This window comes from Pinus tabuliformis, chromosome J, assembly GCF_031772625.1.
Source record: "Pinus tabuliformis cultivar Carrire ecotype Pingquan chromosome J, CPIR1, whole genome shotgun sequence".
Lineage (NCBI taxonomy): Eukaryota > Viridiplantae > Streptophyta > Pinopsida > Pinales > Pinaceae > Pinus > Pinus tabuliformis.
Genome location: NC_142295.1, coordinates 1250562724 through 1250634812, shown reverse-complemented (window position 1 = coordinate 1250634812; position 72089 = coordinate 1250562724).

Genomic DNA, 72089 nt, shown 5'->3' with positions numbered 1-72089 from the left:
ATATGGATGGGCATCGGACCAGTCACATTCCTCCGCGGAAACCTACTCTATACCCAGAGTTTTCCTGTCGAAGCAGACCAGGGTGCATGCCCCCTGGGTTTCAGTCCTGACCCCCGAATTACTTGCGTTCTTCAGGTGGACGGACTGGAGATTGATGAGACATTCCTTGCATAAAAAGACCATTTAGGGATGGCATTTGACTATTAGCTATGTGTGAGCCGGGGAACGAAAGCTGGTCTATGAGCTGGACCACTCGGCCTTCATGCAGAAAACACATTACTCGAAAGAATGAGGAGACAATGGCTCCCATGATATAAATATAGTCGTGCCCAAGGATCAGATTATAATCTAAAGGTCCTTGGACTACCATTACGTTCATATAAATGGTTTTCCTTCTCAAAGTTATAGGCAAACTTGAAAGGATCCCTAACAGTCGACTGGTTCCTTTATCAAAGCCTGTCAGATTCCGCATATTAGGCAGAAGCGATGGCGAACCAAGCGATTTCCAAGAATTTGAGGAAAGGATACTCACAGAAGCCCCCTCATCTATGATGGTACTGACCATGACCATTTTATAGGTTTGAACAATGATTCAGAATGGTACACTAGCCGGTAAACAGGGTCTGCCTAGTAGATTCCAATCGAAGGAAACGACTAGGTTGCTCAGAGGTGGGACCGAATAAACGGTCGGGTATGACTCTGACGAACTTCCTTCCTGCGGTAAAGGAATGGGTAGATTTCCCCCATGTTCATTGGAGTCTGTGTTTACGAAAAGAATTTGAACGGTGTCGTTCTCATTCTCTTCGGTGATTGTATCATCTGAAGATGGACCTTCTGAAGACAAGACTGGGTCGACTGCCACCTCAACCTTTTGACTTTCATCTGGTATGGATTCAGTGGGTTTATCTTCAATGATAGATGCTTCGACCGACCACAAAGTTGTGTCGATCAGATTTTCAACTAGCGATGGACTCGACAAGAGTTTCTTGTATCCAGGAGGAAGCCGCAGCAGTGAAGCAGGACGGTTATCCAAGACTCTTTTAGCTTCGTCCAGGAAGGGACAATGGTGGACGGCATGATTTCCTTCGCAAAGTTTGCAACGAAATTTACATCTTCCTTTCTGTCCAGAGACTTCGTTTTCACTATTTGATGGTGTGCTTTCAACATGATCATCAGAGGTTGATGACACCAGATTGTGCGAACGAGGAGACCAGTCCCTTAAGATCCGGGGGATACAAGGAAAATGTTGATGATAGTGGTCCCCTTTGCAAATGAAACATGGAGATTTAGGTATGGATGGTGCCGTGTGTGGATTTTCGCTAGATGATGCATGGTTACCCCTTTTTTCCTTTGGCTCCTTCTTCTTCTTTTCCTTCTTCTCCTTCTTAGTTACTTGATTTTTTTCTTTACCAGCTTCATCAAGCAAAGAGGAAGGAGGAGAGGGAGAAACGGACGAAGTAGAAGGTTGAGGGGTAACTCTAGTATCGTCTAGTTGCTGACTTGATTGTTCAGGAATCACGGTATTCTGAACGACAGAGGTCGAGAAGAGCCGTATTGGCAAGCCAATCGTCAATCCTGGAAGTGATAATGTGGCCATATGAAGTGCACCAACATCTCTCCAAGAGGAGAAAGGACCAGGATTTCCTCCAAGGGGAAATCCTTTGTTGGTGGACTCCATTTTCTCAACCTAAGACCAACGAGGGAACAATGACGTTATTCCGATTAAAATAAATTTTAGACGCTTTGACAAAACTTATTTTTTCAATTTTTAAGAGTCGAGAAAAAACAAAAGATGACTCTAGTCGCCTTCGATTTTTAATGAGCCTGAAGTGACAAGTGCTCAGATGGACCTTTTCCTTTAAGGAGTCTGAAAAGGAGCGAAAGAGACTACTCTAGAAATCTAGACAAAGGGATTACCAAACCAATTGCAATACTGCAGAATACTTTTTACGGTATGGCAGTCAATCTTCCCGAATGCTGTGTTCAGTGCATTGCGATCGGTAGGGTGGCAGACACGACTTCCTATGGATAAAGGATATAACCTATTGTGGTCTCCCAATATATACTCGACGATACGTGGGAGCACAAGTCCGTACAGGCACTTGTCATCTCAAAGAGGAGGAATCGCCCAACCAACAATGAAAGCGATAGTTACCAGGGTTTATGACGCCGGAATACGTCTCTAGCCTAGACTTCTAAATGTTGTGCGTTAGGTTCCAAAGCGTTTTTATGTTCATTGAATTTATTTTATAGTTGATCTTTCTTAAGAAGTTTTCCTTTCAGGTTCACCGCGTGATGTAGATATACAATTCCTACAATGCAATCTAAGATGATAAACAATCGTTTAATCTTCTTTTTGCAATGAAAACCCTAGCTACTAAAGAAAGAGAGATGATATTCTTTCAACATAGAGCAGAGAGCACACACTAGATGCACTGTCCTAAATCAAACCAACAAGCAGTCTAAATGCAAATGCACATGCATGTATTTGTTTTCCGCTTTCTTAATGTGTGAATGACATAAAGAATGCTGAGTACAAATCTGAATTATCTTTTCAAAGCGACAGTACTAACAAATTTCTCTTCAAAAACGAAAGGAAGATAATGACGACACTTTGCGACTTTGAATTGAAAACTACTTTCGACACTTGAAAAACTACTAATTCAAATCAAATACAAGAGTAATTATATAGACGACCATCAAGAATGAAAGGATTCTTTTCTTTGACTGAAAACAACACTTGCGACACTTCCAAATCAAAAGATGACAGTTTGATTATGCTACTTTTTGTAAAAGAGAACTGTAAATGGTGCATAATACATAAAAACATTCACAATTCTTTGTACTATGGAGGTGGAATCATGCAAAGGAAGGGAGTTTCCACAGTGGTATACTGATCACAGACAACAAAACTCCTGAATAAAGCTGAAGAGAGTGAACAAAGAAACCAAAATCTGGAAGCAAAAGAGGTCTTATCTGATCAGCGCACCTGCAACACAGGGAAAGTGCGATGCAGTGCACCTACTGCACACGGGAGGTGCGATGCATCCAGATTCCCAAGAGGAGAAAGTGCGATGGTCCACGGATGAGACTTCAACTTGGTTCTTGGTCACAGTTCGCAACTTAGTTCAGGGATTTAGGCCAAGCTAATGATAGTTAGTAAATAGAAATCACAGGGGTTGATCTAATGAGGTTACTAGAGCCACCACCAGGGCAATTAGGATGTTTTCAAATCGATTGTTCAGTTTATAAAAAAAACCCAGAGGTAGACTGAAGCATCATTGATCTACTTTGCACTTTCATAGCAAATTCAGCTCGAAGGCTAGTTGGCTTGACTTCAGGCTCCGTCTGTAAGTTTATAAAACAAACAAATATAGACAAGCAAACAATCTATTCGCTCCCCAGTGGAGTCGCCATTTTGTTATCGGGAAATCTAGTGTCTATGCAGAGCTGCTAGTCCCACTAAGACGGGTAGCTATCTTAGAAACAAACAGATTAAAGTTACTTTCATTTTCCTTTATGAGAAGTAGATAGGAGAGGATCAAAGAATACCAACCTCGATCTTTCGCTCGATTCTTTGCTTATTCCTTCTCCTCACCGACAGGTCTTTGCCACTTCTCCCTTGACCACTTTGCTTCAAAGAGTACCTATAAAGTCAAAGCAACATAATACCTTCAAAGTGCAGAGATCTACAATCATAAACAATATAGGACCAGATATATATTTACCACACAAATGCATATCCTATCAGACATACGAGAATGTGGAGGAAAACTTGAATAGCTTTATTGATGTAAAGATTAGAAGAGAGTATTACAACCCATTGATCTGACCCAGCGTCATCCTCCCAACATAAAAGCCAGTCTTCACCTCATGAAATGCTTAGATCACCCAACACTATGATATTCCACCAGGAAACCAACAACACTTCCTTACAAGACACAAAATTCCAGCCTCTAGATATCTGGGATGAGGGATCCATATATAGATGATTGCAGGGAGGTGAGTCAGCTTCTGGGATTTTGATTAGTGTCTTTTCTCTAATAGTTCTTGATTCCACTTGGAGATTGATGATCTCTTACTCATCCCTGGGCGAATTCAGAGAGGCAAGTGTCACAGGAGAAGTTTCTGGAAGTTTCCATGATCATCCACCTCGCAAACTGTCTCTGCCATTTGTCCATTCTCACCCATCGCACCCTACAGAAGGGCTTTCCAGTATGCATCGCACCTTTTACACTGGGTAGGTGAGATGCATCACACCTTTAGCACTGAGCAACCTGTATCGTCCAGTTTTAACCAGTTCTGAGCAGTTTTCTATGGAGAACTTCTGGGAGATGATGTAATCAATTGACCTTGTTCCTTTAGGGCATGGAACAACACTTTTAGGGACTCAGAAGCCTTTGTTTTATGGACATATATGATTGGGGATGCAGTGCCAAAAAATGTCTATAACAGTGCTCCAAGAAATCTCTAAGTGTCCAAGATTGAGAGACAGAGAGAGAATAATGAGAGATCTCCAAAACTGAGCAAAATCTTACACACGAATCCTTAAAAGCCTTTTTATAAATGAGGCCTCTATTTTCTTCAATTTCCAATATTTTCCTTCAATTTCCTCCTCACATGCAACCTGTGACCTTTCACCTTCCTTTTCTCCTATTTTCCATTATTTTCATAAATAAAAGTGCCAAAATTTTATTGTGCCTTTCCAAAGCCTTTTCCATTGCCTTTTCCAATTTCCTTTAGCCATAATAACCAAAATGAACACCCACTGGGATGTCTTGCCCACCATTCAGCTTGGAATACGTGTCCCATCAATCGTGGTCATATATATTTTGACATGAATTTTTAACCAGGGATGTTACAGAACCTTCCCCCTTGGGGGAACACCATCCTCGGTGTTTAATGACACCTATAACCGACAAGACTGCTGAAAACAAAACATATTGCCCATGGAGCTTTATAACCCAGCTCATTGTAGTATTTACAATGACCACTACTGAAACATGAAAAACATAACGTTTATTAGAGCTTTATAACACAACTCATTATGGTATTTACAAGAACAACCACATGTTCTCAACCAACAAATAACCATACTGTCTATGGAGCTTTATAAATCTATCTCGATACAATATTTACAATAATATACACATATGCACATTTTCTCAACCAGCAAATAAAAGGATACGATGCTCGTATCAATCAATAAGGGAATCCAAAGGCTCACACCCCCACCCTCAAAAGTAGTACCATGATTCACCTCCTTCCCAGGAAGTCCAGTATCCACTCATTTTCAAATTTGCATCCAATATCCAACGCTATGATCCTGCGCCACTTGTCCTCTACTCCTCCTTCCAACCAAGCTCACTCAATCAAGGAATCAAGGATAGGTACCAGAGGGTCTATAGCCATCAGTCAAGCAAACAGACTAGGGTGGTTATTCAGTAGAACAACCTGCCTTATGATCCAGTCACACCTGCCTTCCTCATAATCAGTACTTCAGTCCTTCTTAGCACACCAGCTTTCTTAGCCACCCATCGAACCTTCTTACCTGCCTTCATATTGGTGATTGATCCGGGTTCCTGCTGCCCGATCTCTATCCACCTGTTTACCGGACCTTTACTTACTGCTTTAACCACCCTTGTTAATGCATGGAGTGCTACCTGCCCTAACCACTTGCTTCAGCCAGGAATCTTAGTTAGTTAGTGGTACCGCTATTGAGCTTTCGGGGGACGAGCTTACAGATACAATTGATTGATTTAGACAGCCAGCATTGCTAGGATATGCTTGAATAACGTTAGTGCCTTTACTTTGAGATTTACCCACCTAGAGATAGATAGAGACTTGCCTGCCTTACTTAGACGACTTACAGCAAGCATTTGAGAAGATGGATGGAAGGGCTTCACATAGAGCAGAGAGAGCTGGACTTCAACATAGAGCATTGGTCACGGGCTTCAAATACAGCATTCACAGGCAGGCTTCAATAAATAACACTTGCTTTAAGATTCTTAGTGGTAGCAGTATCAGCACTAGTACTCTCTTACTCAGCCTACCTTTACTTACGTGCATGCTATCCACCTATTTTGGTTACCAGACTTTACTTAACGCTTCATCCTACTTAGTTTATGGATGGAGGGAGTACTGCTTGCCCTTACCAACCAATTGATTAAGCCAGGTAGGGCTTAAGGCTGGGGGGCTGGGTGAAGGCTTATCTTGCTGGCTTCTGGCTGGGCTCTGGCTTCATCTAAGGTAAGGTTGTGTCATGCCGTCTTTGCCCCATACAACTTGAGCTATTCCCCTTCATCTTAGCCCATAAAACTTGAGTACCCTGAAACTACTTGCTTGACCTATGACCTTTGAATGCATGTTCCAACCCTTCAACTACCTCTCCCCCTTGTCGAGAGTTCGACAGGCTCACCCCCACCCAATAACGTGGAGGTTTGATGCTTTGGCCCTTGCCCGATGCGGACAAGCGACTACGTTGATGGCGGCCCCCTTGTCGAGAGTTCGATTCCTCACCCATATGAATTGGTGAGTCCCTACCGGGCCTCTCCTACTGTCGAGAGTTCGGCTGGCTCACCCTCACCCTTTTTTTTCATTAATGAAATTGCTCCCTTTGAGGGGACAAGAATGAAATGGATTTTCTCTTCAATGAAATAGGCTCTTTCAATTTGTTTATCTATGAGAACCCGGATGCCCTTTAGCCACTAGTTAATGCTTTTAGTCGATGCACTCGAGGTGTTGATGCAGTTGATCCCGCTACTCGATCCCGCTACCCAATGCACTCGACCCAGGATTCTTTGCCTGTCGATCATAGTCGATAGCTAGTGGTAATTGACAGCCTATTGATAGCTGATCCTTTGAAGCCGGTAATGACTGGGCTGGGATTTCTTTTCTCGCTTGATAAGACGTGTTAATAGAGTGGGGTTACGCCCAGCTAGTGGGTGGGGCAAGGAGAATATGTCCTGTTTACAACGATATGCATTTTATAGATGTGATGATGGGCGGCACTTATTTCACTTTGACTTACTTTTTTCTCATCTCCGATGGCGGCCCCCTTGTCGAGAGTTCGCTTGCTCACCCCCACCCAATAACGCGGAGGTTTGAAATATTGAGCAACGAATGAATGCATAATGACATATATAATGATATATATCTATTTGTATACGATATTCGATCGATAGAGCGTGAATGCATATATTATATATGTAATTACGCTTTCTCGAATCCAATCACCGTACTTCTCTGAATGAGAAGTCAAACTTCCCTAACCTCCACCAAGGTAAAATGGCCAATCTCGTAGGATGCGTAAGCAGGCTCGACTGTTAAGGAGAGGACCTTTAGGTACTCGACCATAAGGACCTTTAGGTGCTCGACTGTTAAGGAGAAGGAGAGGAGAGGACCTTTAGGTGCTCGACTGTTAAGGAGAGGGAGAGGAGAGGAGAGGGAGAGGCAGGTTCTTTATATACGTTACACCAGAAATGCCAGTGAGGCTCGACCAAGCTAGATCAATGCTTTTCTTTATATACGTTACACCAGAAATGCCAGTGAGGTTGCGAGCGTAATGACATATATAATGAATGACTGGAATCACTGGTCAAAATGAACCAATTAGTTCGAGATGCCGTATCGATAAGTGAGGCGTAGGGTCGATGGTGTAGGGCGGGTAGAGTTGCAGGGTCGAGGGTAGAGAACATGAGGCCCTATAACCCCTGCAGTGGTATATGAAATTTGTCGAGACTGGTGCCTAGGGTGCTGTTAAGACCCTCGATAAGGTGCATCCTTATCAGTGAAGTGCATCCTTACCAGCGCATCATGGGAGTGGATCCAGTCGGTTCAGAGAAAAGCGCGGGGAATGGATCCAGTCGGTTGTACCTCACCCTATTCGATCGAGAGAGCGTGAATGCATAATGACGCGGCACTTCCCCTATTTTAGTTGGGGCGGAGGTTTTCACATCTTTCTCTACTATTCTTGCCATTTTAGGACCCTTTAGGGGGCTCGACTGATAAGGATGCGTAAGCAGGCTCGACTGTTAAGGAGAGGACCCTTTAGGGGGCTCGACTGTTAAGGAGAGGACCCTTTAGGGGGCTCGACTGTTAAGGAGAGGACCCTTTAGGGGGCTCGACTGTTAAGGACCCTTTAGGGTGCTCGACCATAAGGACCTTTAGGTACTCGACTGTTAAGGACCCTTTAGGGGGCTCGACCATTAGGGAGAGGAGAGGGAGAGGAGAGGAGAGGAGGCGGAGGTTTTGTAATGACATATATAATTCATTCATGCATAAGGATGCGTAAGCAGGCTCGACTGATAAGGAGAGGATCCGTACCGTTCATTGACTAGATGGAAGGAGGCTATCATCCCAGTCCTAATGCAATTGGTTCGATGGCTCTTCCTGAATCTGAACATGAAGCAGAAGAACTACTCGCCATATCTACGTTCAACTAGCGATAGTCAATCATTGTCCGGTCATAGCTTGCTTTGGAAACTAGCTTGGATCCCCCCCGGCTGAATCCGCTGGCTCTAACCCACTATTATCCGCATACACTATTATCCGCATATAAGTATAGTAATGAGGTAAGTATGGAACTTACTTAACGTGTCGCATCTATACGTTTCACTTTGCCATTGGTAAGTAATCTTAATATACAATCTTATGAGACATTCTCACTCCCGGTCCTTGGATAGTCAATCATTGTCAGGTCATAAAAACCATAGGGCATAGGCTATAAGGACTAATGGGGAATAATCCATATCACATAAGCTAGTGTGAGAAAACATATTGAAAATATGAAGAAGGCCTATTTCAACTATGCTATTGGGTGCCTACCTCTCTGCTGCTAGAGTTGAGTCAAGCCCATGCACACTATCTAATTAGTGCAACAACTTGTAGTTCAACCTCCCAAAAGAGAAATATTAGCTTTGGCACTTTCAACTTGCCTTGATCTTGCCTAGGTCCAGTCCGTAAGTTTCATCTCTTGCCGTTCTGATTCTCTCTCTATAACTCCTAAACCCACCAGCCCGACTAACCCAATGGGGGGATTACTTACCCTCCTATAGTAGTGTCCAATGGGGAATCAACACGAAATAATCCAAATATATGATATCGCGCATATATATGTTTACCTTTACCATTGCAAGTGAATTGTAAGTAATCTGCTGAATCTGCAATCTGAAGCCGAGAGGAAGGATAAAAATAAGTTCCCATTGTTGAAAACAACCAGAAGACATTCTTGGTTACATATTAGCATATTGATTTAGCCATGCAGCCGCCATAGGGTCTTCAATCGATACCCGGGAGACCATTATAGTCAATGCCTATGGGAAACTCTAATCCGCTCCAATCCCATATGGGCAAAATCCTGGGGCATCATCATAAGTCTGCCAATAGTAAGTAAGTGCCCAGGAGGTCATAGCTAGCTGGTCATCCAACAATAGTCGCCAGTGTATCAAAACAAGAGATCAACATGGCCTCAGGTTCTTTGGTCGGGGCAGGAACAAAGCAGGAATGAGGTGGTGATCCTACGAGAAAAAGGAGAAAACAGGCCCTCACAACGGCACTACCCATGCATGACCCTTTCACAACAGGAGGTGGTGAATTTCCACAGGTAGTTCTTAGTGCACATGTGGACTACACTACAGCTACTCTCTTTAGCATAGCAGATACAGCGGCTTGCCTACCCTCTTCCAAATAGTCAAAACACCCCCCCCCCATGAGACATAGACAGGAGGTGATATTTTATGGGCCCACCCGAGAATCCCCCGTTACCAGTTGGACGTGATCCGTAGGTAGATCTCCTGTGCCCTAGTGGTTGGGTCATCTATGTGGTACCAGTTATGTGAACAGGATGGAGTTCTACGTGACCACCAGTTCTCGATCCGCCCGCCGTGTTGCCCAGAGAAAGGACGTGTTCGTGCCAAGTTCTACATAACCTATACTACTACGTGCATAAACTATCTATGGTGGGTGCATTTGATTCCATTTGGCAATGCTAATGAGCAAAACAAATATATCCCCGACCTTCCCTTCTCTGCTACAAAGTCCCTCGGGCAATCTGATCACCCCTTCTGTGTAGTCACTCACCTTCCAAGTTCCGTTGGTACCCCCATCTCGAGTAGTCCATCTAATGGAAAGGCTTCCTCGCATCGGAAGATACAAAAACCAAGGCATATCCTTGCCTTAAAACCATCATACCGGTCATAGCATGCTCATGGAAATCAATGGACACTATTGGGTACTAGTTTCCCATAATGGCCCTGCTCCTGAATGCTTTACCAACGTATTGTTGCATGTTCTAATTCCTTTTTCTCATTAGTAGCTCGTCAATAAGGTAGATTTGCAATCCTATTTTCTTCCTGTCACAATAAGTCAAACTAACATCTTTGAGAAAATCATTATGTATAAACATATCACATCAGGTTAGCTCAAAACACAACCATCATAGATAAAAATCATAACTCACATGTAACCATCATAAACTAGAAGCATAGATCACATGTAATCATCATAGACCATAATCATAAATAACATGCATAATTAAACTGAAATAAAATATTGATACTTATCCTTGAGTCTATCCATAGCTTCTACCTTTGTCTTTATTTTGTACGCATACCGAATCAGTTGCCACACCCAAAAAACACCCAGTGCTTCCTCCTCAACCATGTGCACATACACATAGTGTGCATCACACACATACAACCGCACACGACATACAACGCCATGCAATACATGCATCTACACCTGACACACAACACATACACCTACATCTAGTGTACAACACAACACAATACATGATGTACACCATCACAGAATACATATACCTACACCTAGTGTACAACACAACACATATATACACCTACACACGATATACAACACAACACATACGTACACCAAAACTCAATGTACAACACAATACATCCATTTATACTCGATGTACAACATCACATAATACATGTAGCTACACTTGGCATACAACACAACACAATAAATTTATACCCTATGTACAACACCACATAATTCATATATGTACACAAAGTACAACATAATAAATACAAATGTCACGATACCATGATTACACAATGCACATACATAGTACTACACGACCGCAACACAACATGTATGACATGCACACAATACCACATGTACACCAGTACCATATGTACACCATGTACACATTACCACTTGTAGAAATCACCACCTACACAATGTGTACACAATGCCACATGTACACCACACCACTTGCACAACATGTACACAAAATCACATGCACGACACGTACACAACACCACATGTACAACATGTACACAATACCACATGCTCACAACACCACTTGTACAATCATGCACACAACACTATATGTACATAGAACCATATGTACAACATGCACACAACACCATATGTACACAACACTGCATATACAACATGTACATAGCACCCTATGTACACAACACTGCATATCCAACATGCACACGACACCATATGCACACAACACTGCATATCAATCATGTGCACAGTACCATATGTACGTAGCACCACATATCCAACTTGTACATAGCACCATATATACCCAACATTGCATATGAAACATTCACACAACACTATATGTACCACCTTGTACATAATCATTGTATAAACAACATGTACACACACTATATATACACAACAACGTTTGTGCTTAACATCACATATACAACATGTACAACATATACAACATATTCACAACAATAGTACCACACATATAAAATCACACTGCTTCTACCAAGAAACTTGCTTCCAGTATCTTATATGTGCTTGTCCCAGCATGTCACAGAACACACCGATTTCGTTTCGCTAATGTCTCTCTCATCATTAGCCTACCCATGACATAAACGTAGACATAGTATAATCACATAATATTTGTAGGTTTACCTGCATATGAATTCTAAAACATAGAAAATAAACAATGCAAGAGCATAACATATAAAACACATATACAGAGAGATTTTCCCATTGGATCCCAAAACTGGGACTACCAGCTTGATTTTTCATTATGTTCCTTTCAATGTTACAATACATATTTATACATGCTGAAGCATCCAATACCGTGGACCGCAAACCATCGCGTCCAAAACCATGGACTGAAAACCATCGCGTCCAAAACCACGGACGAAAAACCATCGGTAGGTTCGCCCAACCTAATATAGGGTCCAAAAAAAATTCCCGGGGCACTTCCTTGGACTCTGCAGAGGGGGGCTACTCGCCCCCCTCAAACCCCCCACTGCGCAATGGACGCAACGAAGGGGGGGCTCCCCCCTCCTCCCTGTTCACTACATAGGTTAGTCGTGGAAAGAATATAACACAACCCAACATTCTCCCACTTGTTGTTTTGTTTCCACAAGGGGCCACAAGAGAGCTTAGTCATTTTTCTAGCCCTGAAACGCCCATTGTTTCTCTACACCAGGAGAACTTCTCAGTGCTCATAAATTTTGTCAATGCATCTGCAGTATTCTTCAAAGTGTCCACCTTTACCAGCAACACCTTTTTGTCTTCTATCATATCCCTCACAAAGTGATACTGAACATCAATGTGCTTTGTCTTTAAATGATGAGCAGGGTGAGCATGGTTCTTTGCCAAGAAAACTGCACTTTGGCTATCACAGTCTATCCTTATAGCTCCCTATACTAACCCAATACTTGAACACAATCTCTACAACCAAACTGCTTCCTTGCTTGCATGAGTGGCTGCCATGTATTCTGCCTCTGTAGTTGATAGTGCCACTACAGATTGTTTCTTACTCATCCAACTGACTGCTCCTCCAAATAGGTTAAACACATACCCACTTGTAGATCTTCTCTGATCCAAATCTTCAGCCCAATCTGCATCAACAAAGCCATGGATATCCAAAACTCTGTCCAATCTTGGTCTTCCTTGGTAGCACAAAACATAATCACTAGTGCCACGCAAATACCTGAAAAACCGCTTCACTGCTATCCAATGCTCCTTCCCTGGTTTGACATAAACCTACTCAATACTCCCACTGCATGTGCAATGTCTAGTCTAGTATAGACCATTGCATACATCAGGCTACCGACTGCACTAGCATATGGAACACAGGACATATCTTCTTCCTCTTCTTGTGTCTTGGGACACTATTCAGCAGATAGCTTTACACCTATAAGAATAGGAACCTTCACCAGTTTACTATCCTACATATTAAACCTCTGCAGTATTGTCTCGACATACTTCCTCTAGTTTAACCAGAGCTTCCTCTTTGCCCGATCTCTTTTAATTTCCATGCCCAAAATATAGTTTGCAGCACCAAGATCTTTCATGTCGAATTTGGAGGACAATTGGGTCTCCAAATCTTGGATAATTTCTTTGTCATTTCCAACCAGCAACATATCATCCACATACAAGACCAGAAAAATAACATGGTCACCAATTAATTTAAAATACACACAGTGATCTGTTTTGCTTCTGGTGAAGCCAAGTCCCCGTATAAATGTATCAAATTTTCGATACCACATCCTTGGTGATTGTTTTAACCCATACAAAGACTTCTTTAACTTGCATACCAGTTCTTTCTTACCTTTCATTGCAAAGCCTTCAGGTTACTTCATGTAGATATTCTCTTCCAAATCCCTGTGAAGAAATGTCGTCTTCACATCCATCTGTTCTACCTCAAAATCAAAAGCAGCAACAACAGATACAAGTAATCTAATAAAATTTACCTTGGCAACAGGAGAAAAAATATCATCAAAATCAATTCTTGGCACCGGGAATAACCTTTTTCTACCAACCGAACTTTGTATTTCTCCACCTTTCCTTCTGCATTTGTCTTCTTCTTGAACACCCATTTACTGCCAATGAGTTTCCTTCTAGCCGGCAACTCCACCAGATCCCAAGCCTCATTTTTGTGCAAAGATGCCATTTCATCAACCATGGCCTCTTTCTAGAGTTTTCCATCCTCTAAATCTACTGCTTCCTTCACAGTTATGGGACCATCATCAGTAATAGATAAAGCAAAATTTGAACAGAAAGTAGATGGACTATACCTTTCTGGCTGCCTTCTTTCTCGAACTGGTCTTCTTACACCTAGAGTTTGTGGCTCTTCATCTTTTGATTCCTCCTCTGTTGTAGAGTCTGATTCTTCCTCCTTTAGCTCAAAATCTATCTTCTCAGGTTCCTTGGGTTGGACTTCATGTTTAATAACATCTTTCACCTCTTTGAACACCACATCTCGGCTGTACACAACCTTCTTTGTTGCTGGGTTCCAAAGCTTATAACCCTTTAAACCATCCTTATACCCAATAAAGATGCACATTTCAGATTTACTATCCAACTTGGTTCATTTCTCCTTTGGAACATGTATATATGCATCACATCCAAATACCCTTAGATGTGAAAGAGAGGGTTTCTTACCAGTCCATATCTCTTGTGGAGTCTTATCCTCCAACGCTGATGAAGGTGATCTGTTGACAAGATAACATGCCATCTCCATTGCCTCTGCCCAGAATTCCTGTCCTAACCCAGCACCACTGAGCATGCTTCTTGCCCTTTCCATAAATGTCTTGTTCATTCTTTCTGCAACTTCATTTGCTGAGGTGTATATGGTGTAGTCTTCTACCGTGTTATACCACACTTCTTACAAAATTCTTCAAATTCCTTACTGTAAAACTCTCCACCGTTATCTGTCCTCAGCACCTTTATCTTCTTCTCTATCTGGTTTTCCACCAAATCCTTAAATTCTTTACACCTGTCAAAGACTTCAGATTTCTTCTTAAGGAAATATATCCATGTATTCCTTGAGAAGTCATCTATAAATGATACATAGTACACAGACTTACCCAGTGATGGAACCTTCACAGGTCCAAACACATCACTGTGCACAAGCTCTAATATCTGTTTCGCCATGTTACCACCAAAGGGGAAACTCACTCGATTCTACTTCCCATATACACAATTTTCACATAAATCAAAATCCAGAGAACTATTACTCATACCTTCTATTGTACCTTTACCATGAAGTATTCGAAGGCCCTTCTCTCCATTATGTCCAAGCCTTTGATGCCACAACATGGTCTTTTCTCCAGAGGCCACTAGATTTTCTGCTCCACTTTCAGGAACCACAGAACTGTTGCACCCATCAACAACAGTGCTACTTTGCAGCTTGTACAGAGTTCCAGTCCAAACTCCCCGCATCAATACTAGTGCTCCTCGAACCATCTTGTAGGTATCCTTCTCAAACACTGTTTTTACACCTGCATCATCCAGCTTGCTTACAAAAATTAGATTTCTGGCCAATGTAAGAATATGTAGAACACCTGGAAGTGTTCTAACCCTTCCACCTTGCAACTTCAACTTTACTTTTCCATGACCAATGATTCTAGCCTTCCTATCATCCCCTAAGAAGACATCACCACCATCGTATTTCTCATACTCGCAGAACCACTCTCTATGGGGAGTGAAGTGAAAGGATGCACCTGAGTCAATCAACCATGCCTCATGATCTACATGTGTACTTGAAGAAGCCAAGTACACATCCCCACCTTCATCTGAGGTGGTTTTCACCTCTGCAGAAGGAGCATCATTATATCCCTTTCCTTTTTTAGGAGCTTTAGATTTACAGTCCCTTTTGTAGTGCCCTTCCTTTCTACATTTCTAGCACACCACCTTTACAGGTTTTCCTGGAGATTTAGATCTCCCTCTAGATTTAGATCTCCCACTCGATGATTTATTTTGTTTCTGTTCTGGGACCGTCCTTGTACAGACAAGGCATCACCATTCTAGCTCTCCATCTTTTTCCGTCTCATCTCCTCCGTCAGCAAGGATGAGACTATTTCATCAAACTTCAAGGTAGTTGCATTGCTACCTATTGCAATAACCAGACTATCCCACGAATCTGGTAGAGAACACAACAAACTAATGCACTTATCTTCATCTGAAATTTTGATATCAACAGACGATAACTGACTTACCACAGTATTAAATGCATTCAGATGCTCTGTCACTGAGTCTCCATCTTTCATCCTTAGGTTATACAACTTTTTTCGCATGAACATTTTATTCACTAAAGACTTAGATTGGTAAAAAGTCCCTAACTTGTCCCACAAAGCCTTCGTCGTAGCTTCCCCTAATACATTTAGCAATACTGAATCTGAGACACACAATCATATTGTGCTCTTTGCCTTTCGATCCAATTTCTTCCATTCTTCATTGGTCAATCCCGTTGGTTTAGTACCCAGACCTACCGCAATCCACTGATCTTTATCCACCAACAGATCCTCCATCTTGAGTTTCCACAACTCAAAGCTCTGACCATTAAATTTCTCGATCTTTATCTTTCCACTGCTTGCCATCTTCTTTTACCACTAGAATCAATCTTGCAGATCTCCCACTGAACAGGGTCTACCACAGGCCCGAGAAAAACCCCTTAGCAACAAAGGCATCCCCTTGAAGCCAAAATAGCTCTGATACCAAATGTAGGTTTTAACCCCGTACAAAAATTACCTGCATATGAATTCTAAAACACAGAAAATAAACAATGTGAAAGCATAACATATAAAACACATATACACAGAGATTTTTCCACTGGATCCCAAAACCGGGACTATCAGCTTGATTTTTCATTATATTCCTTTCAATGTTACAATACATATTTATACATGCCGAAGCATCCAATACCATGGACTGAAAACCATCGGGTCTAAAAACATGGACCGAAAACCATAGGTAGGTCCGCCCAACCTAATATAGGGTCCAAAAAGAATTTTCCCGGGGCGCTGCCCCAGACCCCATAGAGGGGGACTACCCGCCCCCCTCAAATCCCCTATTGTGCAATCGGCGCAACGAAGGGGGGGGCTCTGCCTCCCCCTATAACCCCCCGGTTTACTACGTAGGTTAGTTGTGGAAAGAATATAACACAACCCAACAATATCAATTCATACCCACATGATACTAACCTCAAAGATCTGTCAGGACTAATCTTCCCACTTTATTCCTCGTAACCAAGGACTTCTTCATGCCATTCACCTACGTAAGCAATCATTCCTCCACAAGAATGATCCCTAATGACCTTGTCAGGTAGTGACATAGATACATGGATACATACATACATATACATAAACATTAGCATAGACATTAGCATAAACAATCATGATCATGTCAGACAACGATATGCATACATACACATACATACATATAAACATCAACATAAAATAATAATGATCTAGTCAGTCAATGACATATATACATACATACATGTATATACATATATACATCAACATAATCATGATCACAACGTAATTACTAGGTATCATAAGGTCAAGGTTAAGAGAACTCCCTTTATGTGTGCAACACATGCACAACATCGAGAACAATAGTTCCCAACACATCCAAGGCATATGACACCTCAGATCCATTTACTTCACCTTTCTTGATTAACTTTCCCAGGACTATCTTGTCATCATCCATTTACACCAACGGAACCAACCAATCCAACTAGTTGTCAAACTCTTGCCTTCAACTTCCTTTATACATGCACCGGCCTCATCTAAGTCTTACATTGCCTACTGGATTTCATTCAGCTCTCTCCGAGCTCCACTAAATTTCCTCTTTCCCAACCAATTCCCAAGACTCAAAACTAAAAAGGAAAACACAAGAAACAAACAAGAAGAAAACCATGACCACCAATAACAATACGACACCACAAACAAGGTGGCATGATCATGCACTATACATAACAAAAATGCAAATCAAGCGCAAGAAAATCACAAAAGACCAAAAGAAAAAGACTAAAAAAATACACCATGACTCAATCCCCATGGTTCCCAGTGCTTCCAAATGAAAGCTCAACCTGGTTAATGAATGCATCACATTGCAATGAATGAGAAAAACAAATATATAATTGTCAGTACATAAATAAACATAACAACATACTAGTTACCTTACCTTATCGTGCCAAGCACAGTGCCTTGTAACTGAACACGTCCATGCCATCTCTCAAGGGACTCTAATTTGCTTGACAGGTCTAGCTATAAGTAGACAACAATTGTTATACCTGTCAAATACATGTCCATGAATATCACCTATCCACATAATTTCAGAGAAATTAGGGTTAAGAAGACTTCTTGTATGCAAAACACTCATTCTTTTCAAATTATGACTTCCAACAAAGCCAAAGGAATTCTTGCCAAATTCCTTTATTTTACCTTTTTACTTTGTTGGAATCGAGCCTTACTATATTTTGTCACATCACCCAACTGTTAGTTATATAAATACATCCACTAGTACCTTGTCATGATAATACCACGCATGTTTCCTACAACTCTTCACACATGTCAACCACATGTTCCAAATATCAAGACAATCATATCAATCAATTTCAAATCAACCTTTACTAAGACTAACAATCATGTCATAATCCATAGTCAACTCATAGTCATTAGACATAATGCTACAATTATCACATACTACACTCAAGTACATGTCAACTGTCTCAACACATATGTATTAGTACAATCATCTTAAAACAAGATCATTGGAACACATACTCATATTATGCAATTCATTAAAAATTCAACCAACTTGTAAACATATCATGTTAAATAAATCAACTAGACGACATAATAGACACCAAACATTCAAACACCCAGTAGAAGACTTAATCAAGAATTCAAGCACAAAGTAGACAACATAAGCAAGCTCATACCTTAATGTATCTCAGGGGAGGCTATCTTGTTTGCACAATCAATCTAGATTAGCTTGATATAACTTCACAATGTATCAACTCAAACATAAATAAGGTCATGATATCCATAACAATAACTAGCTAACATGTTTACATCATAAAATCATAAAAAATTATCATTCATACATAATAATAACATATGCACAGTTAGTCTAGATTAGTATGACATAATATCACAACATATTAACTCATACCTGAATGGTCATAACCCTAACCATTTTCATAGACCAATCCAAATTAGTATATAACATCAATATCTTAATGTAATAACCCTAATCATCAAGTCACTAGCATATAACAACAACAAGTTATATACCATGCTCATCAACAACATATAACCTAATCATCAAGCTAACTATCATATAACAACAAGAAGTTAATCAACTACACTAATCAACTAGCATTTATCATACATGTAACCATAATAACAATAAATTACAAAACATGTATATAACCCTAATGCATATAAAAATCCATTAACTAACATACTTGCATGCTAAACATACAATACATGTATGATGATCTGCTCTTACCCCAAAGTCTAATGTCGTAACCTCATTCTGATGATCTGCATATCCTGCTCTATCTCAGCCAACACATTAGCATCATAACATGCCAATAGCATAATGATGACTTAATTGCATAAAATGACTTCACAATGCATATATGACCTACCATACATGCATAACCATAACCATGACAATGCATGCATAACAACATACAGATGGTGACATGCATAACAAATGAATATACAACCATACACTCATGATGAAACATCCCACAACAACACCATCAACCTTCACATGGCGACATCACTACAACCATGATCAACACCATGCAATGCAACAAGCACATGGACTAAAAGCATAAGGAACACATATGCAACCGACATAATGCATGACCAACACACCCAACCCATCCATTCTTAAGGGTGAACCATGCTCTGATACCACTTTATAACACCCTCCTCCCAATTCTACCCAAGTAACCAGCCAACCAGGGTAAACATGTGACGAGAAGTTACTATGATATGATTCAACCTCCTAATTCATGTTAAGGAAGTGGAACTGGCAGAAACACACCATACAGACCTTATACATCAGTAATAAGACCCCTAGGAACCATCCCAACCTTTTTGCTAACCAACCCCTACGTCCTACTGAGTCTTTAAACTATTAAATCTTTGGATTATCCCATGCTATGGGCATGCCAACATCTAGAGAGCTCTGGACGCTCCCACAAGCCTGCATGCTAGTGTCCAGGACTATTTCTAGTAGACCTCTGCCAGAGTCCAGGGAATTTAAGGCAATTTTCAAGCCCAGAATTTAGGCCATTACACAGAACTTGTTGTAACTTGTGGAATCCACTAAACACGTGATGATAAGACTAATAAACCAAAAACTAACTCCAGGAGTAGGCCTAACAATCCCCAACCCAGACTAGCGTTCTATCAAACACGTGGCATCAATGCAATCTATAGGTGTAAACAACAAATTTAAGCATAAAGGTCTCATACTTATTTGAGAATCACTAAGAAGCATTGTTACCTTATATCTTTAGTTGCATTATGATATATTAGGCCATAGATACATTTTTTATTCGTTTAAAAATAGAAACATGAGGAGAGCCATACATCATCACTGTCAGAATACATGCTCATAACCAACAACATAATAATAGAAATACCATGAATACATCAGCCATATAATCCACATATAAACCAGTACATTTACACATAAAATAACCAAGGGAATGAATTTCTCATTAATGAATGTAGAAACCAACTAGGGATGGGACTACCACGTTCCACCCAACCATAAATTGGTTGAGCCAAATATCTCTTCAACTAATCACCCCCATGCCATATTCCAAGCATGAATGTGGGACTCATAACCAACCAAAAAGAACCAAACAAGCATGGATGCTACCAGAGTTCTCCACCTACAGCGTGAGGAGTTTGATTGCCTCCTAGTCTCTCAGGCTTTATCGTATTCCAAAGTCTAATCTAAGGATCACTAGGCCCTACACCGAGACCCACTCTCCAAGATTGATTATGCATCCCATTCTGGGACTACTAGGCCCAACGGAAAGCAATCCATCTCTTGGATTTACCATCTATCCTATCATTCACTGGCAAGGATTCCTAGGTCCACCGAAGCACACAATCCTGGCTTTACCGTAACCCATAGTCTGGCTCAGGGGTTACTATGTTAGTGGCTTTACCATGATCCACAGTCTGGTTCAGGGACTAGTAGGCCATGTGTTTTTCATTTCAGAGATCCACCCCACTCATCTTCGAATCCATCCAACAATCCAGCTCAACCAAAGTATGAGAACCCATCTCATCAAAGCTATCCAAAAATAGCAAAGTTAGGCTAAAAACACTATCACACCTGGAAAAACCCATGTCATGACAGAAAAGAACGATATTCAATACCATGCATGCCAAATCTAGAAAGGAAATCACACATGCAAATAAATACCTACAAAGAATATTGTTGTAGCTTATTGTTCCTACTTTTCCTTGCTTGCTCCTTCTTTCTTCTTGACTTCTTTTGCATTTCTTGCTCCAATACCAAGTGCTCCAAGAAAACTCCAAGAGTGAGAAAGAGAGAGAATACTGAGAGAGATCCAAAACTGAGCAAAAGCTTACACACTGATCCTCAAAAGCCTTTTTATCAATGAGGCCTCTATTTTCTTCAATTTTCATTATTTTCCTTCAATTTCCTCCTCACATGCAACCTGTGACCTTTCACCTTTATTTTTTCCTAATTTCCATTATTTTCATAAATAAATGTGTCAAAAATGTCATTTTGCCTTTCCAAAGCCTTTGCCATTACCTTTTCCAATTTCATTTAACCACAGTAACTGAAATGAACACCCACTAGGATGTTTTTCCCACCATTAAGCTTGGAATACATGTCCTATCAACCATGGTCTTATATATTTTTACATGAGTTTTTAACGAGGGTTGTTACAGATTATCTGATTGCTAGTCATCACCTGCTAAACCTGCTATCATACACAAAGCGTCAGATTCAAAAACATAAGGATCCTCATTTGATGCATCAACTACCACATCTTCATGTTAATCTGAACTAGTCCCATAGTTCACTAGGTTGTTGATAAATCTCTCCTTGACATCTTTAGCTTCCTCTTCATCAAGGAATAATACTTATTCAAGGTTATATATAAAAACACCCAATTCATACTCAGTTTCTTTGAGTTCTTCCGTCAACCTAGCATACATCCTTTGTCTCAATTTCCTTTTCAATTACTTCCATCTCGCCTTCTTCTTCTTCATTTTCCAACCATATCTCTGGTTTTCCTGGATTTCTTATAGCAATTGTTTCACATGATTGAGTTGTGCTCTTAACTCAACCATCTCCTAATTATTCATCACCCATATTCTTTATGCCAGATGCCTTGGCATACTTATTCATATGATTGTGACTTCTCTTTGAACCCTCGACATGACTATTAGTAGTCATTCTTTCCTTATTATGTGGATTCTCCTTTTCCACTTCTAAGCTACAACAAGCCTTCTCAATATTTGTAACAAGTATGCCACTTGTCACCAATACTATTTCGTCCTATTGGTAACCTCTCTTCTTCTAGTTCTCTATCGTAGAACCTTTTCTTGAGCACCTCTACTCATTAAATTCCAAATTTCTTGGATTCTGCATCTTCAACTACTCACCTCTCCCTTTTCTTGAGAACTATGTTACGCTCTCTTCAACAAGGTCATCTTGTTGATGGCTTTCGTCACAATTTGTTCACAATTTTACTTGACTGCCATAGTTGTTACTAATCTTCTGCAACCTACAACATAAATTCTTTATGCCCAGAGTTAGCATAAAACATTTAAATCACTCCTTATAAGATTTGTATCAAGATTTCATCCCCCACTGTGCATATTCCCTTATGAATTAACTTCTTTCCATGAGCACATCTACTTTGTACCTCTCCTAAATAATACTCTCAAAAGCATATTGACTTCTTCAATCTGTCGCAATCAACTTAAATTTACAATTTACAAAAGTTAACCCTTGCTTATAATTTTCACATTAGAGAAATTTTGTGGTCCAAAATGGGCCTAAAAACAAAAATGTACAACCAAAATCAAATTTATAAGAGTCAATAGGATTCAAGATGATGATGTCAACCATGGGGGATGATTCACCATTTTTGGAGTAAAAAAGTAAAATGATTAAAAAATAAAAAACTACTTTTAGAACTAATATTTCTAACTTATCTCCCACTCAAAAATTGAGTAAAAATGTAGGAATATAAGTTGAAATACGAGTTGAAAAAGTAGTTTTTTATTTTTTCAATCTAAAATTTGATGATATAATCTAATTTGATTTTATTATTTCCACTATTATTTTATGATATTCCTTAGGAGGACCATATTAGACCTCAATATTTCTATAATGAAAGAACCTCATTGTTCTTTTTTCTTCTCTTAAAACACAATTCCTATAATATTTAATCAAACTAAAATGAAAAATGTTTACCTTCCATACCTCCCAAACCTGAACTGATGCAACATTATTCAATGGGAAAACTCCCAAACCTGAACTGATGCAACATTATTCAATGGGAAAACTCCCAAACCTGAACTGATGCAACATTATTCGATGAGAAAACTTACTCAACCTTTTCTTCCAAAAGGCTTAACTATGCTTTGTACCTTTAATTGTGGTAGCTCTACCTTCATTGTTGCATTCCTTCCATGTTCTTCGACTTAGAACATTCCTCCTCGTGGATTCATCCTATAATCATCAATCTCCAAACTCAATATGAATTGCAAAATAGAAAGAAATTTTACCTCATTCAAACTCCTCCAAATATGATCTTGTTAGAATGCCTTGGTCCACCATTTCTCTGTCTAAAACAACTCCTTTGTTGATTTTTCCTATGTTGGTTTGCTTCTATTACTGTCACAATCATCAAATTTATTCAATCATTCAAATAAGCAGGTTTTAGCCTGCTCTGGTACCACTTTGATGCAAGGTTTCAAGGCTGACCAACAATCCCCACAATTTCCAAAATGGTTGGTTTAAACTAGGTAGTTAGATTAGTATTTCTCTCTACCCAACTATGGAAAAGAAATCTCCTTTATAATTGAATTTCAATCATGACTATGGAACATGAGTGAATAATTCCTTAACAACAAAGGAGATGGATTTTCATATAATACAAAACCACCAGATTCAAGCCTTTATACATATAGCATGTACGAGCCCCGGACTTGGGAAGAACCACCTTAGCCAAAACTATATATGTGTGTGTGTTTGTATAATCAAATCATAACTATGAAATGGGGAAGGTACTTATATAAGAGTGTGAGGCAGAATCCCTTTATACCTTTCAACTATGTGTAGGCTTAACCTTTATATCATTTTCCTTTCCTTGTCAAAGTGTCCTTTCTCAATGACGCTTGTGACTATGGGCATGACTTTAACCTCAAACCTTGGCGATAATCATTTGTTGCATGACCTTTAGACCCAATGCTCTCAACGGAGGCTCACATGACCATACCCCATGAATTGGGTCTTGGAGTCTTGAATCTCAACGTTTTTCATCTTAGCACAAAATTATGCCTTCGAAATATCTAGGGAGACAAATTTTGGAATGAAGATTCATCTCCATCAATCGTCGCTTCAATTTCCCATCAATTGACAACCCCGATATTTTGTACCCAATCTCCCAATTATATTTCTGGGAAAAATCCGTCGAGATGGGAATAATTCCTGTCAAGTGCCGCTCCTTTGATTTTCTTCAAGTTTTGAATTAAGTCCCAACATTTTGGAAGACGATCCTTCATGCCTCTTTTTAAAACTTCTGGGGCGATTTCCTCCACGACAGGAATATTTTCATCAATTTCAATTATGTACCACTTCCAAAAGTTTGACTTGGCGCTTGACTTTCCTACACAACTTTGACCTCTGGGATGAGAAATTTTTACGTTGTCTAATAGTCTACCTCTTGGCAACTGGTGTCTATATGTTTGTACCAACCTTTTTAAAACAATGCTCCCATTTAAATTCCTAGGAAAGGCCTATCCTGGGACGATAATTCTTTACTGGAACTCAGTTTTGTCAACCCTATCTCTGTCATATGATGAACTCCCATAGGCTCAAATAAACTAGTTCTTCTCTCTTCTCTGTTCTAATTCAAAGGGAAATGGTAACTACTCGCAGGATTTAAACAGATATTTAACAAGAGAGGCTGCTAAGCAGCAAGTCCCTGCCAAAACGCTATGTTCAAAAAAGCCAAAGGTTAATGAAAGTGTTTGACAGACTATGAAAGTGTTTGACAAGCTTTCTGACACATGTAGGCTAGTGCAGGCTTCCCTAGTGCTAATGAGAACACAAATGCAGGTTGCTTCCCTAGTGCTAATGAGAACACAAATGTAGGCTTCTTTGTGCCTGACCTGAGTCTGCCTGCCTTACCCATCTCACCTGCTGAGTATGCCTTACCTAAATTTGCCTTACCGTCCTTCAAATCTTTGAGAAAACATAAGTCCAAGTTTTTTTTTGTTGTGCCTGCTTTCTTAGGTGAAATTACACATACTGCAATTTTAACTCCTTGTTACAGAACTAGAATGAGAAGAAGCCTTAATGGCCTTCCAAACAACACTGAGGATGAAACTCCTTCCTCTGCGGAATCATTTACTGGTTCCCGTTCATCAACGGCTTTTGGAACCGCAGCAGCAGACCCCATTGTTGAAACAGAAGATTCAGTGTCAGTGAATCCAGATCCAGATCCACGTAGAGAGCACAACAAGACTTCGATGAACATCATAGAATATAGGAACAACAATGCACCTAGTAGGAACACTAGCTAATGCCTGAACAACACTTGTAGAAACAAGTAGAGATGCTTATAGCAACATATGCTTATATTAGAACACCACATCTTGGAACACTAGCGGATGCCATAACAGCACAAGTCGGAGCATCATGGAATAATAGAGCACCACAAGTGGGAACACTAGCAAATGTCGGCACAAAGTTTAGGAACAACACTACAAAGCCTTATAAGACTTTGAGAAGTCCGAGAACTAGTACAAATGGCTTCATTGCACCACTTGTAGGAACAAGATAAGAGACCACTATAGTCAAGATCCTAATGTTAGGACTCTTTCTTTGAAGATAAGAAAATCCTGTAACATCATCATTGAGGGGAACAACTAGAAATGTAAGAACATGGAGGGATGCAAGTAAGGATGCTACAACAACTGGCTCGAATGTTGGGATTCCAACTAGCACCACATTCACTTATTTCATTTAGTCAATAAATCGTTCAAGGTCAGCTAGGGGTGGCTAAGTGGAACGTAGCTACAGGCACCGAACTTAATAAAGTAGTGAAGGTAGAAAGATAGAAGAGTCTAAGCTATAAATAATGAGTTTGAACTGGTGCTTTCAACTTGCTTATTATACCTAAAGACACATATTTTGAAGAAATTCAGGAGCAACAATACAGTTACTTCAACGATTATGGAGAGCTCTCTGCCTTGAGCGATATATAAGTCATTGTGGAATGCAACATATAAGTCTTCCCGATATGTTAGTTAGTGGTGGGATATATAGAAAGAAGTGCTACGGAACAACCCACCTCCTTACTACCGAGCCTGCTACTAAGAAGTGCTACTGAACAACCCACCTCCTTACTACCGAACTTGCTACTAAGAAGTGCTACTGAACAACCCACCTCCTTACTACCGAGCCTGCTACTAATTAGTTACCCTTGCAATCAACCCCACTTCTAATAAATAGACTAGAGCTTCGAACCTCGAACTCTACCTCGCTCTCTATTGTCCTTGTTACAGAACTAGAATGAGAAGAAGCCTTAATGGCCTTCCAAACAACTTCAAGATTGGTTTTATCATTCAGATTCTGAAATAGTGTAGGGCACAGGACTCATATATTAGAAACAATATGCAGTGGATAAATTTGGTGGGAAAATAATAAGAAAAAGAAAACAATACCGTAAGCTTGAAAAGCTATTATACAACCTCAGCTGAAGTCTGAAGATGCTTGCCTACGACTGAAACTGAATGAGAAGACAGTGTAAGCTTGAAAATCTATTATACAACCTCATCTGAAGTTTGAAGATGCTTGCCTACAACTGAAATTGAATGAGAAGAGAGCCCATAGACTTGAGTTCCATTTTGGTTCTCAGTAGAATCTTGGCATCATTTTCTGAGAGATATCTTGCTTGAATTTACATTTCTCAGACTTCTTGGATTGATTATGGTAAAAAACAATGAGATTTTTTTCAGCCTTAAATTATCCAGAAGAATTCAACTCTGATAGACAATCATAAGTAACAACTATACAAAAAAGTTTGTAGCAGTTTTTTTAAGTTTTCTTACCTGGTAAGAAACTTTGGGAATATGCCAAACATTATTATACGAATCACAACCATTATTATACTAATTACAACTAGTAGAGTTCTGAGATATGCCACACCTCTTGTGGTTTCTTCTTCCACCTGAAGCGAACATTTCTATATACATTGCAGGATAAGAGGATGGTCCTTCATCAATGCAAATATTAGTTGGATGAACACTTTACAGAAAAGAGACCATAAGCCCAATTTCCGAAAACTTTATGAACAAGGAGAAACCCAATTCCATGATTAACAAAGGAAAAATATAAAATAATAAAAATACGATTAGTAACACACATACAAAACATAGACCATAATGCCATTTCATGAAATCTTTCTTACAAGCGAACATAAAGAAGCTTCACTCCAGATAAATAAATGAAACTAACCTTGGTACCAATGCAAAAGTGAACTTTATTTGCAAAATAAACAACAAAATAAAGACCAAATGAAAGTAGAACAGATAGATTATGTTAGATGAGTCAGCACTTTACAATGAAAAAGATAGATTAGGTTAGATGGGTCAGCACTTTACAACGAAAAATGAAGCTATCAAAATTAAAATACCAACTAAAAATACATATAGAACAACAACGATAAGCCTCCAAACACATTAATTAAGAGAAATGCAACTCCTTGATAAAAATATGAGCATAACATTGGTATCAATGCGAATCCATAATGTATTTTCCGCCTAATCATAAAATATCAGAATGAATTCTACAAGAAAACCAAAAAAAGAAACATGTGTACCAACTTCAGACTCGTGGGTGCTCATGCCTTGATTGCATGCAACCCACGTTGCAAATAAGATTATGAAACTAGCCCATGTTGCAATAAGATTATGAAATGATACATGTACATGTCATTATCCTAGTAAAATAGATGGCCTTGAAAAACTTAAATGGAATCACCCCTCACTTGAGGACCGTCTTACTATTGTAACGCCACCCCAACAACAAATCAGATAGGTTCAAAGCCTGGAACACAAACTATTACCCAGAAAATAAATAGATAAAGATTCACATGCCCACAAAGGAACATGTAAAGGCTTATAAAGGTCGTGTTTCCGATTTGTACATTTGTTGGTACTACAAAGGGTAATTGCGAATGAATGTCTCAATTTGGAATTGCATAGCGGACTAGGTACTGGTGTGGATGGTATAGACCCATGATTCCCTAGAGACCTAGGATGTGCTGGTTGGTAGTAGAGCGAGAGTTATAGCAGCTGGTCTTGGTCGTCAGAAAATTCGAAAACTTTTTGACCCTGAACCTTACGATTCTACCGACCCTTCAACTGGTACACGTAGTAAACATATCGACTGGCAGACACTGTATGGTACCTGCCGGTAGCCGGTTGATGGTAGTAGTTATAGCCCGCGGTGGTACTATCGGCATCGAAACAAATTGCACAGCGAGTCTGAGCCCAAAAATGTGATGTTGAGCCCAGTTGTTTTTATTCTTCGGTATAACCGACTACTCGTTGACTTGATGATTGGTTTGTGGGGTTGAGTTGGTCGACTGCTGGTTGTGTTTGAGTGGTCTCTGCCTCACCTACGTGCAGTTATATACGAGACTTCAATCACAATAGACCAACTGATGTCATAGCCAGGTTGAATCGACTGGTCAATCATCCGCGACCCTGAACTGAGGCGTATAGATCGTCGATAGACCAGAGGATCTGCTACTGTACCTGCTACTTAAACAAGGCTGAAAATACTGGATCTCCATCTCGATCTTATATATCTGCATCTGGGACTACAATTGTTGCTTGTGCCCCTTCTGGAACTACTGAATCACCAACTGCCTGCTTCATCGACTGAACCAACAGAATGAACAAGCTGGGAAACCTTTTTACTCCTATTTGGGCTCTTGCGAGTGTAGCATCCTGGGTTTGACGAGGAGGAGGCAGCTAGGCTAGGATACTCATTCCTAGAAGCTTTGGTCAATGCTGCTTATAAGAGTTAATCTCAAATAGTGGTTAATTACATATATAATAATACTCAAGCTTAAATACATTCTCAGATATCGTTTTTTCAATGGCCGACCAAGTTCATGGCAAGCTATAATTTCACTTTGAATTTATCACAGTGAAAGTCCCATTTAATGGTTTCATTTACCAATATCGACTTTTTGACAGGTCTAAGAGGAATAAGCAAAATTTCCACTAAAGGAAAGGAGCGCTAAAGAAAATAAGAGCTCTAGGTTGGCTATAGATCTAAGAGCGCATAGCAAACAAAAGAGAAAGTAGATAAGTAGAGGACTGGATGGGGCTTAAAACCATTTATAGCCAGATGAAAGAGCCCAGATAGGAGGAGATCCTCTCAGTTTCACAGTTCTAATTTCAAGTAATAGGGCATTATACTTGGGTTCATGACCTCATTTGGAACGACAACACAATGGATATAGAGTTCTAACTGGGGGTTTTTCACGAATTCCAGATCACCAGACTCGAAGCACAATTCGGAGTTGGGTTTTCATCTCAAAGCATGATCTCAGGAATGGAACCAAAGTACGTACAAGAGGTTCTGAAAGCAATAGTTGCTGAGAAGGTGTAGAGGCTGAGAAATACGAGGCTCTGCTCCTGTTCAGCTAAAACTCCCAGGCTCACTACTGCTTCAGGTTCACATATCTCATTTCGTGCAAAGATGATAAATACCTAGTTAACAGACTCATTTTTCTAGTAGAATACGCTAACTGATTCTCTAGAGGTCGTTCCGTCCATTAGCACTATGCATAACTAGTCCTGGATCAAAGTTGTGTTTGATTCGATTATGTTTGATTCACATGCCTCTGATCGGTGTTCCGCCTTTTTTAGATGCCCCCTATATGATATTGTGGAGCCTCTAGATGCACGGTCTGTAGAGACTCAAAGTTTGCTCCATACGAGCTCTTCCTCTTAATCCAGGTTGAAACTATATCGTACAATGGTTGAAACTATATCGTGCAACGAATGAGCTATTTACCTGACCAACCCACGACTATATAACCTAGGGCATGCTGTGATATAAGCTTTACCATAACCTTTGGTGGTAAAGACAGCTGGTGACGAGTGGTCAACATGCAGATATGATGTGATATAAGCTGTACCATAAGTTGTGGTGATAAAGGCAGCTAGTGATGAGTGGTCAACATGCAAATACCAGCCTAGCTAAGTGATATCGCCTCCAAGATCAGCAGCATAACATTTAATTTCTTTAACTAATGCTAGCATTAGTTTACATTTTCTCTAAACGTGATGGGAACACATCAATATGTTATGGGAACACATCAATATAACCTATGCTTTGGCCTCCCTGCCTCAGGAAGAGGCCAAATAAGACTGTAAAACAAATTTCATAAGCCATAAAAATTTCAGCAGCTAAAAACTTAGGTTATTTGCCATACGGATTAGCCTAGATTAATGCTAACAACACATTTTCGATTACTATAGTCCCAGCCGCCTGTCGGCAGGGACTAACAAGACTTTGATATGTATCACAATAATGCCTCCTCTAATCGGAAGCAAGCTCCTCTTTATCACAATCCTTCATGAGTTTTAGATAACCATGCTTCCATTGCGCCCTTTCTCTAACTACACTAGATTGTTGATTTGACGTGTTGATCAACTATCAATAGTTGATCTTCATTGACTATAAAGGAAAGGGTTTCGACCCTCATTCAAAGGGTTTTCATCTCCTCTAATCACTTTGCTTCCTGAGATTTGTTGTGACAAGAACCACATTCAATTTCAATAGGAATTATGAAGTTTCAATTTCTCATCATAACAGGAATTCAATTACACATCAATCTAATTCATTCACAAACAATTCATTCAACACTCAAATTTGAGTGTTCCTTCTGTACAAATTTACAAAAGGGCCATTTTGGTTTGATTTACATGGAATCGCCCCCTTGGCCTCATGGCTATACTTGGCCTCCATGCTGAATCCTCTCAACGTCTCTTGACACCTCTCATTTTCAAACACATAAAATACATGCTCCTAGGATACATAATTATACAAAGGATTCTAAAACCATAATCAGATTCAAATCCACAAAATCCTTAGAAACCCTTTTCTCTAGGATCCTCTAGATCCATATATCTCTCTAGAGATCTAACCAATCCTAATATCTCTATAACTTATCCAAATGTTCTCGATATCTCTTCTTAGAATTATATCTGATTATAATATCCTCAAATCATATTTATAATAATTCTAGAATTATAAGAAAACATAGAAAAATACAGGTAATCAAACTTTAGGGAACCAACTCCCTTGGTAAATGAGAAACCCCTCGGTCTATTCAAAATGTGTTTTGAATTGGAGGTAATATGCTTCTACATCAATTCATCTTTGTGGATATCTTCCTCTTTTCATACTTTATCATGACTGTTTTTATTTTTTTTGTCTTCTTTCAACTTGTGTTTTACTTTCTTTTGTTTTAATTACGTCATCTTTGCTAAACTTTATCATGATTTTGTCTTTTGCATAATTCTTGATGTCTTTATAATGTTTGGTGCTTAAAGATTCTTCCAATAAATATTGAATAAAATGTGTCTATTGTTGGAATGACTAGAATCAACAAACCCAAACTTGTGACAATAGTTGGTCAAACTAAATATCACTATAATAACAACCTAACTTTTCTTCCACCCAAACTTATCACAATGAATTTTAGTGAATGAAATACTCTATATTTTCAAGACATCCTAAGACTTCATCATAAAATTTATAATTAAAGTGTCAGGTAACATTGATCATGCACCCCTAACTTCTCATTGGCCAACAACTTTTACAACAATTTTCAATTCACCATTATGACCTCTTACTGACTTAGACACATGAAATTTGACTTAAATTTCCTTTATGATACAAAATCCCACATAATCATTCCAAGAACCTTTAAAGTATTATCTATAACCTTTCATATAATTGATTAACGAGAACCCTTCTTGATTACTACAAAATTGCCAAGATCATTTGTCTTACACTTTTGTTTTGCATTTGCAAACTTCAAATGAAAATTTGTTATGACATATTGACTCTATACATCAAGAAACATTATCTTGACTTTGAAAATTTGTTATGACATATTGACTCTATACATCAAGAAATATTATCTTGACTTTGAATTTCAAAATGAGTTGGACATAAAGACTTTGCACTTATTTTTTTATAGATTTTCTTGACATAAGAGATCTCACAATCATTTATCATTTACAATACTAAAAAATATATAGAGTAAAAAAATATCATATTAATAGGTGTGTCTATTTTGGATACGACTTCCAAAATTTTAATTTTAATATCAATAATTGATAGGTGGATGGTAGATATTTAACATCTACAAAATATCCACAAAATATTTTTAGCAATAGTTAGAATAGAGAGTTGAAATTTATCTCAAAAGTAGTTATATCCTTTTTTATTTTCGATTTAAGTTTAAAATGTTAAAAAATCTAAATTGAAATAAAATATATATAAAATAGTTTGATTATGAAATGAGATATTTTTTTGGACATGTGGTATTGGTAAGCCATGATATTAAACCATGAAATTGTAAAGAAACCTATTTTCATATTATTAAACATTTAATTTATATCATCACACTATTATTTAATTTAGTTACCATTATCTTGACTTTCACTTTCACAATGACTTTGACATAAAGACTTTGCACTCATATATATATATATATATATCTATATATATAGATGAGTGATAACCCATGATATTGACCCATGAAATTGTAAACAAGATCACTAAAAATTTAATTTATATAATCACACTATCATTTAATTTAATTACCATTATCTTGACTTTGACTTTCATAATGACTTTGACTTAAGGACTTTGCACTCATTTGTTTATAAATTTTCTTGAGATAAAAGATCTCACAATGATTTATCATTTACAATACTCGATAATATTTAGACTAAAAAATCATTGTCGCCAAAGGTATCTATTTTTTAATAGCACTTCCAAAATTTCAATTTAATTATCAGTAATTAATAAGTGGATAGTAGGAATTTAACCTTTATAAAATATCCACAAAATGTTTTTAGCATTATTATAATGGAGAGTTGATATTTATCTTAACGGAATTATGTCCTTTTTGTTTTTCAATTTAATTTAAAAATGTTATAAAATTTAAATTAAAACAATGTATATATATATATATATATCTATATATATATATATATATATTAAATATTTTGATTATGAAATGAGTTATGGGTTTTTATACATTTGGTAATGATAAAGCATGATATTGACCCATGAAATTGTAACAAATCCTATACACATATTACTAAACATTTAATTTATATAATCACAATATTATTTAATTTATTTACCATTATCTTGACTTTGACTTTCATAATGACTTTGAAATACAAACTTTGCACTCATTTGTTTATAGATTTTCTTGACATAAAAATCTCACAATCATTTATCATTTACAATACTAAACAATATTTTGAATTAAAAACTATTATGTTAATAGGTTTGTCTATTTTGGAATAGGGCTTTCAAAATTTTAATTTTAATTATCAACAAGCCTAGATCCATCACTCTGCATCTACCAAGGTAGATAGGGATCAAATCCCTTGGGTTGCTGTAATAGGCTCCTCCCACATTTACCAACTTTTATTTGTGTACCGGGGTAAACATGAGTTGAGGGCTACTATGACATGAATCAACCTGCTAAGTAGAATTAAGGAAGTGGAATCAACGAACTAAAACCTTTTTTACCTTCTGTAGGAACTATATGACACCCAGGATCCAAACAACCATTATCAGTGCCCAAACCCTGAGTTGGAATGTTTTTTCAGTGATCTGGGCTCCCAATGTAATGACCCACTTAGAGTAAATTAAAATTTATGAAATTAAATAAAATTAATTAAATTATAAATTATAAATTAAATAAATTAAAATTAAATCATTAAAATAAATAAATAAACTTTATTTCAAATTAAGATATTCAAATAAAATAAAATCAGATTTTGTTTATAAAAATCAACACGTATCATAATTTGGACACGGAGATGGAGGAAGTCGGTAAATGGAGACTTATAAGAAGGAAGGGATAGTTGGAGGCAGGGGGAGGAAAAACAGGAGGAAAATTTGTACACAGAGTTTATCATCAAGAACAATTGAGCCTTGCTTGTTCTAAAGTTTCTGGGCACGGGGGAACAGTTTGCATCTATTGAGAAGCATACTGGACTGAGTATCTAGGTTGTATTCAGTTTGGCTGGGTGGTTTCGGTCTTTTGGTAACAGAAGCGATTTGGAGAAGTTCTGAAGCATCTTCATCCGCAGCAAACTAGGTAAATACTTCTCATTGAATCAATCAATTAGATATATGAAGTTTTGTATAAAATTAGAACAGGTTCATAAGGTTTCATACTCTGTTCAAGATAGATGGCTCTTTAAAACTCCTTTATAATCTTTACAATTTTAGTCAATCTTTATAGTTTTAGTAATGGCTCTTTAAATTAGTTCGGCTCTTACACCCAACCTGATCTGGATTTAAACAGGAACGCAACAAATTATTGATATAACCATAAATACAAAGATGCAATAGAAATAACACTTCATTTCATTAATATCAAATACTGAAATATGGTTACAAATAGAATGGAAATAAGACTAGCTCGGGGGATGGTAGCTTATCTCTGAGAAGAGATGTGGTGGCTACATGCCTCTGAACTGTGTTACAATGAGGCTCGCAGGCCTATTTATTGTTGAGAAACAATGAACAACCCTAAACATCTGAAAACCTAACCTTAGGAGATGAAGCGCCAAACCATGGGCCCCGTTTGGGTAAATTAGTACATCAACTTCCCGGGGTTGTAAATTTGGCATACAATCTCCGTTTGATGCACACAATACCTCATTAGAAAGATCTATTCGAGGACTACAACTTTTGAGTGACTAAAATTGGTCAATGATCCATGTTGGTCCCAGTTTTCTCAAACCACGTCGTTTAGGGCCTCAAAACGGCTCCGGAAGTTCAGGACCTGAAAAACTGCCAAAAAAGGTAAATTGTGCTACAAATACGGAAACTAAAAAACTGAAAGAAACAATGGTGGGGGTCTAAGTGGAATAGGCAGGTGGCCACCAATATCCACCTGGATCACAAACACATGCATGGAAAGTTCTCCATGTAGTTGGGGGCCTCCAACCACATGCATAAGCCTACCAGGTAGCGGTTGTGACCTAAATTATTCAGTTCAGAGGGTGCGGTCCCAAATTCTGAGCCTAAATTCTAGGTCAACCTCCAGACCATTGCCCATAACTCAGTGATAATTTCCAGAATGATAAATAACATCAAGACAAAACCATTCATACAAAACTCAATCAAATGCTTGACCTAATTAGGCCTAACCATGACAGTTATTTCGTCAAACATATTGAGGACATTTAATCTACAGGTCATGAATGCATATTTGAACATAGAGGTCTGATACTTATTTAAGAATTATCAATAATGTATAAATCCCTCTCATAATAGTTGCAATAACATTTGTTAGCTCATGCATTCATTAACCATTCATCAACTAATCAAACATATCAAGATCCATAGCTAGAACCTGTTATGGAACCATGCTTATAACCAACATATAACTAGAATAATAACCATGATAGAACAACCATCAAAGCCACATAATAACAAGTACAAGTACTCATGAAATACAAGAGGAAAAGAGCTCTTATTAACATATACAAAAGCCAACCAAGTCAGGGACTTCCACGTACCACCTAACCATAGATTGAGTTGAACCAAATATTTCTTTTAGCCAATCACCCCCGTGCCATATTCCAAGCATGAATGTGGGACTCAAGACAAAAAAAACCAGGGCTTCCCAGAGATTAAACCACCTACATCCTCATGCTCTCGTGATGCCATCAAAACCATTCAAGATATCACATAAGAAAACCAATACATAAATAATTAGGGCTTCCTAGAGATTAAACCACCTCCACCCTTAGGCTTTATCACAATCCTGCCAAAACTAGTCAAGGGATTACTAGGCCAAAAATAGGCTTGGATGCCTCATAATTTCTTCACCAATACATTTAGGAAGTTTCCTATCTCCACCCCAAGGCCTTACCGCAATCCCGCCAAAACTGGTCAAGGGATTCGTAAGCCCTATGGGAATTTTCCTAAGACCGCCTCACCCAGTGCCAAAACCAAAGCTCAACCAGATAAAGAACCCCATCACACCATGGATATCCGAAAATGGCTAGGCAAGCCTGAAACCACTATCACACTTGGAAAAACCCATGCCAATGACAATAAGAGAACCAAATACACACATGCATGTACCATGCATTCACAAACCAACTACAAAATCACATATGCAACCTATTACTTGGAAGTATTCCTGCAGAAGCTGCTTGGTCCAACCTTTACTTGCTTGTCCCTTGCTCTTCTTTGAATTTTTGTCCTTCCTTTAGTTTCCTTTCTCCAATGTTAGAGTTCTCCAAGAATGCTCTAAGTTTGCAATAGTATGAGGGAATAGAGAGAGCTCCAAGCTAAAACTAACAAAAGGTTAAGCTGAAAAAATATCAACTGACAAAAGTTGTGAACTAATTATCATAAGTTTTTTTATTATTGAGGCCTCTATTTTCTTCAATTTCCTCTATTTTTCCTTAAATTTCCTTCACATGCAAATTTATGACTTTTCATCTTCCTTTTCTCCTATTTCCCTTTGTTTTAATAAATAAAATGCCAATTAGTGCCTCTTTTCCTTTGCCAATGTCTTTTCCAATTTCACTTAGCCATAATAAACCAATTGAACACCCACTAGGATGTTTAGCCCAACACTCAACTTGGAATTCATGTCCCATGACCTTGGTCTTTTTTTTCCTTTATTAATTTTATTACATAAACTTTTAACCTAGGGTTGTTACCGATCCCCCTCCCCCTTAGGGGAACACCGTCCCTGGTGTTCTATGACACTTATGACTAGAAAATCACTAAAAACCAAAACATATTGCATGTGGAGCTTTATAACATAGCTCGATGCAGTATTTACAATGAACAACCTACTAAAAAGAAAAACTGACTTGAAAAACATGACACATGAAAACCATACTCCTTATTGGAGCTTTATAACACAGCTCGTTGCGCTATTTACAACAACAACCAAAATATATACATATACCAGAAATCATCTACCTTAATCGTCAAACAATGAAGGATACATAGCCTACATCTGATCATCCATCTACCATGTAGCTTCTTCAAACCCAAAGTGCTTCCACTACAATTTAACTTGCTCAATTTCTTGGTTCCAGAGCATGATCAGTTTTTGTTGCAATAAGCATTGAGGTTTCAGCGAGAATTCACCTTCTAGCTCCCCCTGTAATACAGAGAAATCAATCACATGATCCACATCTTTCACATGTATTTTAAACGATGAAACATAGAAAACATCATGGACTTTCATAGTAGAGGAAGTGCAAGTTTGTAGGCCACTGGTCCAATCCTCTCAAGGATCTCAAAAGGCCCGCAATACCGAGGTGCCAACTTAGCACACGATTCAATCCTCAAGGAGCTCCTCTTGGGCTTGATGCACAAGTACACACGCTACCCAACCTGAAACTCCATAAATGCCCGGTGTTGATCTGCATAACTCTTTTGTATATCCTGTGTTTCCTTTAGATTATTCTTGATAACCTGCATTTCCTGTTCCATCTCTACCAACATGTCTGGTTTGATCAGTACCCTATTCAATGAATCACTCTAGTTGATAGGAGTATTACAACTGCACCCATAAAGTGCCTCAAACAGACTCATCCTTAATGACTCATGATACCCATTGTTATAAGCAAACTCAACCAATGGAATATACTCCTCCCACCTCCTCTGCTAGAGCATAACATACATCCTCAGCATTTCCTCCAAAATCCTTTTGACCCTCTCTATCTATCCATATGTATGCAAATGATAAGTTGTACTAAAATCCAACTCTATACCCAAGCCTGCAAATAACTCATTCCAAAACTTGGAAGTGAACTTGGTATCTTTGTTTGACACAATCTTCTTAGGAATACCATGCAATCTCACTATCTCCCTAATGAAGACTTGTGCTACCTCACTAGATAAATAAGTATACTTAACCACTATGAGGTGAGATACCTTATTCAACTTGTCAACCACAACCATGATGGAATCATACTGTCTAGATTTTCTCAGCAAACCTGTGATGAAATCCATGAAAATAACCTCCCATTTCCACTCTATAATCAGAATCTACTGCAATATACCACTTGGATGTTTTCACTCTGCTTTTACCTGTTGAAAATCCAAACACCTAGCAATGAACTTAGCTACCTCTTTCTTCATATTCAGCCAATAGTAGAACTTCTTCACAGCTATTAGATTCTTTTGATATCCTGGGTGACCTAAATATGGTTTAACATAAAATTATCGTAAGATAAGCTTCTTGAGTTCATTGTTGTCCAACACATAAATCTTGTCCCTAAATCTCACCAAACCATCTATCATGAGATGATAATCCACATCCTGATCACATGTACCCTGTTGGTGTAACCTATGCTTAACCTCATTGTACTTTCCATCCTATTGTCCTACCTAGAAGATTCAACCCTATAAATATATCCCATATGAACTCATAGTTTCTATGTGATTTACCTGCACTCTTCTGTTAAGAGCATCTGCAACCTTGTTCTCCTTTCCCCTTATGTACCTGATCTTGAAGTCAAACTCACTTGGCGTGGCCAACCATCTAGCTTGCTTGGTATTCAGATTAGGTTGGTCAAATAAGTATCTCATCCCACTGAGATTGCTCATCAACACAAAGCTCCTACCAAGAAGATAGTGCCTCCACATATTCAATGCATCAACGATCACTGCCAACTCAAGATCAGGAGTCACATAATTCATCTCATGCTCATTTAGTTTCCTTGATTCATATCATACCACCAATCCCTCTTACATTAGGACTCTACTAAGTCCTCTCTTGTAAGAATTTATACACACCACAAACTCTTTATCTAGGTCTACTATCTTTAGAATTGGAGTGTTTGTAAGGAATTTCTTTAGCTACTCAAAAATTGTTGTACATTCCTCTCTCTATTCAAATTTATTTCCCTTTCTCTACAATGATGTAATAGGATAGGAAATATGTGAGAAGTTCTTGATGAACCTCCTATAGTAACCTGATAACCCCATGAATAATCTAACCTCATCCACATTTCTAGGAGCTACCCATTCTATGATAGCTCTTATCTTTTATGGATCCAATTTTATGCCTTCCTTGGAAATAACATGTACCAAGTAATGTACCTTTGTAAGAAAGAAGTTGCACTTACTAAGTTTGGAACACAACGGATACTCTCTTAGAAATATCAATACTACTGCTAAATGTTTGGCATTTTCATCCTCATTCTTAGAGTATATAAATATATCATCAATGAATATAATCACAAACTGTCCAAATAAGGATATTGTAACACCCTCCTCCCACATCTACCCAAGAAAACGGCCAACTGGTGTAAACATGCGATGAGAGGCCACTATGATATGATTCAACCTCCCAAGTCACATTAAAGAAGTGGAATCGACGGAAACACACCATACAGACATCCAACATCATCAACAAAACCCTCAAAGGAAAAGTCAGCCACTCAGATAGCCTATCCCCGGGTCCTACTATTTTTTTAGGTCTCTTGGGCCATAGTTCTCTCATGCTATGGGTAGGGGAGCGACCAAAAACCTAAAGACACTCTCAAAGGCCTGCCTGCCAGTGACTTTGGAGCAAAATTTTTAGTGTTGTGCCAGTGACCCCAGATTTAAGCCACTTTTTTAAGCTCAAAGCCCAAAATTAATCTATCTCTTCAAATAATTAAGATAACATGGAAATGACAATACTAAAGCAAATACTTGTTCAAGACTTTGACTGGACCCCTACTAGCCATGACAGGCATTTCGTCAAACATATTGCAAATGTGTAATCTACAGGTTTAATTCACAATTCTGAGCATAAAGGTCTCATAATTAGCTAAGAATCACTAAGAACCATTGATGCCTCAATGCATCAACTACCATTCCATCCATTAGGTCATAGATACATTGATCATTCAATTATAAGTAAAAAACATGATGAGAGCCACACATGGCTGCTATCATAAAACACATACATAACCAGCATAATAGCAGCATAAAATACTCATGAAAGTACAGTCATATAGACCACATATAATCCATCAAAATGCTCATAGAAATACAAGGATAAATAACCATTCATTAATGATGCAAAATCCAAACTCGGGATGGGACTTCTACATTCCACCCGACTGTAGAATGGCTGAGCCAAATCTCTCTTCAAATATTTTCCCCCATGCCATATTCCAAGCATGAATGTGGGATCTCATAGAACACGTCAATCAAAACTCATCCAAGGCTTATAGAGGCCATCCACCTGAACCCATAAAATAGTGATTCCACCTCATGGTCGGACATCACAAAACCATCATTAGATTGGTCTCCATCCAAGCCTTCCAGGGCTTCCAGAGCGTTTGTTCCAACCAAGGCTTCCACGACTAGTAACTCAACCCACAATTGTCGTCGGGCTTCCAGATAATTTGTCCAACCAATGCTTCTAGGACTAGTAACTCAACCCACCAAGGGCTTCTAGAGTGTTTATCCAACCAAGGCTTCCAGGACTAGTAACTCAACCCAAGTTGTTACAGGGCTTTTAGAGTGTTTGTCACATTAGGGGATTTTTGAGGTATAAAATGGGCCTCCTAAGAATAATGTACAACCAAAATAAACTTTATAAGGACCAATAGGATTCAATATGGTGATGTCAACCATGGGGGATGATTCACCATTTTTGGAGTAAAAGAGTACAAAGATTAAAAACTAATAATATAATAAAACTACTTTCAACTCGTATTTTCAACTTATCTCCCTAATTTTTTACTCAAATTTCAAGTGGGAGTACTCTTTAGATGTGAAATTTAATTCCTCATCTAAGAAGTACCCATGTTGCATACTTTCGATGGACCCTACTACACGAAAAATGAGAAATACATGAAAAAACATAATTGCAATCGCGTTTTTCATGTATTTCTTATTTTTTTGTAGAAGGGTCCATCGAAAGTATGAAACATGGGCACTCCTTGGATGAGGAATCAAATTATGCATCCAATGAGTATTTCTGCTTGAAATTTGAGTAAACTCATACGAAGATAAGTTGAAAATACAAGTTGAATAAATAGTTTTGCCTTTTTTCGCTCTAAAATTTGATGATGTAATCTAATCTTATTTTATTATTTCCACTATTATTTTATAATTTCTTTAGGAGGCCTATTTTAGACCTCAAAAATCTCGTAATGAACTAGGGCTTCCAGGAACTAATAACTCAACCCAAGCTAAGGAAACATGAGAACCAACCGAAACAAAACAAGGAAATAAACCCACAAACTCCATGGTTATACAGGAAATGAAAGGCTAGGTCATCCATTGTCAATCCATGCAATCCTCCATGCCAATGACAAATCATGACCAAAACTCCACATGCATATGCCATGCATGCCAAAACTAGTGAAGCAATCATACATGAAACTTGGTATCTACAAGAAAATCTAATGTAGTTGTTGATCTTGATGCCTCCTTGCGTTTTCCTACTTTTCCTTTGCTTTCTTTCTACAAGAATCCAAGTATTCCCCACCCTCTAAGAGTGCTCTAATAAAACTCTAAGCTTCCAAGAGTATGAGAGGGAGAGAGAGAATAATGAGAGATAGCTCCAACACTGAACTGACAAAAAGTTACCAACTAATCCTCAAAAGCCTTTTTATGGGTGAGGCCTCTATTTTCTTAATTTCCCATTATTTTCCTTCATTTTCCTCCTCACATGCAACCTGTGACCTTTCACCTCCTTTTTCTCCTAATTTCCATTATTTTCATAAATAAATGTGCCAAAAATGCCTTTTTTCCTTTCTAAAGCCTTAGCCATTTCCTTTTCCATTTTCCTTAGCCATAAACAACCAAATGAACACCCCCTCGGATGTCTTGCCCAACATTCAGCTGGGAATAAGTGTCCCATCATCCGTGATTATGGTTTTTTTACTTTTATTACATGGAATTTTCACCATGGATGTTAAACCCTCCCCCTTGGGGGACACCGTCCTCGGTGTTCAATCACACATATACCTCAATAACCCGTTGAAGAAGACATACTACTCAGGGAGCTTTATAACATGGCTTAATGCAGGATTTACAATGAAAGATCTGCTCAAGGGAAAAATCATCAAGACAACATGACAAAATACCATATAGTGAAGCTTTATAACACAATTCATTACGGTATTTACAATGATCATCCTACTAAGTGCCAACTCATATAACATCATAACATCATGATAAGATAACCACATGGTGGCATAATAACATGATACCCATACCGCATAGTGAAGCTTTATAACTTAGCTCGTTATGATATTTACATCCATACATGGGTGTACATTTAGAAACATCATCAAAATATAGATACCAAAACATATGCCAAATCATATATCAAAACATATACTAAACACCATGTCTAAGCATATATCAAAACATCATATAACATATATCAAACCATCATAAAACATATATCAACCACCATAAAGAAAATATCAAACCATCATAAAGCATATACCAAACCACCATAAAGCAACTACCAAACCACCATAAGCAAATACCAAATCATCATAAAGCAAATACCAAACCACCATATCAAGCTGATTTGCCTCAATCGGAAAACAAGGAAGGATACATGGCTCGCATATGATATTCCATCTCACATGTAGCTTCATCGGACCCAAAGTGCTTCCATTGCACTTTAACTTACTCTATTGCTTGATTCCAGAGCATGAGCACCTTTTTCTGCAATATACACTGAGGCTCCGATTGGAATTCTCCAACTGGTTCCACCTACAATACAAACCAATCAATTACATGATCAACATCTTTAACATACTTCTTAAGAAATGAGACATGGAAAACATCATGGACTTTCACCGTCGGAGGCAATGCAATTCGATAGGCTATTCACCCAATCCTCTCAATGATGTTGAAGGGTCCACAAAACCATGGTGCCATCTTGGCACATGACCCAATTTGCAAGGAACTCTTCTTGGGTTTGATGTGCAAGTACACCTGTTCCCCAACCTGAAACTCCTTCTGTCTATCTTATGTTGCCTTTAGATTCTTCTTGATTACTTGCATTTCTTGTTCCATGTCTGCCAACATATTTGGTCCAATCAATATCCTGCTAACTGGGTCACTCCAACTGATAGGAGTGTTACAACTCTGCCCATGCAGTGCCTCAAAAGGACTCATCCTCAATGACTCCTCATAACCATTGTTTTATGTGAACTAAGGGGAGATACTCTTCCCACTTCCACTACTGATGCGTCACATACATCCTCAATATGTCCTCCAATATCATGTTGACCCTCTCTGTCTGTCCATTTCTCTGTGGATGATACGTTGTGTTGAAAGCCAACTCTATGCCCAAACCTGTAAATAACTCCTTCCAAAAATTGGAAGTGAAATTTGCATCTGTGTCTGATACAATATTATTTGGAACACTGTGTAATCTAACCACATCTCTGATGAGTACCTGTGCCACATCACTAGATGAGAATGTAGACTTCACCAGAATGAAGTGTTCAACCATTGTCAACTTGTCCACAATGACCATGATGGAATCATGTTGCTTCATTGTGTTGAAATATGGCAACAAGAATATTCCAATTTAATTTGTCCTTGAATTAAATTGTGAATTAAAATCAAATTTAGTCTTAAAACCTACTTGGAAATAATTAATTAATTTATTTTAAATTAATTAGTTGGAGAAATTCAAGTTAGAAGTCTTTCTGAAGTCATGCAAGAGTTATCCCTTAAATTAAGGAGATAAGATTGAGTTATATTTGAGTTGCAATTAGTTAACTCAGTTTACTGAGTTAAGTCCAGTTAAATTAGTTCCAAATTGTTTGAGGAACTAATAGTGAGTTAATAGCCAGTTGATGCATTAATGCACTCAACTAGTGCTACTCCAGTTAACTAAAGATTCCCTCATTAATCTTGGAGAGAAGCCAAGATTACCTATGAGCATCTGTGAGGATTGTAATGAGATTTGGCTAGCTGTGAGAGCTAAGGCTTGTATAATTCCTATGTATTTCCACCATGTATGGTAATACAATAGTGTGGGGTTTTTATTTGAGACTTTCCCCAAAGTATCTTCATGTGTATTGTGCCATTGATTCTTCTTCTTTTGGTTATATTGTTCAGCTCGATCTTCAAGCTTCCGAAAATTGATAGTAGAAGTAGGTTATAGTATTTTTCTTTGATTTATATTTCATTATCAGATTAACCTATCACAAATTTTCTACATGGTATTGAAGCTATGAACAGTATATTGAGAAGAGAATTCAAAGTTTGAAGTTCGGGGTTGTAGGTGCAAATCGAACTCATATCATACTTCAAGGTTGGCCAATGGCGTTCTATGCTTGAGACTCGAGTATGCCTTGGAAGGTAGCTCGAATTACATAACTTCGAAAGATAGAATGGAGGTTGTATTAGAAGAAAATGGCTTGAAGGAATTCATTGATTAAGAAATCCCAAAGCCAGCTTCAACTAATGCACAAGAGTTGGCTGAGTGGAAGAAGTGTGTGGAGAAGGCGAGACGAACCATCCTTGAGGGAGTTTGAGACCATATTGTCTCGAGTCTCCATGGGAAGGATACTCCAATTTCAATGTGGAAGACATTGAAGGACCTCTACCAGAACAGTAGCAACCAGAGGAAATTGGCACTCAAGGATAAGCTTTGAAGAATCAAGATGGAGAAGGGCAAAACTATTTCCACATATCTAAACAAGCTCACCACCTACAGATATGAGCTTGGTAGTGTGGGAATAACTACTTCCGATGATGATATGGTGAGCCTCGCTCTCCTTGGCCTTCCAAAGAGTTGGAATAGCTACCAGGACTCTGTGAATGGAAGGGTGAAATTTTCAGATTGGGAACGACAGTGGTTGGATCTTATGTAAGAGGATATCGGGAGGAGCACATGAGATGGTTCTTCATCCAAGAATGATGATGAAGAAAATCTAGCCTTCGCAAGTAAGGCAAGGAAAGGGAAAGGGAAGGCTTCCCATTTCAAATCGAATTCTTCTCATGGAGGGAAGAAGGATGACATGTCTAAAGTAAGATGTTTTAATTGTCACAAGATGGGACATTATGCGACTAATTTCTCATTGAAGAAGTCCAAGAAGGGATCCTCGAAAGGATCGGAAGGTGAGGCATTAACCTCTCAGTTCGAAATGGACTCTACCCTCATCACATGCATGATGTCATCGATGATGGGTTGTGTCTGGTATCTTGATAGTGGAGCCTCATTCCACATGACCGGTGATAAAAATTTATTCAGTGCCTTGGAGGAAAAATACCTCAAGATTCGCATAGAGATGGGTGATGACGGAAGGTATAGTGTTTCCGGAGTGGGCACGGTTTCTTTTGAGAGGGAGCATGGAGCTCCTCTCACCTTGACAGATGTGATGTATGTGCCTAGACTGAAGAAGAACTTGGTATCGGTCGCGATGTTGGAGGACAAAGGCTACAATGTTGTCTTTAGTAAAGGAAAGGCATTCCTAAGACACATAGCCACGGGTCAGACCAAGAGGATAGGGATTCGGGTGAAGAATCTCTATAAACTAGAGGTAGATTATTGTGCAACATTGAGTACGAAAGTAGAATTGGTGCAAAGCCAAGACATTAGCGAGTTGTGGCATAGGCGGTTGGGCCATTTACATCATGGGGCTTTGAAGATAATGCAACAGATATCTACAGGACTTCCCAAAGGTAAACTTGAGCAAGTTGACACATGCAAAGGTTGTAGAATGGGAAAGTACACCAAGTCTTCCTTTCATGATCAAGACAGTTGAGCAGAGGCTATCTTAGAGCGAGTTCATACTAATTTGTGTGGACCATTCTCGACGGCATCCACAATGAAGAAAATATATTATGTGATTTTCATTGATGACTATTCTCATAAATGCTGGATTTATTTCATGCAGAAGAAGGACTAAACTTTCACAAAGTTTTGTGAGTTCAAATCTTTGGTCGAGAAAGAGTCAGGGAAGAAGATCAAGGCCTTGGGAAGCGACAATGGTGGAGAATATGTCTCTCAAGAGTTTAAGGACTTTTGTGTAGTGGAAGGAATTAAACGAGAGTTGATGACACCTCATAACCCACAGTAGAATGGGGTGGCTAAGAGGAAGAACAGAACTATTGTAGGGGCAGCACAGGAAATTCTGCATGACCAAGACCTACCACTTCACTTGTGGGCTGAGACATGCAACACAACAGTTTATTTGCATAATAGAGCCCACATCGCATACTTGGGATGAAGACACCAAAGGAAGCTTTGTCCGGTAAGAGACCAGATGTGAGTCACTTCAGGATCTTTGGCTCATCGGTATATTTCCATGTGATAAAGGATGCAAGAAAGAAGCTTGAACCAAAAACAGAGTTGGGGATATTTGTGGGGTACATTGATACATCTCACAACAATCGGGTGTACTTGCCTACCAGTCGGAGGACAATGGTTCGCAGAGATCTCAAGTTTGATGAGCAGAAGGCCATGCGAGTTTCCCTTGAGAGGGAGTTCCAACTACAGGCTATGGAGGAACTGTTGGTTCCTAAGGAGGAGGAGCCTCAGACTGATGCAGAGCAACCGCATGCAGAGGTTCCAGGAGTGGAGACATCCACTCAAGCAGAGTCTTCCAGAGATGGATGAAAGTGCAGAAGAGAAATTGTCAAATTGTTGGAGGATGCGAGAGAGAATGTGGGAGCACCATCTTCTCAACACAGACAGAGGAGGTCACCTGAGAGGTACACTAGATACATGGCCCTTGCTGGAGAATGCGTTGAGACCGAGCCATATTCCTTTGAGGAAGAAGTGCAGCAGCTGATTTGTGTTGATGCTATGGTGGAGGAGTATGACTCCATGGTTCGTAACAATTTTTGGGACGTGGTTCCGAGACCAAAGAACGAGTTAGTTGTGAGTTCCTATTGGCTTTACAAGGTAAAGCAAGCTGCCGATGGTAGTGTGGAGATTTGTTGCCTATGGCTTTTCACAGGTTGCATAGGGCAAGATTTGTTGCCTATGGCTTTTCACAGGTTGAGGGTATTGACTATGATGAGACTTTTGCTCCTGTCGGAAGGTACTCATCTATCAAATCTATGTTGGAACTATCAGCACAGATGGGTTGGAAGATCCATCAGATGGATGTGAAGACTACATTCCTCAATGGCCAAATTGGGGAAGAGGTGTACATAGAGTAGCCAGAAGATTTTAAGACCTTCGATCGTGAGTTGCATGTGTGCCGACTCAAGAGAGCGTTGTACGGGCTGAAGCAAGCACCTCGTGCTTGGTACACTAAGATAAGCAACTACTTCACCGGGTTGGGCTTCACAAAGAGTGAAGCAGATGTGAACCTGTACCACATTGTGGTGAAAGGTAAGTTGTTGATCATCGTACTTTATGTTAATGATCTCATATTGATTGGTGATGATCAGTTGATCGTGTCTTGCAAAGAGGACCTTGAAAGAGAATACGAAAGTAAAGACATGGGTCTCATGCATTACTTCCTTGACATGGAAGTGTGGCAGAAGGATGGGGAGTTATTTGTGTCTTAGGGCAAGTATGCCAACGAGATACTCAAGAGATTCCACATGGAGAAGTGCAAGCCCATGCAGACTCCTCTACCAGGTAACTGGAGGAAGGAGGTTGCTACTTCAAAAGAAGTGGTAGAGGCTACTGTGTACATGCAGCTTGTGGGTTTACTGGTGTACTTAATGAACACATGACCAGATTTGTGCTATGCGGTGAACCAGCTGAGTCAAGTGATGATTCAACCTACCAAGATGTTTTGGAAGGTGGCAAAGCATGTATTGAGATACCTCAGAGGCACATATCAGTATGGATTATGGTACAGACGGATAGAGGGAGTGAAGCTACAGGGCTTCACTGATGCATATTGGGTAGGGAGTCCATCAGATTGGAAGAGCACATCAGGAGGGATTTTCAACCTTGGGTCAGTGGCAGTTTCTTGTTAAAAAATTTACTGCATAACATAAATAATCACTGAGAATTACTGAGAGGAATAAATATAAAAATAACCAACAACAACCATAAACACATAAACACAAATGTTTATCCGGGAAAACCCCAAATCCGGGGAAAAACCCAACCATAATGAAATTTCATTATCCTTGGCCAAAACCCTGGCCAATCTGACCAAATGAGCCTTCACCGCTCACCTCCAGGTCTTGCATTACAATGAAGTCCTTCCAGCCTTTTATAAGCTCCATTACATATAATACCACGGGCAGAATACTATGAGTGCACAATACTATGTCCCCCAAAACCATCACTGTTTAACCTCCTTTGACTCTATCCCAAGTCAAGTTTACCTAACAACTGATGTACTTAATGAACACATGACCAGATTTGTGCTATACGGTGAACCAACTGAGTCAAGTGATGATTCAACCTACCAAGATGTTTTGGAAGGTGGCAAAGCATGTATTGAGATACCTCAGAGGCACATATCAGTATGGATTATGGTACAGATGGACAGAGGGAGTGAAGCTACAGGGCTTCACTGATGCAGATTGGGTAGGGAGTCCATCAGATTGGAAGAGCACATCAGGAGGGATTTTCAACCTTGGGTCAGTGGCAGTTTCTTGGTACAACAGGAAACAGAGGTCGATTGCACTCAACTCGGTTGAGGCAGAATACATGGCTGCAAGTCAGGCAACATGTGAGGCTATCTGGATGCAGAAAATCCTAGTTGGTTTGTTTGATTAGAGGATGGATCCAAATGTGATCTATTGTGATAATTAGAGTTGTATAAAACTCTATGAGAATCCAGTATTTCATGATAGGTCCAAGAACATCGACATCCGGTATCATCATCTCAGAGACTGTGTAGTGAGGAGGATCATTTTGTTGCAGTATATTTCGACAGAGGAGCAAGATGCTGACATTTTGACAAAGGCATTGTCAAAGTGTAAATTCGAGTTCCATAGAGACAGGATCGGGGTGGCAGATAATCCCTTTCTTGTTGAGAGGGAGTGTTGAAATATGGCAACAAGAATATTCCAATTTAATTTGTCCTTGAATTAAATTGTGAATTAAAATCAAATTTAGTCTTAACAGCTACTTGGAAATAATTAATTAATTTATTTTTAAATTAATTAGTTGGAGAAATTCAAGTTAGAAGTCTTTCTGAAGTCATGCAAGAGTTATCCCTTAAATTAAGGAGATAAGATTGAGTTATATTTGAGTTGTAATTAGTTAACTCAATTTACTAAGTTAAGTCTAGTTAAATTAGTTCCAAACTATTTGAGGAACTAATAGTGAGTTAACAGTCAGTTGATGCATTAATGCACTCAACTAGTGCTACTCCAGTTAACTGAAGATTCCCTCATTAGAAACTCATGCATGTATATTCTGAGAAAGACCCAGTTGAGATTAATGTTCAAGGACAGTGTACTATCAGTTGCATGTGTTTTCTCATGGAGAAAACTCATGCATGCAGTCAAGGATTCATCCTTGAGGATTACGCAATTTTGAAGGTTTGTTTTTCCACTTGGTAATAGGCTAATCATCCACAAGGAACAACACAAGGAAACAGGAGATTGGTGGGTAGAGAGGAAACCTGGAGAGAAGCCAATATTGCCTATGAGCATCTGTGAGGATTTTACTGAGAGCTGTCTAGCTGTGAGAGCTAAGGCTTTGTATAATTCCTATGTATTTCCACCATGTATGATAATACAATAGTGTGGGGTTTTTATCTAAGACTTTCCCCAAAGTATTTTCATATGTATTGTGCCATTGATTCTTCTTCTTCTGGTTATATTGTTCAGCTCGATATTTAAGCTTCTGCAAATTGATAGTAGAAGTAGGTTATAGTATTCTACTTTGATTTATATTGCATTCTTAGGTTAACCTATCACGGATTTTCTACACATTGTCTTTGGAAACTCTATGATGAAGTCCATGGAAATGACCTCCCATTTCCATTCCGGAATCACGATTGGTTGTAGTAGTCCACCTGGATGCTTACACTTTTCTTTCACTCAGTGGTAACAAAAAAATCTAGCCATAAACACTGCTACATCCCTCTTCCAGTTTGCCAATAGTAAGATCTCTTCACTGCTATCAGTGTCTTTTGGTAACCCGGGTGACCTGAATACAATTTCGCCTGAAACTCCCTCAAGATCACCTTCTTGAGATCACTGTCATCCGACACATATATCATGTCTCGAAACCTGACCAATCCATATGCTGCAAGACAATAATCCAAGTCTTGTGCACATGCACCTGCACCTGCACCTGTACCTATACCACCACCTGTACCCGTACCTGTATTCTGCTGCAACCTGTGCACAATCTCCATATATCTGACATTCTGTTGTCCTTCCTGCAAGATCCTATCCTATAAATCTGTCCCATAAGAGCTCATAGCTACTAAATGATTCACCTATACCTTCCTGCTAAGAGCATCTGCCACTCTATTCTCCTTGCCTTTGATGTATCCAATCTCAAAGTCAAATTCATTGATCGTGGCCAACCACCAAGCCTACTTACCATTCAAATTTTGGTTCGTCAAATAGATACCTCAACCCACTATGATCACTCATCAATTTGAACCTCCTGCCAAAAGTATAGTGTTTCCACATCTTCAATGCATGTATAATTGCTTCCAACTCAAGATCATGCATGGGATAGTTCTTCTTGTTCTCATTTAGTTTCGTGATTCATATCACACTACCTATCCATCTTGCATAAGGACTCCACCAAGTCCTCTCTTGCATGCATCTGTGCACACAACAAACTCTTTGTTTGGGTCTGCAATCTTCAACACTAGTGCATCTGTTAACAACCGCTTGAGCTTCTCAAAACTATCCTCACATTCCTCAGTCCATTTGAACGTCTTACTGTTACACTAAAAAATGTCACCTTGACTACTCACAGTTAGTATGGCTCAAATCAACAGTCATGCTACCCTCTTAGGCAAGTCTCATGCCTCTGTTATCCATCTCAAACTCAAAGAAGAGAGAAAGTCTTGTAAAAACTATGTTTATCTCTGGGGTCGCAGGTTCTCTCTAGCCTTACCTGCGGGGACGCTGACCATGTTCACAAAATCTGCGTCCATGGACGCTCTGTATGTTAAGGGACAGGTGCGTCCCTCTGTAAAAGGCAAAATGCGCGAGTTTTATCTTGAAAAAGTTACTTGTGGTTACTTCTAGAACATTCTAGAGGTCGGTTTGATGAAATGGATGCGCCTCCAGTTGGTTCATGTATCTCTATTAAGGGGGAACTTATCCCATCAATAAGGGAGCTATCCCACCCAAAGAGGGGGATGATCCCATTGATAGTGGACCTGAATAACCTCTTTACAGCACTATAAATAAAGGCATTGAGCCAGAAGGAGAAGAGGTTGGAGCTATACATTTTCTTTGGGTAAATGCTGCAGGATTTAGGTCTTCCATTAGAGCCTTTGTGAGGAGAGATTGTCTTCACTTGATTCTACTTGGGAGAGGGTGAGCTTTGTCAAAGTAGAGGAAAACCCTTGATGGACCCTGGGAGGAACTTGCACAACACCAAGGCCAGGTTGTAAGAGTTTCTTTGTTTCGTTATTAATACAAACTGGTTTATTTTTCTCAATAGCTTGTGTTAATGAGTTATTTCATGTGTTCCTTGGTCTGCATGTTGAATATATGTTTTATTATATGAAATGCAAGTGCTTGGTAATTGTTTGATTGTTTGTGGTTGCAGGAATTGACTTGAAGGAGGAGCTCATCCGGATCGTCAAGAACGGACTTCAACAACAGCGTTTTGGAATAAGGTAAGCCTAAACACTTGTAGTTTTCATGTTGTAAAAGGTGTATTTAGAGAAAGATCACTCCATTTTGTCTTGTTTGTCATTAGAATGTCTTAGACTTCTAGGAAGGTCAGTCGTGTCCGCACCCTTGACAAATTCCGTGTGACAAATTGGCGACTCCACTGGGGAATCCATTAATGAGAGAGTCTTTTCCTTTATATGAACTTTGCTTTGAGAAAATCATTTTTATTTTCTGGTTTTTGACTGTGAGAATTAGTATTTGGGTGGCTTAGCTTTAGATTTAGTTAGATTTGGTTTTTCTTCATTTTTCCAGAAGGACGCACCCTCTGAGTACTGCACAGTGCGTCTTTGGACGCGCTGTTGCCGTCTGCACAGAGCGGGGCCGCACCTGTGACAACGGGTTGCCTGCGTCTTCCTGTAAAACTTAAGAAAATTCCATTTTTGCTTTAAATTGCTTTTAGATTTTGTTTTTCCTTAGTGTTTTCTGCCCAGATCCTTTAGTACCCTGTCAAGAATTTTCACCTGAACTAGTTTTGTGAGCTTTGAGTGTTTTAGTGGTTTTCAACGAAGTTTAGACCTAGGGTTTGATTTTTGGAAAGGCTTTGTAGTGACTTTGATAGTAGAAAGTTGTCCAGCCTTAGATCTCTCTGGTTAGTCAACCTTCTTAGAAGTCGGGCCTGTCGTAAAGTCTCCTTTTGTGAGCAACTTGCCATTTGAGTTGTTTTGGGTCAAATTTCGAATTGCTTGTTTATAAAGTATTGATTTCCATTTTACAAAAAGAACAAAAAGATTAGAGTTTTGTTTTGACTAGTTTTTGGTTCTGCAATAAGCTAGTCCTTGATTTGATTGTGATCAAGTAAAACACCTTAGAAATAATCATTGTTAGTTTTGGCCTCGTTAAGATTGCTTAGAGTAAATTTGCCTTTAGTTTGCTTATGAGTGCATTTTCATAGATTTTAAGAGTTGTTAAGATTGATTTTTGGTTATATTAGATTTATTTGCTTTATTAAAAGAAAAATACAAAAACATCTTCTTAAAAAGTCTTGTTTCAAGTAGCTTTTTGTTTTCGAAAGAAGAAAAGAGTTTTTTCGTGCATGTAAAGAGAGGTTATGTTTTTATGCTTGGAAAAGACAAACGAATTGTTTCTTTGATTGTCTTCAATTAAGAAGTTGCTTTTATAAAGATTGCATTCTCTCAACTTTTTAGTTAAGCAATTCATCGAAAAAGTAAAGTAGTGGATAAATCATTCTAGGTGCATTTTGTAGTGGTTTCGAGTCGAGTCAACACACCACTGGTTTCACTTCCATCACCTTTTGACTTAAGAAACAACCTTAAAAGTAACGCTTAAATTAAAATCAATCTAGTAATCTTTATTTTTCTAGGGCTCTGAAGCACCAACATAGCTTAGGCTAGGGTCTTGGAGTAGGTGAGTACTTAACTCTCCAAGACTACAAAACCAAACAGATAGTCTATCTTGAGTAGAACAAATCCAATTGTTTCAGTTACATTCTGGGAAAGCTCCTCTTAAAGGAGAAGCACGAGCTCGTGTCCGAACCAGTGAGGGGATCATTCCTCCCTCGTTGGGAACGACGCCAGGCAGTACGTATTACAAACGGTAAACCTCGGATTAACCATTGTCGAGGAGCCAGGGGTCACTTATCGGTAAACCTTGGATTGTTGTCAAGGAGCCGGTAAGGGGATTGGAGCTTGCTACTCTGCCCTTGCGTGCTGTCGGAGTTTAGACTGTTCCCCCAGGTGTAATTGTTGTGATTGGTAACCTTAGTGGCCATAATATCTAGGATTCTACCCAAGGTGACGGTGGAGGGAAGGTCCCACTGTACCTGGAGCAGACGTCGGTTATACTCACTTGGATTTTCTGGGGGGTTCGCTTCACTTCGAGACGGTTAAAGTGGAGGAACTTGGTCCAGTCTATTCATTAAGCAGGTTGCCGGGGTAACTGTTCCACCCACCATTTCTGTACTGAATCCTGCGAGGTTGGGCCTAATCACCAACTAGCGCTTTTGGTCCGGAAGACTACTGTTTGTGTGTGGTTTGACGCTCTAGATTATTTAGGCGTGTGCTTCAAATTTGTTTGGTTCTTTAGAAGACTTTAGGTGGTTTGATTTGAAATTTTTTACTTTGTTTTCGTGTGTTGTAGTTAAAATCTTTAATTGTGGCGGAATTACCGAGACAGTCCCGTAGACTTCGGGGCAAGTCTCCTGAGATTGTTACCGGAATAGATTTGTTAAGAAAACTCCGTAAATCGCGGGGTGAATCTCCTGAAGACATTCCGGGTCATTTAGAAGGGTTAAAGGTCCTTGTAACTCCTCCTAGTGGCAGTAGAGTAGGATCACCTGAAGAAGGAGAATTTTCCTTGGTAGTCCATCCAGATTACCAAAGTTTAGAAACAGGTTACAATCCCGAAGCTGTTACAGTTTCCGAGCTTGCTGGTAGTTTTTCATCTGCCAGTGAAACAGGCGAAGAACCTGAAATTTCCGAACCTGTTACTCCAACTCCTAGTGTTCCTGATTCACCAAGAATAGAAAGAATTATCACCGAAAATCTTCCTGTTGGATTAATTGCTATAGAAGAACTTGTTCCAGAGGAAGAAATAGGCGTTTCTGATTCTGAAGATCTAATTACCCTTGATCTAAGGGAGCGTGAATCCATCTTTTACAGTCCTCCTAGAAGTGAATCTTGGTACCTTGCATTAACCAATTTTTTAGACAACTCAGTAGGTTTTTCTACACCTCGTACTCCGGTTCCACCTAGAGGAATTCATTCTCCTGTAAATATGTCTGGTCAGTCATCTGTGTTTTCACAAAGTCCTGAATCATTTTTACATGGCGGTCCTTCTGTTCCTACTGGGTATCAATCACTTTCTGGTACCTTTGCGGGAGCATCTCCTCAACCCATTGATCATGGGTTATTAGTTGGAAACAGTGGTAATGTACCATTGAGTATAGGTGACGTTTATATGATGTCAGGTTCAACTCCCATTAACCAACCTCAAGGTGGCCAATTACCGCCTGGGGGGCAACCTCAAGGTACTTCATTCGTGACTGGGGGGCAACCTCAAGGGTATCAACCCCAAGGGTATCAACCCCAGCCTCAATATGTACCCCAAAGTCAACCTCAGTATCAATATCAACCTCAAGGATGGCAACCTCAAGGATGGCAACCCCAAGGGTATCAACCCCAAGGGTATCAACCTCAAGGATACCAACCTCAAGGTCAAGGTCAACCCCAGTATTCGTATTTACCTCAAGGTTATCAACCTACGGGTCAATACCCTGGTCAAGGTTATCAACCACCTCAAGGGCAATCATATGGGACTGCACCTTACAGTTATCAACCCTATCCTCAATACGGCTATGGATCTCAGTATCCTCAACCTGTTACGAGTCAATACCCTGGAATGTTAACATGGGATCCGTCACAGGGTCAACAGATGTCGCAACCAAGTATACAGTCGGTACCTCAAGCAGGACAACCTGCAGTTCCTGGTCCACCCCAGCAACCGCAACCTGTCCAGTCAAGTGTTCAGACCCCTGTAACTTCTGTAGTTACTCAGCCGCCAATTGCACCTGGTACTCCACCTCACACGGCTGCAGCAACTACCGCTTCATCTACCATGCTTACTTCTGGAGTATCGGCAGCTCCGGTTTCTACTGTCCCTGTAACCACTCCTCAGACATCTGTACCGTTGTCTGGACCCACGGTTCAAACCACAGTCCAGATGCCTGCAGGCCAACCTGGTACAAGTACGGTTGTTACTACTCAACCTCAATTTGTTCAACCTCCGTACCAGGGACAGTATCAACCTGGGCAAGCTGCCCAACAACCGGTTTACCAGTATCAACCGTATCCTGGGTACACTTATCAACAACCTCAGCAACCCCAGTACGGTCCGGTTAATCCTGGTTTTCCAGGAGGATATAATATCCCAAATGCGACTCCTGTTCCTAGTTATCCTGGATATCCTCCTCCTGGGGCTGGTATTGTGACTCAGAGTTTTAGAGATCCTAACCGGCAGTTACCGTTTATTGCGACTTTAGATTTACCCGACTTGACGCGCCTAACGAACGATCCAATTCAATATCTTCAGTTCTGGCCGCCAATGCCAAATAAGTTGCCCAGCGATATACCCAAGTTCGAAGGTAAGTCTGGAGAGGATCCGTCTAATCACGTGATGACTTACCACCTCTGGTGTGCATCAAATTCCATCTCAGATGATTCCATCCGCTTACGTCTTTTCCAGCGTACACTCATTGGTCTCGCAGCCAAGTGGTACATTGAGTTACCACGGGCCTCTTTTTACAACTTTAGCCAGTTAGCTACCTCGTTCTTAACTCATTTTCAGTTACCAGTCAGATACGATAATGGTACAGAATTATTAACTTCGCTAAAACAATCGACATCCACGTACATTTCTGATCACATCCATGAGTGGAGACGTCGAAGAGATTAGTGAAAGTTTTTATCCCGGACCAAATCTTAGCTGAATGGTTTGTCAAATCATTATTACCAAGAATTACTGAAGATGTAGCTAAGGCCGGAGTAGTTACTGAGGAGCAAGTCATTGCTCAGGCACAATACCTTGACTTAGTTTACACTCAGTCGGGTACGTTACACGAGAAAATTCCGGATCTTCCAAAGTCAAACCAAATCGCTGCTGCTCCTTCGGGATCTCATGCCGCTGATGGTATGATTGGTATCGTGACTACGAAGAGTAAGAAGAAGTCTTCCAAGGCCTCCAATACTCCAATTATCACTTTGCCTGATTCTCCGACAGGAGAGTCTTCTCCTCCTGAACTTACCGCCGACATTCACGCTGTAGAGTCATCTACGGCCAAATCAAAAAACGGTGGAAAGAAGAAAGGAAAGAAGAAGGCTAAAGCAGACAAGGCTCCAAAGGAGAAAACGGAAAAGTCGGAAACCAATGACGAAAAACGCAAACCTCGATATCCTTGTCTTATTTGTGAAGAAGATCATTTTACGAGAGACTGCCCTCATCGGGCCGAGGTAGTGAAAATAGTCAAAGGTTCTCCCACTCCTGCTGTGTTAAAAAATCCATTTCCAGAGCAGGAGAATAAGATGATAGGTTCTTCTTCGAATGCCAGTGAAGAACCCATTTTGATGATGTCTCATGTCAGGATTGCGACTCGATCGCAAGATTATGGTAGTAAGGCTCCTGTTGATGGTAAGGAAGCAGAATCTTCTCACTCTAACCCATCAACCTCAGCTCCTGGTTCCGATCCACTACAGATCGAAAAACCTAACCCAGACTTAGTGATTAAGCCGCCCGCCAAGGGTGTACTTCGAAGGTCTGCTTTCAATCCACATGCGAGAGCAGCCCAGAATTACAACATTGTTGAAGACTTAGCTGTTTCACCTTCAGCAATGTCGGCACTCGAAGTGCTGCAATCATGTCCAGCGCAACGAAAATTGCTTTTGTCGGCTATTGGAGCTGTCGATGTTCAGGACCCGAACCTAATGATCTTTGATCTAGAAAGTAGTACACCGCGTCTCCCCCATCAAATGGCTTTCCAAATTCCAGTGATAGTCAAAAACAGGCCTATTCATCGGACTGTGATTGATGAGGGAGCTTCTACGTGTATTATGTCGATTCAATGTTGGAGATCGCTTGGTTCTCCTTCGTTGAACCAATCCCCCACCATCCTTAAGGCCTTTGATGGCCGTGGGTTCCGTCCGTTTGGTATTCTACAAGAATTGCCTATAGGGGTCGAAGGTAAAACCGTTAGTCTGGATGTGGAAGTGGTTGATGCCCCTCTAGACTACAACCTTCTTTTGGGTCGAAGTTGGTCATATGCTATGACAGCGGTCGTTTCATCGGTCTTCAGAGTCATTAAGTTTCCACATAACGGTAAGATCGTGACTATTGATCAGCTGACATACTTTTCATCCGACCCAACCTCTTCAGAAACTATCCAGCATGTTGGTAAAACGACAATCCCTTATAGGGACATTGGTGTAGGTTTAGTTAAGGATTCCGGTTTACTGGGAACTTTTCCTCTCCCTCCACTCAATGCAGACCCTTCGTTTGCAACAATTCATATGATCACGTCAGAAAACATTATTTATGATGATCCTTGGTATGTTCCCTCTGACTCTGAGCTAGACTCACTCGGTGATGTTATGCCGTTGAGTCCGTATGAGATTGCTTATGAAGCTCTTATGTCTTTTACCGACTTTCATTCAACCGAAACCACCAAATGAATGTGGTCAGTGAAGAGTCACTTTTCACCTCACCCTTAGAACGGATAACGTTTCCCGAAGAAGTGTCATCTGACGAACAACTTCGCGAAATCCTAAGTGTAGATGATCTACCATGGGAAGATCTCCATCACAGATCTTCGTTTTTACCTAAGGATGATGCATTTGAAAATGATTTTTCATCTATCTTTACCGCTGAATATGTCAAAGACGCTCAGGATCCAACGAAACATTCTGATTCAGAGCTGAATTTAGGGAATATTTCTCGTACTATTCCCATTGATATTTCAGTGAAGCCCGGAATCGAGGAGAACATTCATATAGGTGCCGCATGTACTGAAGAAGAAATCCAAACTTACAAGGCCCTATTCCAAGAATTCCGCGACGTGTTTGCCTGGTCTTACGAGGAAATGCCGGGAATTGATCCTGCCATTGTTGTTCATGAAATCAAAACCTACCCGGATGCTAAACCCATTCGGCAACGGTTGCGTCAGATTCACCCTCGAAAAGCGGCTGCGATTAAAGCAGAAGTCGAAAAGCTGTTGAAAGCAGGTTTCATTTATCCGATCCCGTTAACGGATTGGGTATCGAATATTGTTCCCGTCAATAAAAAACAAGGAACAATAAGAATCTGTATCGACTATAGGGATATCAATCGAGCTTGTCCAAAAGACAACTATCCTACGCCTTATATCGATCAAATTATTGATGATTGTGCCGGAAGTGAGATGTTTTCCTTCATGGATGGTTTCTCAGGCTATAATCAAATCAATATTCTACCTGCCGATCAACCAAAAACGGCATTCATTTGTCCATGGGGGACATTTGCTTATTGCAAATTACCTTTTGGACTTAAGAATGCCGGGCCACTTTTCAACGGGCGATGTCTTATGCATTTCATGACATCAAGCACATTGTGCAACCCTATCTCGATGATTTGCCTGCTCATTCTTTACATCGAGCTGATCACCTTGTCCACCTACGAGCAATCTTTATGAGGTGTAGGCATTATCGAATTCGGTTGAATCCCCACAAGTGTGTTTTCTGTATAGAAACAGGTCGATTGCTGGGATTTGTTGTTTCAAAAGCCGGCATTCGCGTCGATCCCTCGAAAGTCGAGGCTATCATCAAATTGCCTCCTCCTTCGAGTTTGCGCCAACTCCAAAGTTTGCAAGGGAAAGCGAACTTTTTACGCCGATTCATCCCAAACTACGCCGAGGTCACTAAAGGTTTTACACGGTTGTTGAAACAGAACGCACAATTCTTTTGGGACGAGATTGCCCAACAATCTTTTGATGCATTAAAACACGCGTTGACCCATGCACCGTTATTGCATCCTCCCAACTACAACCAGGACTACTTCTTATACCTCGCAGCTTCGCATTCCACCATTGGAATGGTGTTAGTTCAAGAAGATGAATTCAAAGCAGAGCATGTGATATATTATCTTAGTAGAACCTTAAATCCCACTGAGTTAAAATATTCGCATGTGGAGAAATTGGCCCTGGCAGCCGTTCAAGCTGTCCAGCGTTTTCGTCACTACATTCTTCTCCGCAAGACTACAGTTATTTCGGATTGCAACCCTATGATTTATATTTTGACAAAACAACTGCTAGGGGGCAAGTACTCTAAATGGATTGTTATCCTGCAAGAGTTCGACTTGGAGTTCGAGAAGTCCAAGTCTAAGAAATCTTTAGTTTTTGCGGAATTGATGTGTGATTTCCCGAGTGCTGACACAGAGACTGTGGCAGAGGAGTCCATTGCGGACGAATCTTTGTTTCTTATTAGCACTTTAGATCCGTGGTATGGGGATATAATCATCTATCTCCAAACCCAAACCTTTCGGCCTGAAGCTTCCAAGGAAGACCGTCGAAAAATTCGGTTTCGATCCCAGCAATACAGAATTATTGGAGATACACTTTATCGCCGGGGGCAGACTTAGTTTTTCGACGTTGTTTAACTCACGAAGAGGCTGAGAGAGTTTTGAATGATTGTCACTCTGGAGCATGTGGCGGTCATATGTCTGGGTATGCCACAGCTCAGAAGGTGTTGCGCGCTGGCTATTTCTGGCCGTCTATGTTTAAAGATTGTATCCTTGCTGTCAGAACATGCCACAACTGTCAAGTGTTTGATCGAAAGATGCGCGCTCCACCTGCTCCTCTCCACCCTATAATTGCCGCTGGTCCATTCGCCAAATGGGGCATTGACTTTATTACTTGTAACCCTCACTCGGCCGGGGGGCATGCGTATATCATCCTCGCGGTTGATTATTTTACAAAATGGGCCGAGGCGATGCCTACATTCGACGCAAGCGGCAAGACAGCTGCAGTTTTCGTATTCAATCATATCATAACTAGGTTTGGTGTCCCACAAGCAATCATTACTGACCATGGGAGCCATTTTCGAAACGTCATGATGACTGAGCTTACAAGCCAGCTTGGTTTGCGCCACGATAGCTCTACTCCTTATTATCCGCAAGCCAACGGTTTGGTTGAGTCAATCAACAAAGTTCTAGTCATCATGATTCGACGGATCATTGGTATCCATCGAACGAATTGGCATAACATGTTATTTTCGGCGCTATGGGCATATCGAACTTCAGTGAAAAATTCAACAGGTTTCACCCCTTTCCAGCTAGTTTATGGCTTAGAAGCTGTGTTACCTATTGAATGCGAAATCCCATCACTTCAAATGGCTGTCGAATTACTTCCAGCTACTTCCGAAGAGGAGAAACGGTTATTATACTTGGCTAAATTAGATGAGACTCGACGTGACGCTACTTTAGCTATCGAGACTCACGCGAAACGAATGAAAGCTCAGTACGATAAAAATGTAACCCCTCGAAGTTTTTCGGAAGGAGACCTAGTACTATTATATGATCAAGCTAACGATAAGCTAGGTGCCGGAAAATTCGTTCCCATGTGGCATGGGCCCTACATTGTAAAGCGAAAGCTAGCAAAAGGGGCTTATGAGTTAGTTGATTTTGATGGGGACTCTTTGGGTAAACCCAGAAATGGACTTTACCTAAAGAGGTATTATGCTTAAAATGATGGGTATGGAGAAATTTTTAGATAGGTTAGATTTCCTTTCTAGCTAGCAAGTGTGTTAGTTTAGTCAGTGTGCTTAGCTTAGCGAGTGTGGTTTTTCGTCATTATTCTGGCTTATCTTGGTTTTACTCTTGATATTGTAGATGTCGACGCCTCTCCAAACATACATTGGATTTGCTGATGGTGCTTGTCGTAATACACGGAATATCTCTTCCGCAGCTTGGGTTATCTATTCGCCCTCTGACGAGTTAGTTTCTATGCATGGGGTAAGCCTCGGTCAAACAACGAATAACATTGCAGAATACAGTGCAGTGGTTGAATTATTATCCGAATCTATTTCATTTGGAATTCGACGTTTGATAGTGAGGTTAGATTCTGAACTTGTTGTATTACAGCTTAATAGAGTTTATGCCATTAGAAATCCTGTGTTATTAAGGTTGTTTTTGAGAGTGCGTCTCTTGGAACGTGAATTTGATTACATTGAATATCAACATATTCCAAGGTCTTTGAATACATTAGCAGATGCAATTGCTTCTCGAATGTTGGACAGACATTTACGATAATCATGCAAGTAAATTTAAAAACATTTCATCACATATGTTAAACAAGATAAGCCGGTAATAGTGATATATATAGATAGAAGTGTGTCAAAAAATATATACATCGTCTTCGATCATAGGTTTAAAACACCTTATGATCGGCAAAATGATAGTACAAAAAGTCAAAAATGTCACATGTGACTACAAAAGTGACTAGTCAATCACTGGTGGTGCTCTCTGTACGACACCACTGCGCGGGCTACCTTACGCAAAAATCTCCTAAACGGTCCAGGGACCGCGACTACGAAGCGCTGAAGCCTGATAGGAATGTCGTCCATAGTAGTCTCAGGTATATCTGCCGTGAGACGCTCTAGATCATGCTCCAACTCAGCTAGTACTTCTGCTGTCGCATCCTGTGGGGCCGGTACCGGTGCAGCTGGATGTAGTCTATCATAAGGCCGGAGGTTGGCTGGACGCTGTGGACCAACATCTGCATTTTGAAAAAGTTTACTATTAGTTTTGAGACGATATATATAAAAAATACAAAAAATACATAATTAGAAAACTTGTGAAAATAAAAGTACCTCTGTCGTCCCATTGTTCTCCCTGTGGAAGAACCATGTCCGGATCACCTCTGAAATCCATTCCGGCATACGGAAAGTCCTGTATCACAAAAAGCTGGCCCTCTAACCAGTCAAAATAACTATCTGAGAATCGAACTACTGTCGCGCCCTCGTCAGGATGCCGGGCCATCACCGCAACCCATCGTATCAGCTTTGGCTGCTGAGGACCCAAGATATCAACAGTGAGTTGCTGAGGGATCAGCATTGGAATTCTCTCCAAGGCAAAGCTCACGACTATAGGCCCATATCCAAAAGTCTTTAGTCGTCCGTTCTTTGCCTTGGTCAGTTGGCTCTTCATATGAGCCGACACAGCTTCACACCAGTTGAAAATGGTGCCTTGGTAACAGTCAATTGCCATCCGCATTTGGGATCCGGAAGCAATGTGTAAAGCGGCCGCGCCGCAAATTCTGGTAACCGTGAACGCTATGACTTTGAGTTCCGGTAGAGTGATGTGTTTTATCTCTATGCCTTTTGAATGGTGAGCCCCACGTGTGCACCAATCCTCGCGGAGACTATCAAGGGATTGGCCACCCGGCCTAGTCCCCGCAAGACTGAGTTGCTCACCTCTGTTTGGCAAGCCAGTGAGAAAGTATACATCCGAGGGCTCTATCTCGAGCTGGTGCCCTCCTATGTAAAAGCATTGTTCTTGAACGTTCCATCGCTCAACCAGCCATTCCAAGAATCTTACCTGGCCCCTCATGCCCGGTATGGTCCAATATTTGTATAATCCGCATGCTCTTAGGGCATCCAGGGAAGGTTGATGATTTATTGCAGCTTCATCTTCCTCTACATGCTCTCTTTCTCTCCAGTCTAACATGATTAATGCCCTGCATATCAAAAATAGCAATTAGAAATTGATTTGGGAATTTTTGGTGGTTTTTTGAGAGAGTTGGGGTTTTGAAATGCGCGTTTCTCGGAGGACGCACCCCGGCTTTGTAGCACAGGGCGCCCGGACGCAGCTGGCCTGAAGGCGGGCTGCGTCTTCCGACCGTTTTCCCGTATGAGAAAAAGTCGGGGGACGCAGGTCACCCGAAGGGCACCTGCGTCCGCCGAGAGGCGCATTCCAAAACCAAAACCCCCCCAAAAAATGAAACTAAAACCTAAAAATTGATTCTAAACGGATAGAAATGCAGAGTAGGATGTGTAAAATACCTGGATGAGACGGCGTTCGATTCCGACGGTCAGATTTTCCGCAGCGACCACGGGAAGTTTCTTGTCAAAAGCTCCTTTTTCAACCTCAACAGTGAAACGGTAAAAATGACATGGTAAAAGGTCTTTTTATAGGTTTTTTGGATGAATTAGTTCATTTTTTACCATGAAAAGATGTTTTTGAATGTATTTTTGCCTATTTTAAACAGGTATGAGTAATGTGTTGCTTTTGTGCAGGACAAAGGGATTTCGAGGGAAATTGTAATTTTTCACAAACAAAAATATCAGAGTCATCTTTTAAGCCCTTTTCTGACTCCTAAAACATGAAAAGATCGCCGAGTGTTTCTTTTTCACTCGTTAAAACGGAATTAAAAGACGGTCCCCTTTTAGCTCTTTTCTGACCGCAAAATCAGGAAAAGATTGCCGGGTTTTTGTCGTTTCGAACTCGATAAGGAAATAAAACGACGTGTCCTTGATCGCTTTTTACTTTTCAGGTCAACGACACTATTATGAAAGTACTCCTTGGTCGCAAGATCAAGCGGTTCCCCCAGGTATTATTTTATACTTTTTCGGGCTTGAGGGACACAAATATACGAAAAAGTTCAACGTGGAGTCTCCTTTAGTTTTTTCAGACTCTCTAAAATTGAAAAACGCCGAGTTTCTCCTATACTGGGCTCGTTAAACTTTTACAGTAGAGGACCTGTTCAATTACAAACAGGAACGAACCACTCCTTCCTAGGGTTCGAATTTAAACTAGGTTGGACTCGTCCGAAGGATGAGCTTATAATCAAGCATATGTTATCCTCCTCAAGCTTGTTAAAAATAAAGAGGTACTTGCCAGAAATGGTGGGGGAAAAGAGAGAAGAATGAACCTGTTTGTCACCTTTTGTCTCAGAAGAAACTTTATTACCACTCTTGAACACGACACTTTTCATTCACCTGGGTTGGGAAATCTTTTACCTCACAGTTGACCAAATCACTTTGAAAGTCTTTAACCGGGTTTCGGGGATTAACTTTGAGTTATTCGTCACCAAGCCATCTGTTGTGTCGTTATGTGTTCAAGAGGTCTGCAAGCAAAACTTTCATCTGCAAAATACTTGTCATCCATTTGACCATCCCTGAGTCAGTCCTTACAGCAACATTTCTTCAACTTGAACAATGATTTCGTGTTGTGGGCTTGCCTGCAACGGGTCGCTTTCTATCGACATCGACACATTATCTAGAAAGATGACTTAGGAATCGACAGTACCTTGAAGTCTGCATGCATCAATGGCAGGTTTCTCGCCTTTGACGTCAGTTTACATCATTGACTTTCGATCAAAGGATTCCGTGAAGTGTTCGACATCAAAACATCTATTCACATTTCACGGGTTGTGCTTGGTACTTTGAGAACCATTGACATTACTGGTGGTCTCTCTCACGCTTGTTAACAGTTTACATCATCGACTGGTAATCAAGTGGTTTCTAACATGTTCGACATCGAATCATTTAATCACATGGCTAGAATCGTACCAATTCGGGAAGTAGAAGTGAAGACCCTGGATCTAGTTTCTACCATCCAGGCTGCGAGGAGTTTTGTATTCATTATCTATGTAGACTAATCATAAACAGATGGCTGCGTCCATACTGTGTCTACAAAAGTCTATAAAAATGATGTACTGCAAGATCATTCCTGTATCAGAATAGTTAGTCCATTAGTTAAAGTTTTGAATCTGAGTATGGGAATGCCTACCTCAGTGATGATATAATCTTATCCATGTATTTTGTGTTGAAAATTGCAGGTTCCAACCAGGTCATCCACAAGACAATCCTTGAAATGATAAAGCGCTTCACCCTTCCTAGAATTACAAAACCCTATTCTATTCCAGGCTTCGCACTTTAGGGGGCAATCTGTTACACTAAAAAATGTCACCTTGACTACTTACAGTTAGTATGGCTCAAATCAACAGTCATGCTACCCTCTTAGGCAAGTCTCATGCCTCTGTTATCCATCTCAAACTCAAAGAAGAGAGAAAGTCTTGTAAAAACTATGTTTATCTCTGGGGTCGCAGGTTCTCTCTAGCCTTACCTGCGGGGACGCTGACCATGTTCACAAAACCTGCGTCCATGGACGCTCTGTATGTTAAGGGACAGGTGCGTCCCTCTGTAAAAGGCAAAATGCGCGAGTTTTATCTTGAAAAAGTTACTTGTGGTTACTTCTAGAACATTCTAGAGGTCGGTTTGATGAAATGGATGCGCCTCCAGTTGGTTCATGTATCTCTATTAAGGGGGAACTTATCCCATCAATAAGGGAGCTATCCCACCCAAAGAGGGGGATGATCCCATTGATAGTGGACCTGAATAACCTCTTTACAGCACTATAAATAAAGGCATTGAGCCAGAAGGAGAAGAGGTTGGAGCTATACATTTTCTTTGGGTAAATGCTGCAGGATTTAGGTCTTCCATTAGAGCCTTTGTGAGGAGAGATTGTCTTCACTTGATTCTACTTGGGAGAGGGTGAGCTTTGTCAAAGTAGAGGAAAACCCTTGATGGACCCTGGGAGGAACTTGCACAACACCAAGGCCAGGTTGTAAGAGTTTCTTTGTTTCGTTATTAATACAAACTGGTTTATTTTTCTCAATAGCTTGTGTTAATGAGTTATTTCATGTGTTCCTTGGTCTGCATGTTGAATATATGTTTTATTATATGAAATGCAAGTGCTTGGTAATTGTTTGATTGTTTGTGGTTGCAGGAATTGACTTGAAGGAGGAGCTCATCCAGATCGTCAAGAACGGACTTCAACAACAGCGTTTTGGAATAAGGTAAGCCTAAACACTTGTAGTTTTCATGTTGTAAAAGGTGTATTTAGAGAAAGATCACTCCATTTTGTCTTGTTTGTCATTAGAATGTCTTAGACTTCTAGGAAGGTCAGTCGTGTCCGCACCCTTGACAAATTCCGTGTGACACTTACCTTTCCTTTGCAAGGACATGATGGGATAATAAATCTGTGAGAATTTTTTAATGAACCTCCTGTAGTAGTCTGCCAGACCCATGAAAGATCTCACCTCATCCACATTCTTAGGAGCTACCCACTCCATGATGGCCCTTATTTTCTCTGGATCTACTATAATACCTTCCTTAGAGACGACATGCCCCAAGTAATGTACCCTCGTTTGAAAGAAACTTTGTTTTCTAAGATTAGGATACAACTGATGCTCTCTCAACAATTTCAACACTGCTGCTAGATGATCGACATGCTCTTTTTCATTTTTAGAATATACCAATATATCATCAATGAACACAATAACAAACTTATCCAAATATGGACACAATAAATTATTCATCAAGCACATGAATGTAGTTGGAGCATTAGTTAAGCCAAATGGAACTACAACAAACTCATAATTCCCATACCTAGTCCTGAATGTAGTCTTGTAAATGTCTTCCTCTTTGATGTGTACCTGATGGTATCCAGATCTCAAATCAATATTTGAGAACACTGCTTCTCCCTTCAGCTGATCAAACAAGTCATTAATCCTCAGAAAAGGGTAGTTGTTCTTGATAGTCACTTTGTTCAACTTCCTGTAATCAATGCATAATCTAAGAGTTCCATCTTTCTTCTTCACAAACAAGACTGGTGCGCCCCATGATGATACACTTGGTATAATGTATCCTTTTTCCAACATTTCCTTTAGCTGTAGCTTCAGTTCTACCAACTCAGGTGTGCTCATCCTACAAGGTGCTTTTGATGCTGGAGTTGTCCCTGGCACTAACTCAATAGGAAATTCTACCTCCCCGTGAGGTGGCAACTCTGTAATGTCCTAAGGAAATACATCCTAAAACTGTTGCAACACTGGATACTTTTTCAACAAATCTGCATTCTCAACCTCCTTACCCTTATCACTATAAATTTACACTGCGAATAGCTTGCACTGTTTCCTGCGGCTACACTTTTCATGCATAGCCATCACCATCCTAACTGATATGGCCTTCTTCTTACCTTGTAATACAATTGGATCTCCATTGTCATCAACACACTCAATATATTTGTCATAACAGTCTACCTTGGTTCTACGTAGATACAACCAATCCATGCCCAATAACATATTGTATGAACCTAATGATAATACATTCAAATTTCCTGTGGTAGGCATACCATTTAAGTCAAATTCAAAAGCTCTTACCCAATGATGCACTCGCTTCTTTGTACCTGTACCTAACTACACTAACCAAGATTCTGCATGAAAATCCTTATTCAAACCACACTTATCCACCAAGTTAGGACTAACATAGCTATAATTAGATCCAGGGTCAATCAAAATAGAAATAACTTGATCGCAAAGCTTACCATCCATCTCAATGATAGATGCATGGCGTTCTTTCTGCCTATTTTCCACTTTTGCATAGATGTGTGGAATGCTCTGACCAATGTCCCCAACAATCCGCGCCTCCTATGCACTGTATATCTGAGGTCTACCACCCTGATTTTGTAGACAATCTCTCCTATGATGATATTTTCCACAAGTCCAACACTCTATAGGCTTCCAGCCTTTGTCCTTATTCTTGTCTTCATATTGATGTCCCTATCCTCTATATGATGCATTGAACCTCTTAGGTGGTGCAACATTCTCCTTGTTATATGTACCCTATGGTCTTGCTTTCCTTTTATCCATTTTCATTTGTTCTTTGCATTACCTCTCCAATTTAGCTTAGTTTCAGTGATGTGCTTCAATTGTTCATAGTAGTGCTTCAACTTCCAAATGGCCTCCTCTAATGATCTAGGCTCATCTAATTCAATCCTATCTTTGAATGCAAATGGTACTCCACTAATGAATCTCTGAATCTTGGCTTTATCCTCTGTGAGGTAAGGCACATATCTCAGTCACTCCAAGAACTTACTAGTGTACTCGTCAGCTGTCATGGAACCCATCTTTAGTTCACAAAATTCTTTTTCCCTGTCATCAAAGTACCTTCCTGACAAGTACTTCAAAAATCACTCAAATATAAGTCTTCTTCATGAATACACCTGAAATTCTTCACGTCTTCCCACAAAATGTTCGCTTTACCTTTGAGACTGAAGGTAGCTACTCTAGCTTTCATGTTCTCTGAATAATCATGCAACCTGAAGAAATTTCTCATGCCAAGCAACCATGCCTTTGCATCTTGTGGTTTCTTCATTTCCCCATCAAAAGTAGGTGGCTTCACTTTCTTAAATTCATCTGAAAAGTATCCCCTATCACTCCTCCTGTAAGGATGATATCGATGATGATCATAGTGCCTATCTGAATCAGAACTAGAATCATACCTGTGTATGTCCCTTCTCCTCTTCGAAGTGTCAAACAATCTGCCATCTCATATTGTGTCATCTCTATCAGATCGGTGATCTCCATGTGATCTACTACCATATGCCCCATTATTTTTGTTCTCCTTCTCATGATTGATTCGAAGTGGCCCCTATCGTTGCAAATTCAACAAGCTCTAAAGTATGACTACATTTACCTTTGCTAGATTTTCGTGTGATTGTATGATTTTGTCATTATCTGTCTTACAACTCCTTATCTCTTCCTTTAAGCGATACCATATTGCTCTTCGGATTCATACGGAGAGTCTTTGTAGTCAACCATCTTGCTATCCATTTGATGTTTCTTCCTACAAGGTATATCATGTCAGCTAAACCAAATCACAATAAACCAACGTACCTTAGTATAGCTCGGGGAGGATACCTTTTCTGCAAGATCAACAGATCAACATGATACATGTATAACATAATCATAACAATATATAAGAATAGTACATAAGAATATAACCATGCAACTGTCATTCTAGCTAGGGTCCAGTCATCAATGCATGCCATTAACACCAAAAAGACTACAACCTCATGCATGATGACATCCACTACATCACGATACACTTAACCACATGCAAACATGAAAATGCATAAGCATTACATAACTACACATACCATGATCTTATGCATGATGACATAAATTCTACCATTGTATGTGGACCATGCACAGCCAAAATGTAGACAATACACTAGCCTACATGCGGATAGCACTCAAGCACGAGTACAGGCCATTCCCACACATAACACATATAATCAAGCATAAATGAACAACACTCGTATGTAGCATCATGTAACCCAATACACAAGAATGATACATATGACCAAACATACAAGAATGTAACCAAGCAACCACATGATACATGTAAGTGATATATAACAACACATAACCAATCATATACTCACAGTGATGCATCCCACAAAAGCATGCTAAGTTCCACATGACGACATCACCACAAGAATGATCAACATCATGCAATTGTAACAACATATGGAATTCAAGTGTGAGAGACACACATGCAACTGACATGCATGCATGACCAACACATAGCCCATCCAGTCTAGGGGGGACCATGCTCTGATACCACTCTATAACACCCTCCTCCCAATCTACCCAAGAAACTATCCAATCGGGGTAAACATGCGACGAGAGGCCACTATGATATGATTCGATCTCATAAGTCACATTAAGGAAGTGGAACCAACGAAAACACACCATATAGGTATCCAACATCATCAACATAACCCTCAAAGGAAATTTCAACCACTCAGATAGTTTGTCCCTGGGTCACACTGTTTTTTTAGGTCTCTTGGGTCATAGTTTCTCTCATGCTATGGGAAGGGGAGTGACCAGCAACCTAAAGTCGCTCTCACAAGCCTGCCTACTAGCAACCCCGATATTTAAGCCACTTTTTTAGGCTCAGAGCCTAGGTCACTTCCCATAATTAATCCATCTCTTCAAATAAGTAAGATAACATGGAAATGATAGTACTAAAGCAAATACTTGTTCAAGACTTTGACTGGACCCCTACTAGCCATGACAGGCATTTCGTAAAACATATTGAAAATGTGTAATCTACAGGTGTAATTCATAGTTTTGAGCATATGGGTCTCATACTTAGCTGAGAATCAATAAGAACCATTGATGCCTCATTGCATCAACTTTCATTCCATCCGTTAGGTCATAGATACATTGATCATTCAATTATAAGTAAAAAACATGATGAGAGCCACACATGGTTGCTGTCATAAAACATATAAATAACCAACATAATAGCAGCATAAAAAACTCATGAAAGTACAGTCATATAGACCACATATAATCCATCAAAATTCTCATAGAAATACAAGGAGAAATAACAATTCATTAATGATGCAAAATCCAAACCTACGATGGGACTTCCACATTCTACCTGACCGTAAAATGGCTGAGCCAAATATCTCTTCAGCCATTCACCCCCATGCCATATTCCAAGTAGGAATGTGGGATCTCATAGAACCCGTCAATCAAAACTCATCCAGGGCTTCCAGAGGCCATCCACCTCAACCCATCAAATAGTGATTCCACCTCATGATCGGACATCACAAAACCATCATCATATTGGTCTCCATCCAAGCCTTCCAAGGCTTCCAGAGAGTTTGTTCCAAGGCTTCCAAGACTATTAACTCAACCCACATCTGCCATTGGGCTTCTAGAGTGTTTTTCCAACCAAGGCTTCCAGGACTAGTAACTCAACGCACCAAGGGCTTCCAAATAATTTGTCCAACCAAGGCTTCCAGGACTAGTAACTCAACCCAAGTTGTTACAGGGCTTCCAGAGCATTTTTGCAACTAGGGCTTCAAGGAACTAATAACTCAACCCAAGCAAAGGAAACATGAAAACCAACCAAAAAAAAAAAGGGAAATAAACCCAGAAACTCCATGGTTATCCAGGAAATGGCAAGGCTAGGAAATCCACTATCAATCCAGGCAATCCTCCATTCCAATGATAGATCATGACCAAAATCCACATGCATATGCAATGCATGCCAAAACTAGTGAAGAAATCATACATGCAACTCGATACCTGCAAGAAAATTTGATGTAGTTGTTGATCTCGATGCCTCCTTGTGATTTCCTGCTTTTCCTTTTCTTTCTTGCTCCAATAATAAAAGTATGCCCCACCCTCCAAGAGTGCTCCAAGAAAACTCTAAGTGTCCAAGAGTATGAGAGAGAGAGAGAGAGAGAGAATAATGAGAGAAAGCTCCAACACTGAACTGGAAAAAGGTTACCAACTGATCCTCATAAGCCTTTTTATGGATGAGGCCTCTATTTTCTTAATTTTCCATTATTTTCCTTCATTTTCCTCTGTACATGCAACCTGTGACCTTTCACCTCCTTTTTCTCCTAATTTCCATTATTTTCATATATAAATGTGCCAAAAATGCCTTTTTTTTCCAAATCCTTAGCCATTGCCTTTGCCAATTTCCTTAACCATAAACAACCAAATTAACACCCCTAGGATGCCTTGCCCAACATTCAGCTTGGAATAAGTGTCCTATCATCCATGGTTATGGTTTTTTTTACTTTTATTACATGGAATTTTCACCAGGGTTGTTACATATGCAACACATTATTCATCA